The following is a 71486-nucleotide window of genomic DNA, read 5'->3' on the forward strand; positions in this document are numbered from 1 at the left end:
ACCGCCAATTTGAAGTGAGCATGTCCTGTATGCCTGGCACAGTGCTAATGAGTTCGCATGCATCACCTCACTTAATCCGAAGATCAGCCCTGCGATGCAGACCCTATGATCCATCACCCCTATTTCCGAGACGGGGAAACTGAGCCCGAAAGAACTGAAGCAACTTCCTCAGAGTCGCCGAGTTGATAAGCGGCAGAGCCAGGACACGAATCTGGGTGCAAATCGGGTACTCGTTTGGGGTTTCGTTTGGGGTTTCGTTTGGTGAAGATGCAACCTTAGTGCTTGGCTTTCAGGCACTCTGACCCCTTCTTCCCAGGAGGAGATTCCGCTCCCCGGGGCTCCCACCGTGCATGATCCTATGATACAAGGACGCCTTCTCACAGCCACCAGCCACCCGCAAGCCCTGCTCTGTGTGGGGCCCAGGCCCTAGCACCTGCCCCGCCCTCTCTCTCTCTCCCTGCACACCAGAGCCGTTAGCCAGGGATAGGTGGGAAATTGTTCTCTTTGCCCTGGCCGTAGGCTTAGGGGCCGTGCAAGGAGGTATTTTTCCACTCTGAATAGGCCATTTCTCTTGCTCTCCCATTGTGAATTTCCTGCTTTCTGCACCATTGAGATTAGATTTCTGTCTGTGATAAAAGAAGGGCACCTCGTGGCTGCTCTGCCCAGGGACTGGTGAGAAATAGGGGCTCAGCTGGAGACCTATCTACCTATCATCATTACCATCGTCATTTAATATCTGCTAAGTGGCCCAGAGTGCCTGCCCTAGACTTGGGAGTGCTTTGAGAGGACAAAGTCAAGAAGATGGGGTGAGTTTCCTGCCACAAGGATGCCTCCATGCAAACCTCCACCTGCAAGTCAAATATCCCAAAGCCTGTCCCACACAGGTGCATTCAGACACTCACGTCCTCTGGGAATGCTTTTCAAACTGATGTGCAAATCTCAACCGCCAGGGGTTAAATCACAAACTGCTGCCCACCGCCCCCCCCACCAAGGGGATGCTGATACTTTGGTCAGGGGACCACACTTTGAGAACCAGCCCCCCCAGACACCCACCAACAGCTCTCAGATAGTCACACATGTGCTCAAAGGCATGGGCATGTTCAGACACAAGGTCCTGCCTCCTCTTCAGCACCCGTGGGCCCCATGCTCCTGCCTCGCTCTCTGGGCTCCAACCTCTCCGGTCTTCTTTGCATTCTCCAAGATGTGCTCCTCCTGCCTCGGGAGGGAAAAGAGGTGGGAGAAGAGCGAATTGAGGGGGAAAGGCAGGAATGTGGGGAATGGCAGGAGATTCTCCTGGCAAGATGGTTCCCACTGAGGATGGAAAAAGAGATGTAAAACTTTCTCTCCACTGGAACATGCGTCCTGCTAATCTCTGTCTGGTTAATGCCTCCTTAGCCTTCAGACCTTAGCCCTAAGCCCTTTTTCAAGGAAGCCTTCTCTGATTTCCTCTACTACCCTGGCCACCATCACTAGACCAAGGCAGAGCCCAGTTATAAGTGGCCATATCTTCATATAATTTTTTTTCACACGGTTATGGCAGGTTTTTAAAAAAATATATGTCTTAGGGGCACCTGGGTGGCTTAGTCAGTTAAGCGTCCAACTCTTGATTTCAGCTCAGGTCATGATCCCAAGGTCGTGAGATAGAGCCCTGCATCGGGCTCCACGCTGGGCATGGAGCCTGCTTAAGATTCTCTCTCTCTGCCCCTCCCCACCCCATATGTGCATGCATAGGCTCCCTCCCCCCTCCAAAAAAGTATGTTTGATCCCATGAGAGACAGGATCACGCTGAGCTTATCACAGTTGCATCCCTACCTGCCTCATGGTAGATGCTCAGAAACATTTGTTGAATGAATAAACGAACCCTCACACACGTGCACAGCTCACACGGACACACAGGTATTCACACAAGAACACATTCACCTGTAGTCTCTCACGTCTGCCCTCAGCATTCTTTGCAGAAAAAAGTAGCAGACACTGTTTGGACACTGTTTGAGGTATAGAAGTTAATTCAACTCTTCTGAAAAACAGTTCAGCATTTGGAATAGAAATGTAAACAATCCTACTTATTGAAATTTACTCATGGCAACAGTGTTTAGAAAGCAAACTCTGGAAACTACCCCTATTTAGATGTTCACTGGCAGGTTAAGTAAATTGATATATCTATACAATGGAATATGCTACAACTGTTAAAGATAATAATATCCAGTCCTTTGGGGAAGGTACTTATCTCATATTGTTGAGAAAATGAAATCAAGATACAAAATAATCTGTAAAATATGATCCAATTTACATAAAATTGTAGCCCTCTCCCTATGAATGCATAGAGGTGTAAATAGATGTTACCAAAATGCAAAGAATATTTACCTTCGGATGGTGGGATTTATTTTTTTAAGATTTTATTTATTTATTTGAGAGAGAGAGTGTGTGCGCAATAGAGAGAGCATGAGCAAGGGCAGAGGCAGAGGAAGAGGGAGAAGCAGGCTTCCCGCTGAGCAGGGAGCCTGATGTGGGGCTCGACCCCAGGACCCTGGGATCATGACCTGAGCTGAAGGCAGACACTTAACTGACTGAGCCACCAAGGTGCCCTGGATGGTGGGATTTAAAGTGATTTTTAATTTCTTCTTTGCAATAGTATCTACTTCATATTGTTGTTGAAGATTAAATGAGATCAAGTGTGTGATGATGTGGAGAGTTTATAGCATGATGCTTCGCACAAATATTTCTTTTTATATTATTTGTATAGTTTCCAGGATTGTTTTGATTTTTAAAAATTCTCCTGTAGTGAGAGCAAAGTTACAAAATCACAAAAACAATGACACTTTAAAAATAGATCCGGCTGGAAAGGGCCAAGGGGAGGACACCATGATAAAGGGCAGGTATGCGTCTCCACCTCTACCTCAGACCCCACTCCCAACATTTAACACAGTGCTCGGCACTAGTAAGTGCTTGCGACAATTTGTTGAATTCAACTGGTTTGGAGCATTCATTAGTCCAGTGAGAAGGTTTATCAGAGAAGAACCTGATGGAGTACTAATCTCTAGTCCCACCACGAGACAGACCCCACCCAGATTTCACTGTTGATATTGAGGGCATCAGCCATGCTTCCCCAATGAGGTGGAGTGATTGGAGTGTTCCTCTCTCTCTCTCTTTTTCAGAGATTTTATTTATTTATTTGAAAGAGAGAGAGCAGATATTGAGAGTACGAGTGGCGGGGTCGCGCGGGGGTGAGGGGCAGAGGGAGAAGCAGACTCCCCACTGAACAGGGAGTCCAACATGGGACTGGATTCCAGGACCCTGGGATTATGTCCTGAGCAAAAGGCAGATGCTTCACCAACTGAGCCACCCAGGCGCCCTGACTGGAGTGTTTCTAACTAAAATTAGAGCCCTCGCCTGGGATGCATCAAGTCCAGAAAGTTAAGGAAATACAAATCCCCACTCTTCTTTCTCCCACCCACTGAGCTCTTCATTAAACTGCAGTTAAATCAACATCTCTCTTTTTCAAAAAGACCCAACATCACGGCAGAAAGCTAACTAGCCTTCCGCTTCTTTAGATGAGAGATTGTTCACTTTTTCCTGAAAGTGGGCAGTAGGAGGGGCAGATAAAGACATGGTTCAAAAACAATTTCCAGGAAGCAACTATCCAAAGTCAACACCAGCAGATTTCCAGTTTTTGTCTTGTTGTGTGGTCTAATGTGGCAGTCCTCCAAGTGCGGGAGTGCCTGGGAACTTTTCAGGGGATCAGCGTGTCAAAACTATTTTCATAATAATACTATGATGTCATTTGCCTTTTTCATTGTGTTGACTTTTGCACCAACGGCACAAGAACAATGGTGGACAAAACCATTGGCTCCTTCTCACGAATCAAGGTGAGGGCACCAAACTGTGCTTCTAGTCACTTCACCACCACACACTTGCCAGTTTCACTTAGGAACATCCTTGGTGAAGGAGTAGAAATGATTAATTATTAGAAGTTATTAATTTATTTAAATCTCAATTCCCAAATACATGTCTTTTTAATATTCAGTGTGAAAAAAATGAAAGCACTTCTGCTGCATACCAAAATTCTGAGGTTGTTTTGAGAAAAAGCACTTGTATGTTTCAGCTGTGGGCTGAACTCGCCACTTTTTTCATGAAACACCATTTTTACTTGAAAGAAGATTGACAAACTATGATTACTCCGACTTGATAGTTGGCAACCATTTTCTCAAAAATGAACAAAATGAGATTGTCACCTCAAAGAAAACATCTGACAGTGTTTGTTACAGATGATATAATTTAAACTTTCAATTGAAAATTAGAATTTTGGAAAATTTGGATCCTTCACCAGGAGCTTCCCGATCCTTAAAGACTTTTCTGATGAGATCAGTGGTGATATGAATAGATATTGTTTTTTATATTGTATAATGAAACGTGTCAACATCTGGAAGACGTTCATAACTCAGAACCAATATTTTCTAAATGATCAATGCATGATGTTACAAAAGTAGACATGGGTAAACAATCCATTGAGAGTGCAACAAAGACCAAGAGATTGTAAGACAACCATGTACAAAAAGTTCATTGACAGATTTCAAATTCCACATTGCAACTAACTTTTACCAAACTGCTACTTGTCAAGTTTGCATACGGTATTAAAGTATCCACAATTATTTGAAAAGGCTATTAAAATACTCTTTCATGGGGCACCTGGGTGGCTCAGTCGGTTAAGCATCTGCCTTCAGCTCAGGTCATGATCTCAGGATCCTGGGATCAAGCCCCACATCAGGCTCTCTGCCCAGCAAGGAGTCTGCCTCTCCCTCTCACTCTCCCTCTGTGTGCTCTCTCTCTCTCTCTCTCAAATAAATAAATAAATAAAATCTTTTTTTAAAAAAATACTTTTTCACTTTCCAACTCTGTATCTGTGTGAGATCTTTCTTCATATATTTCAACCCAAACAACATATCACAACAGATTGAATACTGAAGAAGTATAAGAATCCAGCTATCTTTTGTTAAGCCAGATAGTAAAGAGATTTGCAAAAGTAAAACAATGCCACTGTTCTTATTTTTTGTTTTGAAAAATATAGTTATTTTAATAAAATTATTATTTATGTTAACATGTGATTAAATACCTAGCTGTAAAGGTAATAAAATAGGTACAGGATCTGTATGCTGAAAACTATAAAACTTAAATGAAAAAATCATGGAAAATCTAAATAAATGGATAACACAGTGTGCCTGGGTGGCTTAGTAGGTTAAGTGTCTGCCTTCAGCTCAGGTCATGATCCCAGGGTCCTGGGATCGAGCCCTGTGTCATGCTCCCTGCTCAGCAGAGAGTCTGCTTCTCCCTCTCCCTCTGCCCCTCCACCTTGCTCATGCTTTCTCTCTCACTCTCTTTCTCTTAAATAAATAAATAAATAAATAAATAAATAAATAAATAAATAGATAGATAGATAGATAACAGACCATGCTCATGGTTTGGAAGGCTCAATAGTTAAGATGTTAATTCTCTCCAAATGGATTATAGATTTACCACAACCCCAATAAAAACTTCAACAGGATTCTTTGTAGAGACAAACTTGTTCTAAAACTTGTATGGAAAAATAAGGAATCAGAATACCTAAAATAATTTTGAAAAAAATTTGGAAGACTCCCCCTACCCAACTTTGAGACATACTATAAAGCTAAGGTAATTAGACAGGGTGGCGTTGGTGAAAAGGATAGACACATAGATCAATGGAATATTACAGAGGTGAGAAACATACCCACCCACAGATATGCTCCATTGACTTTTGATGAAATGAAATGACAATTGGATGGGAAAAGTGCAGTCTTCAATAAATGGTGCTGGGACAACTGGACATCCATTAACAAACAAATGAACGTCAATCTGGATCACAATGGTATCCAAACGTTAACTCTAAATGGATCTTATTCCAAATAAAAAACATAAAACAACAAAATTCTTAAGAGAAAACATCAGAAAAAGTCTTCATGAACTTAGATTTAGCCAAAAGTTCTTAGCACAATCCAAAAAGAAAAAAAATGATAAATTGGAATTCAGCAAACTCAAAACTTTCACGCTGTAAGGGCACAATTAAGAGAATGAAAAGAAAAGCCACATAGGGAGAAAATATTTATAAATCACATATCCAAAAAAGACTAGTATCTAGAATATATAAAGAACTCTCAGAATTCAACAATAAGAAACAACCCAACAAAGAAACAAGAAGATCTGAACAATTAGTCAAAAAGGCAAAATAACACATAATGGCAAAATAACACATAAAAAGATGCTCAACATCGTTAGTCATTAGAGAAATGCAAATTAAAACCACAATGAAATACCACTACACACCGATTAAAATGGCTGCCATAAAAAATCCGAGCAATACCAATCACTGAGAGGATGAGGAGCAGGTGGAACTCCTATATTGCAGGTGGGAATGCAGAATGGTACAGACCCTCTGAGAATAGCCTGTCAGTTTCTTATAAAGTCAAACATACATCACCATGTGACCCAACAATCCCACCTGTAGTAATTTATCCTAGAGGAAGGAAAACTTCGGTCACGTGAAAATCTGTACACCAGCAGTGAAATCTATGCTCATCTTAATTTCCGCCATGATCTTACCAAGAAGGAATGGCTTTGACTCAAAAGAGAATTTCTAGGCCTTTGTGCAATGTTTTCGACAGAGACAGGACTGGACTGTCTCCAAGGAGAAGGGCTTTGGGGGGCTGAAGAGAGGGGAGCAGCTAGAGCCCGACCCAGGGAGAGGGGGGTTCTTGAGACTCGGGCTACAGAGAGCTGCAGATTCATGAGCTATTTATTGCCTGTACCTGTAAAATCCTCTGAGGGCCCTTCTTTTCACCACATCTGTATCTTTGGGGTAAATACCCAGTAGTGCAATTGCTGGGTCATAGGGTAGCTCTATTTTTAATTTTTTAAGGAACCTCCACACTGTTTTCCAAAGTGGCTGTACCAACTTGCATGCCCACCAACAGTGTAAGAGGGCTCCCCTTTCTCCACAACCCCTCCAACATTTGTTGTTTCTTGCCTTGTCAATTTTTGCCATACCCCAGTGTTCATAGCAGCAATGTCCACAATAGCCGAACTGTGGAAAGGGCCGAGATGCCTTTAACAGACGAATTGATAAAGAAGATGTGGTCCATATATACAATGGAATACTACTCAGCCATCAGAAAGGATGAATACCCAACTTTTGCATCAACATGGATGGACTGGAGGAGATGATGCTAAGTGAAATAAGTCAAGCAGAGAAAGTCAATAATCATATGGTGTCACTTATTTGTGGAACATAAGGAATAGTATGGAGGACATTAGGAGAAGGAAGGGAAAAATGAAGGGGGTGGAAATTGGAGGGGGAGACGAACCATGAGAAACTATGGACTCTGAGAAACAAACTGAGGGTTCTAGAGGGGAGGGGGTAGGGGGATGGGTTATCCTGGTGATGGGTATTAAAGAGGGCACGTACTGCATGGAGCACTGGGTATTATACGCAAACAGTGAATCATGGAACACTACATCAAAAACTAATGATGTAATGTATGGTGACTAATATAATAAAAAAATAAAATAAAATAAAATCCTCTGAAGGGCACCTGTGAAGGCTGCAGATGGAGTGCCCAGCCTGGAGAGCAGGGTGCAGCCTCCCTCAGAGCATCCTGGGGAAGAAAAAGAGGAGGAATGCTTCCCAGCCAGGCTGGAAAGTTCAGAGTCAGATTTTAATCTATTGTATAAAGAAAGGTGACATGTCTCGTACCTTCATGGCATGGAGCAAATTCCTACTGACTCCACTGGGTGTTCACTGGAACCCCAAAGAGCAGAAAGTGGTCTCCTGGGTAACACCACTTCCGGAGATTGTGGGAAACGGAAGGAGCAGCCAGACGGCCAGAAGGGAGAGCTTGATGCCACAGAAGCGATGGCAATTTCACCAACTAGAGACTCTTCAGCAGCTCAATGCTGCGGGGATTCCAGTAGGATGAGGACTGAAAAGTTGCCATTGGATTTGGCAACACAGTGCTTCACTGACGTGATGGGGCACGAGCCAGATGGCTGTGGCTTGAGGAGTCCATGGGGCACGAGGACATGTGTCCCCTCACAGCCCTGAACCATCAGCTCCATTGGCCGAGTGGTCAGGTGCTTCCAGGGCAGTGTCAGGGCCAGGTACCCATCCTGGTCCCATCAGTGGCAAGAGAGAGCAGAGTGAGCTCAACCCAGTGGATCTCCATGACTCAGAGAAACCCCCAGCAGGAGACGCCCACCTGCCCTGGGTGGTGGTGTCGCTTTCATGGAAGATCAACCCCATTGCTATAAAACTAAGAGGCAGGTTTATACAGAGACATGGCAAATCTCTGAAGAAACTTGAACCTTTTGAAGATGTATTCAAATTCCCCACTCCCGTCTCATTTGTTTGCTGAAGGGGTGGAGAGGGGTGAAGGAGCTGGTCCTTCTGCTGCAAATTCAACTTTTATTTAGAGGGCTCAATATGCCCATCACCTTGTCCTGCATGTGTACCCATAGCCTCCCATTGAATCCTGCCACAGCCCGTGGGAGAGAGACACCTACACTGCGTGAGGGGACAGAGAGGTTGGCTTGCCCAAGATCACATAGCTAAGTAAGTGGAGCTCAAATTTGTGCCTCTGGGTACCTCGAGTCCAACTTCACTGCTTTCTCCACTAAAACATAGTGTAATGACGGGAATTCAAAAATTCCCAGCTCCCTCCTTGTATGAAAAGTGAGGAACTTATTCTGGGACTCGGGCCTTGGGCCGAGGAGGTATCCTGCTATGTCCACGTCCCACGTCTGGCGGGCAGGAGCGGAGCTGTGTGGGACCAAAGCCCAGGCCAGGCCCTCCTCTTCTCCGAGGACTCATCTGAAAAGATCTCCACCTGGACAATCTGGGCTGCTTATCTCCAGAGCATGGACTCATCGTGAGACCAGTGTGAGCTTGCTGCCTGGGCTGGACAGCAGAATTCCAAGGCACAGGAAGCCTGGGCCAGCGCAGAGGAGGTAGAGAATGAGCGGCATGAGTCTCTCAGAGCCACCCCCACACTGAGGAGACATGGAGGTATCCCGGGGCGACAGCTTGTTATGGCAGAGGAGGGCCTCACAAAAAGCATCCACTTGGGACGTGAGTACGAGAGGAGTCAGGGGGCCTCCTCCCATTCATAATGCATTTGTCTCAGGTTCTGGAAACTGCATGAGCTAAGCCTCTGGTCGTGTGACACTCTGAGGGGTGTGCCCAGCCTTCTCTGTGGAGTTGGCCTGCCCTGCCCCTCCCACGGCAGAGGCCTGCTGGAGAATGGAAAGATACACAGAGCCAAGCGGCAGGTCCTGTGAGGTCACAGCTAGGAGAAACCTACCTGACTTGGGAAAGCAGCTTTTAAAGTCAGATAGCCTGGATTCAAAGTCCAGCTCTACCACTTTAGCAGTCATGTCTTCAGGGAAGCTTAGTTCTCTTCCTTTGGCCTTTGCGTCCTCATCCGTAAAACAGGGATAATAGTGCCTACTCCCTGCTTTCGGGAGGTAAGACACATCAGGTGGTTAGCCCAACATCTGGTACATAGCACACATTCAGCAAATGCTAGCTCTTATCATCATTATCCTCATCATTATCGTTACAGGGAGCTCTCCACGTGCATCTCCCAATGTCCCCCCAAGTGCATCAGGACATTGGCTAAGCAATTATGGGAAACAATAGCCCTTGGGAATCTATCCAAACTCCAGAGGCAGCTGGATGGGCAGCCAGGCTGTAACTGGCTCTGCCCCACACCCAACACACTCACGTGGCCCTCCCCTCCTTCCCCGGGGGGACATTCAGCAGTCAGTGGAGTTGACAAAGCCAGAGAGTCTGAGGGGTACCTGGAGATGCCTGGGATCCAGGGACCAGAGGACGGTGTCACCAGCAACCCCCCACCATCCCCCACCAGTACAGACGCGCACACCTTTCTGGAAATTCTGGACCAATTTGGGAAGTCCCATCACCCCGTTCCATGATTCTTATGGCCTCTATAAATGTCCGGTGTCTAAGGAAAGTGTTTTTCTTTTCCTATTGAGATACTGCTTTTTCTCTATCTTCTCTCTCCCACGCACACCCCTGCACCCCTGCAAGTCACTTCTGCCCTAGGAAGCCAGAGAGAGAGAAGAAGGGTCTGAAAAATAATGTGGCGGGAAGCCTCCTCACTGGTTGCTTAGATGGAGGAGAAATAAGCTTTGGATGGAGCTGCTGAGGTTGTAGGAAACTGTGGGCTATTATTAGGTCGCTGTGTTACTTGCTAGTACGGTAAGCCTGGCACCTGCCCCGCCCCTATACCTTTTTGTTGGGATGGAGCCAGAAAAGAACTGAAGGAGGGACTTCTCCCCCTCACACTGACATGAGAGAGTAAAGAAAACAAATCTGAGGTGTCCGAAGGCCAGGCCCATGGACGCAGGCCTGGAGAATTCTGTGTTCAGGACCAGAGGCAGGAGTGTGCACAGTGGGGAGCTGGCCATGCATCCACGGGATCATAATGACTGAGGTCAATATATTCAATGCAAGAAAAGCAAGTGCAGAGCAAGAAGGGATAGATCTTTCAGAAGCCAATGGGACCTTCCAATTCTGTTGGAAATATTTGAATAAGCTTTGGGGCTTTCTTATAACCATGCCTTTTGCTGAGCTCAACAAAGGCAGAGGTAGAGAAAGAGGAAGAAGGGAAAAGGAGAAAGGATAAGCACTGGATTGTCCTTCACCCACCCCCATCTGGGTTTTTTTGGTGAAGGTTTACTTACTTTTTAAGACTCCTTTCAAGCCTCACCTCCTCTGTGAAGCCCTCCCTGACCTCTCCAGGCGTGATTGGTAGCTTCCAAGTATGGTGTCCATACTCATCATAGCTTCCATCACACTGGGTCACAATCGTGAGTTCCTGAGAACACTGTCGTAGCCTTTGTACCCCCGGGCCTGTCATGAGTACCGGGTACACAGTCGGCCTGATACGGTGGGTGGGTGGCTGGCTGGCTAAATAAACACACAGAACCCACAGCTGAGGAACCAAAACTAAGAACGCAAACAGGCTGTCTGGGCACCTGGGTGGGCAGGGTATCAGTAGAACATCCAATCACAAATTTTTCAGGTCACACAACTTTTATTGCTGAAGACCATTGCCGGGGCTGCCATAGACATGAACGTGGCCCTCCCCCTGCCCAGCCCTGGTAACATGCAAGCAGCCCCCTCGCACCGTGCCCAGCCATGCTGTCTGCCTGAGCTGGGCTGGGCTGACCCGCATGGACCCTGCCTCTGAGAGCCATAGCACCATGAGGCAGGCCCAGGGGAAGTGAGCGGAATGGGACTGGGCAAGGAAGAGGTGGCCCAGAGGAGAGGCTGCGGAAGGCCCAGGCCTCTAGCTGGCATGGAGGCCAGGCACACTGATGGCTCACAGGAGCAGGGCAACTCAGATCCTTCAACATGGCTGTTCGGAGGGCCTGGGGACGGCGTCAGCTCTCTCTCCAAGGCAGTGTCCGTGTCAGTGCCAGGTTTCTGAAACAACTGAGAACTTGAAAGGCGGAGAAGCTGAGAGGAAACTGCAAGGCCCAGGACAGCGCTGGGTACGAGGGGGGCCTGTCCACCTGGACTCTCTCAGGCTCCGAGGCCCACGGAAGACAACAGCCATTTCTTCACGCCCTGGTCGTGGCCTTCAGATGCAGCAACACTTGTGGCTCTCTGTGATGGATTTGCTCGCCAGCCCGCATGAGGACTCCCTACCCTGAGGACCCTAAAGGGGCTCCTTCATCCGGTCCCTTGAGGTCAGGAACATTCAGCAAGACTCTGGAATGGCACAACTCCCATAAGTCCCTTGGAGTTTTGGGGGTGATGGATGCTAGCGCTTCAGGCTCCTGGAATTTTTGGAGAATCTTTAAAAAGGCATCTACTTCCATTTCTTGAATATAAAAATAAAATAAAAATCTGCCCCAACTGCCTATGACCAAACAAGAACAGCTGTGAACCTGGACAGCCGCAGTGCAGCCAGCCCTCCACATCCGGGCACTAGCCCAAGGTCTGAGAAGGGGCAGGATGCTCGTAATGCCAAGGGGAGCATCTTCCTGCTAGGGCCAGCCCAGGCCCTCCACCACCTGGGTGTTACCTGGGCTGCTGGTGGCCACACAATCTGGGCTAGTCTCCGAGTCAGAGTCAGAGGAGGAAGGATTCCTGATGTGAACTTCCAGGCCCTTCTCTGGGCCCTGTTTGGGCTTCACTTCCTCCATCCGTCATGGACACCCCTGCAGGGACCTCCACGGTGCCCACACTGTTAACTCCAGGTGCTTTCCAGCCTGGGGTTTGGGAAGAGCTGACCACTCTCCTGGTTTCTGAAGACCTTGGGACAGCAACAACACACACACACACACGTGCATACCAAGCGTGCACACGTGCACACACACACACACGCACGTGCACACGCGTGCATACCACGGGTGCACGCACGCGCGCACACACACATGCATGCACACATGCATGCGCATTCAGAGGCAACAGACAGCGGAGGTGGGAGTAACGGAGGTGACTGGTGGCCTTTAGCCCAGGTGACACTGCAGATGGCCCGGACACTTTGGCCAGTGCCGTGAGGTGGGACAGGCCAGCTGCTTAGGATTTCCGGAAGCGCACCTCCCTCTGAGGACGAGAACAGGGAGAACAGGGTGAGGCTGGGTCAGGAATACAGATGTCAAAGGTGGGGGTTCAGAGCCTGAAATTCAGTCCAGCTGTCCCTGGGCGCTCAGTAAGGAGGAGCCTAGGAAGCAGAGAGACCACTAGGCTGGATTTCTGGAGCAAGCACCCGAGCTCTCTGCACTGCTCCGCCCTCGCTCGGGCAGAGGGGGGAAGGGGAGCATAGCGTTCCTGCTTTACAGCTAAGATGGCAGGTGCAGGGAAGGTAGGGCTGCGCTGGGTCGGCAGAGGTGGGAGTGAAGCCCCGCACCCCAGATCCCCATGAGACTAACTTCCTGCCAAGGAGAGAGGCCTCCTGCCCACGCCGCTCCAGTGGGCTGTGTGAACTCACACCTTAGCCATCCCTGGGGAGAGGACATGCTACTGGGGCCCAGCCTGGGGCCACCCCTTTCCAACCCTTCAGAGGAAGGAAACGGAAGGCGAGAAACACAGGCTGGGGTTGGCCCAACATTCGATTCCTGTCCTGTCCTGGTCTTCCGCACTTTCTGAACACCCCCAAACATGAGGGGTGAGGGGACCTCTGCTAAGACCCCAGGGAAAGTCTGGGACCTCTACCAGGCACCCCACCTTGGGAGTACCCAGTCTGCCCCGTGCAGTGGCCCGTGCGGGCTCTCACCTCCATCTTGCTATAAATCCAGGGGAGGACTTCGGTCACTTTGGTGTACACACCGGGCTTGTTTCTCTGGCCACAGCCAGTGCCCCAGCTGGTGACTCCTGCCAGGTACCAGCGGCTGTTCTGCTCACAGACCAGGGGCCCCCCGCTGTCTCCCTGTGGGGGGAGCACACATCTCAGCACGGTGGGAGAGGTGGTCCTTGAGCAGGAAATGGCTGGCACCTGCTTCTCACTCAAAACCCACCACCCCAGGCTTCCCCCACAGCCCCTGGCTCCCAGGACCTGAGCCCCACCCAGAAGCAGCCTCACCTGGCAGGAATCTCTGCCTCCCCGAAGGTCCCCGGCACACATCATCCTTGGGGTAAGGTAACTGTCGTAGACCAAGAAGTCATTGCATTTCTTAAAGTCGATGAGGCTGACCTGTACCTCCCGGAGGAAGGGGGATGTCTTTTCTTGAGAGAAGTCGAGTGGAGGAAAGAGAAGATGGGAAAGGAGTGAGACCAGATCTGGATACCTTCACAACCTTCTAGCTGCTCACCCCAGGACTCAGACTCACAGCTTCCTGGGAGTGGAGGGTACCCTTCCCGTGGCTGGCCACCCAGAACATAGGGGCACACACACCCTCGCACCACACACAACCCCCTACACGTAACATAGAGACAGGCATGTACACAGACAAACTCACAAGCCTATTGGGCTGCCTTCATCTTGCACAATCTTTTCTGTATTCAGAGCACCATCAAATACATCATTTCATTTGTTTTCAGTAACTATGTGTCCTAACGAGGTGTAATTAATCCATTTACAGTTGGAGGAACTTATGGCCAAAGGCGTGACTTGCCCACAGTCACACGGCCAGTCAGTTATGGAGTCGAGACCAGAACAAGGCTGCTCCCAGGCCAGTCACCATCCATTGCGCTGAGCAAGGGAAAGGAGGCCCCGAAACCCCGTAACTGGCCAGAGGCTAACCGTGAGGCCAGCCAAGTGCTCTGGGGCCAAACATAAACCACCCCACAGAACCAACATCAGCAAAGACCACTCAGCTACAGATGAAGCAAGGCAAAAGAAGACCACTTCGTAATCTTGTTTAAGCATAAATGAAAACAAGGTAGGTTACAAACCACAAAAATATCAACCGTCCCCTCTCCCAGCCAATAGGAGTGGCTACTGCCTCTTCACCAATTATAGCTTTAGACTCAGCTTAATCTTAACTCCTAGATGAGATTATTAGGATGTCCAATCATAGAATTATCCCTGCTTCCTGAAAGCATCCAGTCTAAAGAAATGCTCCACTTCTTTGAACCCCCCACCTCCCCAAATTCTCCAGATCCTATAAGTCCTTTCTAGCACTCTGTTATTAAGACTTCCATGGTTCTCCATGGTATATGTTCCCCTCTGTGCAGTGAGCAATGAGCCCAACGTGTCCAGCTACAGGGGGTCTCCGGGTGGTCTTGGCTGGAGACCAACTGCTTTGACATATACTCAAGTGTATATACGCACGTTCATCTCGGGTTGGTTTACAGGATTTTACTTTGGAGCACTCTGTGCGAAGCTGTTTGGGGGACACAGGCACCTGGTGTGGTCTTCATTTAGGGGGACACAGGCACCTGGTGTGGTCTGCATTTAGGGGGACACAGGCACCTGGTGTGGTCTGCATTGATGGAAGGATCTTAACCAACTAAGTGGAGCCTACATGGTCTGAATACAGGATGCATAGTGTTGTCAATAGTCAAATAGTCTATTTGTCGTCAAATAGTCTTTCTTTTTTGTAAAGATGTGTGAATGAAGGGTTGGTATCTTCACCAGGAGGTGGTACCTAAGGGTTCTGAGGACATAAACGTACAGGCTCTAAGGTCAGACCTGCATATAAACACATTTTGTATATTCTTACAGGATAGATTTTCTGAACTTATCCAGCTATATGTGAAAGTAGCTGATTATTAGTTAAGCCTGTGTGAACAGGTGGTATTTTTTTCACTTGCACATTTGGGACGTTTTCTTTTAATTGACTAAAGCTGCATATACTGAAAACAAAAACAAAAATAAAATTTTTTTTCCATTTTGTTTTCACTTTTTAAAAAAATTCAGAATGACTTCAATTTATTTATTTATTTATTTTACTTCAATTTAATGGGGACTTTCTCCATGGAAGAGTTAGTCCAAAGTTTAAGAAACAACCGAGGCTCTCTGTGAGCAAGTGGTGTAGTATGATGCGGAGAGCATCATGGCAGGATGGCCTGGCAGGTTCTAGATTATTCTAGACTACTCTAGACTTAGTTCTGTCTATCAGAAACTACCAGGGTGACCCTGGGCAAGTGACAGAGCCCCAAAGGTCTTCAGTTTCCTCATTTGTAAAATGGGGAGAATGGGTCAAGGGTGGAATTCGGGAGATCAAACGTTTCTAACAGGTGCTCCGAGATGTATTATAAACTGGTCTGCTGTGTGTGGGGGTGAGGTGAACACACACATCCACATTCAGGCCCATGAATCTCTATGCCCAAACCCTCATCTAGACAGGCCCTCCTCTATACACCCTGACATATCACCCCCACACACTCTGTGCAGACACACAGACACAGCCCAGCATCTCCGCCTCTCACCGTCAGTCTCCTTGGTCTTGCCAAAACCTGTGATCCAGCAGGTCTCATTGAGGCTGAAGGTCTGTCCGTGCATAGGGAGGCAGGCAGGGTGGATGTGAGCTACAACAAGACATCGAGACATCAGAGCAGGGACAAGGCTGGAGGTCTCAGCTGGGGTGGTACTGTGGAGGGACAGGGGTGCCCATGTCCTAGGACCCTCCCTCCTTGCCCCCAGCGTGGTTCTGAATCTTCCAGGGCCTTGAACTGACCAGGCAAGAAACTCAGTCACTTTATCTTGACCCTCTGGCCTTCAGGTTGCTGCTGGAGTTCCCTCAAGCATCCTGATCTCAGTGGGTGCTATGTGGGCAGAAGCATATGCCTTGGAAACCCCCTGTGCCACGCCGATCCCACGTGGCCATAAGTCTCTCCCTTCTAAGAGCGGCCTTCCCGGCTGAGCCTCCTCCATGCCCGTCCATCAGAGGAAGGAGGAACAGCAGACTAAGTCCCAGGCATTAGCACCATGGCATCTCAGCGATGTGTCCAGCCTGGTTTGGGGAGAGCACCCACACGTGGGTCAGGAACTAAGGGACTCCCTCCAGGTCAGACAACCTCCCCAAGTGGGAAGAGCACATCCCTAGAGGCACGGACCACAAAACCACTGCTCCCTTGCCCCCATGCTCAGAAACATTTAGAAGGTGCTGTTGTACATCATGTCACAGCTCCCTCTGAGGACTGAGATCTTTACTAGGGCAGGGACCACCAAACTCCACTTTGCAAAATGAAAATATCAGCTGATAGAATGTTTGCAGTGTTCTCAATTGTTTGTTATGCTCACCGCAGCTTCCTGCACCTAGAACAGTGCCTGACACGTACAAAGTGCTCAACAAACATAGAAAGGAAGAAAGGAAGGAGTGACACAGAGGAAGGGGGTGTGGGAGAGGGAATGAATGCTAGATTCTTCTCCTGTAAGTTGGGCTCTAAGTATCGGGGTCTAACACATTTGTCTGCTAGAGAGTAAACAAACAAAAAAGAAATGAAGGAATGGCATCAATTATTAACCAAAAAATGCAAAACATAATTTCTTAAAATATGCTCATTTTTAAGAGGTAGGGTCTTAAAAAAAATATAACACGGTTCTATCCTCCACTCGTTTTTGTGGGGGAATTAAATTTATCAGTGAGTTTTCACAAGTTTTCTCAGATAGTACTATGACTTGAAAGTGCTCAGTCCACCAAGGAGTTTAAGAAAATCTACCCTGATTTCTAAACCAAAAATCAGGGCACATGGTCTGACCATAGGACTATATAAATCTAAGCTGTGATTCTCAGACTAGAGGTGTGCTTCCTGCCCAGGGGCCTATCAAGAGTCTGGAGAGGGACTGCCATAGTCTGAAAAGCATATGCAATGTTATAATAGCTTTCATTCGGTTTTACAGATTACTTAATTTGATTGGGAATTCCAAATAACATTAAGTGGGGTTGGGGTGGCGGGACATCTGGATGGTTAGCCAAATGGAGTTTGGGTTTGGCAAGGTTGGAAAGGCCTATCCTGGTCCTGCAGACTGCCCCCTCTTAGCTGGGCATGAGGGGCAGCGCATGGGCAGAGGACCGCCCCTCGCCTTGCAAGTCCCGTGGCTCCTCAAAATAGGCTGGTAGGCTAGAGCGGAGGAGGAGTAGCGGGGAGGCTGGCCCTGGGTGGGCGTGGCCTTTGATGGGCGTGGCCCTGGGCCAGCCCCGCCCAACCGAGCTCAGCAGCCGGTTCCTCCTCCTCACCCCACAATGACGACCTAGTGTCTGACTCAGGACCGACACCGCCTCTGTAATTAATGTGCCAGGAAAGACCAGCTCGCAGGCTCAGAGCACGAGAAAGTCTGGACTAACCAGAGAGCCCTCCAAGGCTTCCAGAAAGCCCAGTCCACCTTAGCGATCCTTCTTCAGAGAAGCCCCATTTGTGCCACCTCAGCTCCCCCAGCTGTCCCCACCCTCAAGTCACTGACCTCTACTGACTGCGCGTCACCCAGTTTGTTCTATTTGCAACTGCAACTGCAGAGCGCGCTGCATAGCAGCAGACACACAGTATTTGGTAAGTGCACACATGAGTGAGTGAATTAATGGATGAAACCCTCTTTGATCTCCGAACAGCTCCCCTAACATTTCTGCCCTGTGGCCAAAACTCGTGGCAATTCACTGTCTGAACTCTGAAAGTGCGCTCGTTTTGTGTTTCCAACTGCAGTGATCCCGATTTGCCAGCAGAGAGCCCAGCAAGAACAGCATTGCTCCGGAGGCAGACCCACCTGGATCCCATCCTGGAGCTGCCGCTTAGTACTCCGTGGCCTTGGGTAATTTTCTCTCCCTGAGGCTCCATCTCCTCAAATGTAAAATGAAGCTAATAATAGTACCTGCTCTACAGGATTGGTCGGGAAGAGTCAATGAGTCAATGATACCGCAGTGGTAAAATGCCTACCACAGTGCCCAGCCCCTGTTAGGTGCTCAATAAATATGAGTGACACAATTCGATCTATTTATATTGGTTAAGACCAGTATCCAAGCCTTATCTCTGTCACCAACTTGCAGTGTAAGATGTGTCACTTGGGACAACCTTATTTCCAGCCTCTGGGCCTCAGTTTCCCCAATGGTAAAGTAGAAGAGTTCCATTAAATGATCCCCAAGAGCCTTTGGCTTCCACCATGCTGAGGCTCTGGGACCCCAAGAGGGGTCTATGGACACGGCAAGGCTGGGCCCTGAGGGCTACCTGGAAGAGCCGGCGTGGCTGTGACTCACCAGACAGGGTCAAGGGCTTGGAGAGCCGCATGAGAGCAATGTCATAGTCGTCCTCCTCATCCGTGTAGTTGCCATTGATGATGATCTGGGAGACGGAGGCTGCCTCAGGCAGCTGGAGCAGGTTGCTGGTGCCTGCGTAGACCTTCCAGCCCTCCAGAATCTTCTCCTGGGTCCTGCAAGAGCCACAAGGGAGCATGGTCTGTCTCCACATCTGGCGAGCCCCCTGGCAGCCGCAGCACCAGCTTACAGGCAACGGGATGGACCAAATGAGCTCGGAAGGGAGCCCTCCTCCTTAGCCCAGGGCTCCAAAACAACCCCTTTTCTCCAAAAGCCCATCCTAAACTGGCCACCCAGCCCCTCACAACAATAAAGAAGAGTGATGGGCACAATCTCTGAGCATTTACCCCCCACTGTCTCCTCCGCGCACCACCAAGCTTCCTATAGGGTGGACAGGACACAGCTCAGAAGTATTATCCTCAGCAGAAATGGAGCTGTAGACAGGACAAAGTCATCTGCCAAAGACTCCCTCACTCCTGGGGAAGCCAGTGCCCCTGAGGCCTTGTCCTCAGAGCCCTTTCCTGCCCCCCAGCTAAAGGGACAGGCTGATGGCACCGCCCTCCCTGCGATCCCCATCCCTCAATTCCCTATTCCCGGGACAGCATTCCTGATTCCTCAGGCTCCTCTCCTGGAAGTTCGTGTTTCAGGAAGTGGCAACAAGCCCAAAGCCTCTACTTCAGGGACAGGCTCCCAAGCCCTTTTTTTCCTGCCTGCCTCACTCTCCCCCCGGGTCATCCAGGTTGTTTTCTCATTCTGGGCCGCGCTCAGAACAAGTAGCCCCAGTGCACAGTCCCAGGACCAAACAGCAACTGCAGATCATGGCCCTGACCCTGGGGGCCTGGGCTCACAACCAGAGCCCTCCTCCGCAGAGACAAGTCAGTCTGCCATCAGCCCTCCCCGGTGCTCCCCCGGGGCCTGGGCGGCATGGCGTCACCCGCCCCTCGGGCACTTACACGAAGAAGCAGTGGGCGGCGGTGAGCACCCACTGGGCGTCGATCAGCGTGCCCCCGCAAATGTGAGTGGTGCCGTAGTGCAGGCTGACTTGCCAAGGCCACTTGCTCTCCGGGGCCAGCGCCCCTCCCACGATCCGCCCTGTCATGGCCCTCAGTCCACAGTCTGGGGACAAGCAGACAGATGAACCGTGACCTCGGCTGCCCTCCGAGCCACTCCCATGCTCCCTGGGCGCAGCGGGGCAGCCTCGGGCAGCCCCGTCCTAGGGGCACCCACCCGCCCGTGGACACAGCTTTGCTCACTTAATCTGACATGGCCCGGCTGTTTCCTGCCCAAGCAGAGCTCCCATGTGGTGAGTTGGATTTCTGGGATCACCCAGTGGGAAGTTTCATCCCTGGCAAGTTCCTCTTTCCTCCCACTCATTCATTCTTTCCTGAACTTTGACAAATGCTCACTAAAGTGCCTGAAGTTGGGGGCACTGTGCCAAGCATCGAGGTCATGATGGTGAATCCCAGGGCTGCCATGCTGTGCAGGTGGGTCCGTGCCCATATGGTTCCCCAGTGGGTCATTTAGTGCTACTGGGGACCCTGTATGTACCCCCAAGGGAACATTTCCAAGCATGTCTGGAGTCATCCCCCCAAAATTGTGGACAAGGAGGGCAGTCCTTGGAGTTTGTTTGGACATGTGTCCTTTTTGTCTTTGAAGGGGGAAAAAGGGAAGAACCAGGGGTGGTCTGAGGGGTGGGCACTCTGTCCATAGCCCCGTGCCCACCCACTCAGGGGAGCACCCCCACCTGGTCATTCCTGAGAACACAGCACTTGTAGGCTGGTTAACAGCTTGGGCTTTGGGGTCAGACCCAAGGTCAGATACCAGCTCCTCACCTACCAGCAATCTATCCCTAAGCAAGGCAAACATTTCAGTCTCTTATCAGTTAGTGGACAGTAAAGGCACCTGCCACATGAGAACCAAATGCAATTGTTTATCAAGAGTCAGTAAGAGTCAAATGTACTCAGTAAATGTTGGCCCTGGATCTAGTTCCGCATCTGTTGGTATGGGAGCTTTCCGCTGATCCAGACTAGCCCTCCCAGTCCTCCCCACACCCAGAATCCATGAGATTTGAATGGCTTCCGCCATATGAACAAGGTTGCTGGGCTGAGCAGAGTCCGGAGAAGGGAAAGTGCTACCCTGAGACTGTCCCCGTGCCTTACAGGGACCCCAGCCCCGAAGCAGGCCTGCTGGTTAAGACCATCTTCCTGTGGGACCCCCAGGGCTGGCCATCTCCCCCAGAGGGGTCCCACGCCTCTGTTTCCTCACTCCCACCCCACAGAGGCCACAGTCCAGGAGGAAGAGCATCTTCTTACGGGAACACTGGAGAGAAATATACCGCCGGGAAGGGCATTCAGACCTGCACGAAGGGACACAGAAGATGGGAAAGGGCACATTAGATACCTCCTCCAGAAAGCCTTCCATGATTGACTCATTCCAACTTCCTGTCCCATTTCCTTTGCATATGATAGAGATTCTGATCTCCCTCCCAGAGAGAGAGACCCTTCTAGTGCTTTCTCCAGGAATGGAGATGGCTCAGTGCAAACCATCGCCACTCTTGTCCCCACGCCCCAGTTTTCTTATGGTAGATTGCACACATTGGGTAGATCCATGTCCTTTGAACTCATGACTTCATTGTCCCAGCATCTTTCCAAAGCTGAACAGGTGGCCTGACCCTCCTGGGCCAGTTCCTCAATGCTCCACGGGCAATGCATCTTGCACAACACCTAGCACAAAGCAGGCATCCAGGCTAGAGCTCGTTCGCTTCTCTTCCCTCCCCTCCCCATCCCTTTTTCTCTGGGAGCCCGGCTTCTCCTTTCCCTCCCCAAGGTAAACACCGCTAGCTGGTGGAGCACCCCTCAACCTCCCCGAGTGGGACTGGGACAAGGGCGAGGCTGCAGTGCAGAGATGACAGATGGTGTGGCCCAGGGCCTCCCAGCCAGGCCTCCCTATCCCTGACCACATGCACCTGGCCCTCCTCCTGCAGCTGCTTCCCCTCCCCCGACTGACCCCAGTGATGTTTCTCCCTCCCCACCCCAAACCCACTCCCTGCAGCAGCTCCCAGTCCAAACACCTGGCGGACGGGTGGCCCCAAGGTCTATTCATGGTCCCTGACCACCAGATGAATGCTTGGGCCACCCCTGACCTTGAGGTTCTCTCTGCACCACGCTTCAATAAGAACTTGCAAGTCAGGAGACGGGTGGCAAATGAGGACTGTTTCTGGGATGCTCGGGACATTCACGATGGACTCCTCCTGGAGGCTGGGTCCCAAAATGGCCAAAGGAGAGGGACTCCCTGACTCAAAGCACCCCACCATCTCCCTGCTCGCAGGCAGACAGCCTGGTCCACACCACCACACCTGTAGAGGCTTTCCTGGAGGGTGGAGTCGTATTTGGAGATTGAGAAGCTGCTGGCAAGATCCCTACGGGCCACCTCGGTCGTCCGGTAAGAGCTAAGGGAGGGAAAGAAGGATGAGCCCCCTTGAGACAGGCTGCCCCCCTTCCCGGTGCCCCAGCTGCCATTAGAATCTTGCTGGCAGAGGACAGAGGCGGTTAAGGCCCAGTACCCCCAGCCCCCACCCGCGTATTCCACCACTGTCCCCACTAGCCCTGTGCACTGGCCCAGGACACAGCAGCATTAGCACCCCCTGGGGATTTGTTAGAAATGCAAATTCTTGGGTCCTCTTAACCCTAGATCTCCTGAATCGGGAACTCCGTCCGGTTCGATGTTTTAGCAGGCTCTCCGGGTGATTCTGATACACAAGCAAGTTCAGGAAACACTAGCCGGGCCCTTTTCCAGCCAAGCTGCGATCCATGGGCCAGCAGTAGCAGCCCCCCAAACCTGCTGAGCCAGACTCTGCATTTTAAAGATTCCCCACGTTATGGCTTTGCACATGAAAGTCTGAGAACCTTGTACTCGCTTACTGGACCTCAGACCACAGTGTACATAAGAATCACCTTGGGGCATTTGTTAAGCAGGTTTTCAATCCTAATCCAGAGATTCCTATTTGGGGGTGCATTTTAACAAGCACCCCCAGGGGATTCTGATGTGGCTGATCCGTGGACCACTATCTGCGTGGCACTTCTGTGCGTTTCTAGAACATGGTGCACCCTTGCATGAGAGTGTGCATTTTGCACATGCTGTTCCCCTCCCTGGGGGCTTCTCTGTTCCCTGCTCTCCGCCAGGTGCAGTCAGGCACCCTCTCTGTTGCGTACCCATAGTGCTTTGCACAGGTCCTTATCCTTACACATAGCATTATGCTGTGGTTGTTGGTTTAAGCCTCTCTCCCCCACACCATACCAGAGGTTCTTGAAGGGCAGGGGGATCTTGTCAGGGTGCCCATGGTCGCCGGCACGTATCAAACCTCAATTACGTGCTTGGAATAAATGACACTATCTACTGAAGCCCAAGGGAAGTTCAGATTTGCATAAGGTCATACAACTCAACAATTGAAGACGTCTGTCTTCTTCCAGCCAGATCCCCCGACTCCCCTCTTACAGATTGGAATTCTGAGGCTGGGGTGAGGGCAGAGGACAGGTTCTAAGTCCTAGCCTCCGAGCCCTGGTTTTCAAGGCGCTGCCTCGACAGAGAGTCCACAGTGACCGCCTAAACCCTTCTCCCCACAACCTCACACACATTGGTGAACCCCAAAACTCGGACCAAGAGGGAAGATGGAGTTGGCTATGTGGCCTGGAGATAAAGGGAAGAAGGGGGGACTCCTTCAAGCGGGAAGGCTGTCCTAACCCTACTCCCAGCTCCACCCCCCAGCATCTGCTTTGGTGTGAAATCTTTAGAGCCAAAGATTCTTAAGACTTTACCTGGCCACACCTGCCCATCTCCTTCCCCCTTGGATGAGTTCCAGCTCAAGCCACAGCTGCTGGAGCTCAGAGCCTGAGCCTCTAGTTCCTGGCCGGGAGGAGAATATAAGATCTGCTCAAAGCCTACCCCCTTCACAGGACCACCGTGATCGTTAACTGTGACCATGGCCACAAGGCCACTTTGATGCTCCTACTGCAGATCTCCAGATCACTACTCTGGCCCCGTGGGAACAACTTGCCCCCAGACTTGGGCTCCCAGGGCCACTGTCCCTTTGAATAGCTCAAGAGCGTCCCGAGCTAGTGCCCTCAGCCCTGGTCCTCAAGAGTCTTTTTAATGAGTTGCCCCCAGTGAGCCTGAGGGGCCCTTGCCGAGAGCCCAGGACGTCCCTGAAGCTGGGACCCATGGGGGGAGGTTTACCTCAGGAAACCCAGCTGCTGACAGGTCTTCTCTGAGTAGGAGTCATTCCAGCTGTCACTGCAGATGGGAAGCCACTGATGGGAGGATCCGGAGTAGACTTTAAGCAGAGACTTGTCCCAGTCAAACCTCACTGCCAGGCAGGAAAAGGGCAGAGCGGGCTCTCAGCACCCAGGTGTTGAGGAATGTACTGAGTTAGGCTCTGAGATGCTCCTGTCCTGAGGCTCCTCGTTGAGGCCTGGGGAATGTCTGGGAGCAGCCAGGAGGTACTGATCACCAGCCAGGGCTCAGAAGCCCAGGATGCTCAGGAAAGGCCGAGCCAAGGCAGGGGCCGGGGCAGGGCAGAGAGCTCTCTATGCCACGGGGGACCATTGCTGGGAAAAGGGAGGAGCACTGCCAGGAGCCTTCACCCCAAGAGGGCAGCGACATGCCCGAACAAGAGAGTGGCATGGGGAATAAGGTCTGTGATCTGACTGCGTGTGCACTCAGAGAGTGATGTGGTCGTGCGCAATGACACACACAAACACACAGGGGAAATGCTCCCACAGACACCTACATCAGGGCTATACATCGGCAACGCACCGAGAAACCCCTGAGGGTCAGAGCACAGAGAGATCTTTGTGCTCATCTAGGCTAGCTCTTTACAAACTGACCTTTATGAAGCCGTAGGGGTGCCAAGTCAGAGGTCACCTGCTGGGGCCTAGAAGCATGGGGCATGGGGACAGGGCTCTGGACCCCACACCTGCCTCCAGCCAGAGTAGCTCTATTTTGTCTGATACTCGGGAGTGGTCAGATTCTGAGAACCACTGATCTTGTCCAGTTCACTCATTTCACAAATTAGGAACCTGAAGCCCAGAGAAGGTAAGTGACTTGTCCGAGTCACACAGCACTCAAAGCCAGGTTTCAGACCCAGGTCTACTATGACCAGAACCCAGGTCCTCCGACTCTCTGTGCATTGCCTCCCATTCGAGCTGATATGCAGTTTGCAGTCACCAGAGTGCATGCGCACACACGCGTGCACACACGTGTGCACACACACGCACACATTCAGGCAGACATGCACCCATGCCCAGCTCAGCATCCTTACCGCAGCCCAGCTCATCACTCCTCAGCTTACAGTCCACGGTCCCATCACAGCGCACAGCATCGGGGGGGCAGCTCTCCACCGGCTCCTTGTACTTGATCCCCGTGTGGCCCCGCCAGAAATAGACTGGAAAACAACAAAGCAGACAGCTGGGTCACTGCCAACCCCAGGAAGACAAGACACTGAGCAGCCCGAGGCCCTGGGGGTTCTGAGACACCGACCTGCAATCCCTCTTGGACTCTGGGGCTCTCTTCCCCCATCTGTATGGAGAGAAAGGCTGCTCAGGAATGCTCTGGAATGCTCCGGAAAGCTCCTGCAAGCAGGGCAGCACCAGGCAGACTCAAGCAGCCACCCAGAGAGAGAGAAAGAGAGGGAGGGACAATGAGGGAGGGAGGTGTGGAGGTGGGTACAGCTTTGGGAGCTCCCGTGCCCTACATGGGCCAGAGTGGCGACCAGAGAAAGCCCTCCTCCAGAATCCCAGAGACCCCTCTCTCGGAGCCCCTCTGGCCTCCCTTCTTCTCTGTGCTCTGAGGGTCATGGCAGAGAAATTTCTGTCTCCAGCATCCACACGCTCAAGCACTGCCCATGCTGTCCTCTCAAAGGCTGTTCTTTCGGTCTCAGAAGCTCCTGGATTTTCCTCCTCCTCCCTCTCCCCTACACAAGGGATGTCCCCTTTGCTCAGCTCCTGCCCCATTACTTGTCTTCATGCCTTTAGATGTCTTTCCTCTCAAAGAGCAAATCTAGGTGGCTGATTCCCAAATGTCCAAGCTTTACAAACCACCTGGGTAAGTCAGCCCCGTGACTCCCTGCATCTGGAACACTAACCTCTTCTCAAACTAGGGATCCCATCCCTCCTGCCAGAGACACCTTCCCTTGGGTGCCCAAGAAACCTGAGTTCTACCTCCTCACCCTGCCCCTCATCCTCAGCCTGACCCCCTGCTTCTCCCACCAGCCCTACCACGCGCTCAGTCACCCTGCTCCTTCCAGACCCAGACACCAGTGCCCACGGGGCCACAGCTGGAGGGCCCCCCTGATGGTCAGCAGGCTTCAGGACATGTGGTGAAACCACACTGTGAGTCTAGCTCTATCCGGGGGGCCACCCTTGGATGCCAACTCATCCCTCCATGGGTCATTCCCGACTGCTCTCCTATGACTGCCAGGGGGTCCCTGGAGCAGTGCCCTGTGCGGGAGGGGCAGGAGAAGCAGGGCAGCGCATCCTGGCTGGAGGTCCACATGGACACCAAGTGGCAGGCATCGTGACAGCGATGCCCCCACCTTGTCAGGCAGGTGGGGACACCGAGGCTGGGGAAGTTAATTTGTGTGGTCACACATCTGGCAAGCGGCAGAGCCAGGATGCTACGGGGGGCCGTGCCCTTAACCAGCACGCTACCTCCTCCCGCTCTATCCTCTTCCTGGAGCAACCCGGGCCAGCCCGGCTTTCCGCACGGTCACCCACCCGGCTCCTCCCCACACCGTGCCACCTCTTCAACAGAACCCTTACCCCCCGGCCTGGCGTTTAAAGCTGTCTACCATGTAGCTCAGCCATGCCCAGCCAAACAGAGAGCCCAGGCCCCCCAGTACTCTTTCCCTCGCTGGCTATGCGGGTCCCTTCGTTGTCCCCATGCCGACCCTGCCCCCCTGCCCCCAACATTTCCTGCAGCTGCTCATCCCACTCAGATGCCCTGTCCACATGCTGTCCCATCCTCCAGGCCATCACCTGACCCTTCGTGACCTGTTCTCTGCCAGCCCGGCCCACACAGCTGTCACCTCTTCCTGACGGTCACATTTGGCCTTAATTATTGCCATCTAGGTCCCTCAGGAGACTGGACTCTCTTCCGAGGACAGGGTGGCAAGGGTTGTCCTTCTGCCCCCCCAAGGTTCCCTGCTGTGCCGGGCCCATGCCAAACCCCAGAACACTTTATCCCATTGTCCAAAAATGCCCAAGAGACTTTCCCTAATCCGTGTTTATATGTGGGGTTTTTTTTTTAAATAATTAGCGTATATAGATTTTGTGCCAGGCACTGTGCCATTATGTCACTTACGGCTCATAACCCCGTGAAGTCTTTATGAGTGCTGACGGGGCACGTGGTAAGTCAAGTGCACTGAAGGAACTGAATCCCATCTGAAGATGCAGAAACGGAGCCCAGAGAGGTTAACCAACTCTCTCAAGCAAGATGCACAGGAAGTAGCAAGGATGAGGCCCGAGCCCGGGTCCTCCTAACCCAGGGGCCTGGAGGGGGCCTGGAGGCCCCTGTGGACGGTGGTCCACGGCCTTTTGCGGGAGTGTCTGTGGGGGGCGCTGTAGCCAGAAGAGTGTGTGTCCCCCACTCTCGTCTCCCTGCGGCGCGCCCCCGTCCGCAGACCCCACTCCGCCCGGCCATGGGCCATGACCAGAGCCCGCCCCTGCTCCCTCCGTTAAACTCACAGAGAATGATGAGCGACACCACGAGGGCGATGAGGAGGAGGACACATCCGATGAGCGGCAGCCGCTTCTGGCCCTCCTGCCAGGTGAACTTGGGCAAGCTGATACCTAGGAGCGGGGCAGCAGCAGGGGAGGGTAAGGCTGTTGGAGAGGGGTCCAGTGCAGTGGAGGAGGGGAAGGAACCAGTCTGGCCTGGGAGGGCCCCATGGGGACCTCTCCACTCCAGAATGCGGCAGCACCCCACCTGATACCCACAGCTTCCTTTAGCGGAGCATCCCCTCCGGGCCAGCCAGGCACATTGGCAAGTGCTCTCTTGTGGAATTCTCACAGCAACTGTGTGAGCTGGACGCTATCGTGCTCATTTGATAGATGGGGAAACTGAGGTTCACAAAAGTGAAAGAACTTGCTCGAGGTTACTTGGCCAGCGAACGGCAGAGCAGGGAGTCAAATGAAGTGTGTCTTGTCCCAAAAGCCACACCAGAGTGGCCCACCAGCCCCTGAGAGGGCAAGACTGTGAGAGGGGCCCCAAATATGGGACGGTGGGGACATTCTGAAGCCCAGCACGAGAGGAGGGCAACATTGGGATGGGCAGACCCACTGTTTCATTAGGGGCAGGGCCAGCCCCAAGGCCCATCTGCTCGCTCTGACTGCCAGCAACTGATCCAGGTAAGTCGGGTTGGAAGGATGGAGGTCAAGAGTGCCTGCCTGGTCGGAATCTCTCCATTTCCTCCTCAGCCCACAGATGCGCCCACAGTCAGGACCCTGCTCCAAGGCCAACCCTCGCCTCCCGGCAGACCCATGGAAAGGGCTCTAACCAGAGTCCTTGCTCTCGAAATCTGCACTACGACCCGCACTGCACAGCCTCCAAAGTTACAGCTGCTTTGTTGGTCCTGGTTTCTTCTCCCTGCCCCCCAAGGCCCCCATTTTCCACTGTCTTGGGCTTGCACGTAATGGATTCTTTCTGCCCCACCTCCCCAGGCCCCCCACTGCCCGCCCCTGACCATCCCCCCTGCTCCTCACACATCACTATCCAAGGAGGAGAGGAAGAGAAGAGAATCCCAACTCTGAGATTTCGTCCCCGCGCATCGCCTCCTTCCCTGTTCCTCTTGCCTTCCCTGCAGTGTCCCCCTTACCTGGGCTCTCCCCAGTGGCCCTGGTGGCTGGCGCTGACCTGGCAGGAGATGCCCGGATGGGCACGGCCCCCAGTGGTGTTGCTCTAACAAGGTACACTCTCGTCGGAGAAGATGTCATGGAGGCTGACTGGGCAGACGATGACCTGGAAGGGGATGCCCGGGCCGGGGACGCCCGGGCTGGGGACGCCCGGGCTGGGGACGCCCGGGCTGGAGACGTCCTTGCCGGGGAAGCATTCTGGAAGCAGAGTGAAGGGCATCCTTCAGGCTGCTCCCCTGAGAACCCACCCAGCTATCAGGTCTGCTGAGCCAGGAGATCCATGCTCTGGGGCAAGCAGCTAGGTGGGGAGCAAACACTGCCCCCCATCACCATCATCACCACCTCCCCACTCCTAGCAGAGAAGCATCTGAGAAGAGAGTTTCCCGGGATGGAGCACAAGTTCAAAGAGCCTGCACCCCCCACCTCCCTATAGTCTCTCCCCATCACAGGGACCTGCAGAGGTGGGCAGAGGGCAGTGGGCCATCTGCCTGGAGCTTGGGGGGCCCTTGCTTGGGCTACATGTGTCTAGGGACCCTCCCTCTGAGGGTGGCTCAAGGAGATGTGGTCCCTGGGGAGGAAAGTGATTGCTCCTTCCGCCCTCTTCACTTCTACACCCCCCACACCCCTGCCCTTTCCTCTTGTGGGCATCAAACTTATAAAACCCCATTCTTACTATAAGCTGTCATCAAAAAGTGTGAATAGCACTCCTTAAGAAAAGCCCTGACCTGCCTTGTAGCCCACCATTCTCAGTAACACCAGACTTGTCTCGTTCACCCATGCACCTGCACGCACGCACGCACATGCGTTCACTCACCCATGCATCAGGGCAACTGGAGAGGCAACATCAGAAGAAGGTATACGCAGGGGTAGGAGTCCACCACTCTTGGACAAGATCCTTAACCCGACTCAGCTGCAGGTGGAGTGGTTTGCTCGCCCAGATTTAGCACTCTAACGGATGGTTATAGAGGACCTCACGTGCTCTAAGAGCTTTATATGTATTTACTCACTTAATCTTCAGGACAGAATTGCTCCCATTTTGCACCGGGGAAACAGAAGCAGAGAGACTAAGCAATGTGATCAAACTGTCAGAGCTGGAGAGGGGCTGGGCCAGAGCATGAGTCCAGAAAGCCGGGCTCGGAGGCCAGCTCAACCATGAGGTTTTGCTGCCTCTCTGAGGAGGGACGCAGTTGATAATGCATCATCCAGTCTTACTAGGCAGTCAGTGAGCGCTGGTCCTGTTCCTTCCTGGAAAGTGAGCCTTTGGGGTGCTCTAAATCTAAGAGAGAGCCGGAGGGCAGTCAGGGCGGAAAGGAAGCCTGGTGGGGCCCCCAGTCCCTGTCACCTCCCTCTGGCCCCTTATACCATCCCCACCTCTTCAGCCCCCTCCAGAAACCCCAGAGGCCGCAGGGGGAGCTGGGAATGGATCTGGCCCAGGGGCCACATCTGACCATCATCATCATTCCTGCTGGGAGCTGACTGGCCCCCCAGGAGGGATGGTGAGGGCGTCGCACCTGTGCTGGGGACCCCGCGCTGGGGGCACCATTGACAGGGTTGTGCAGGGGAGACAGGCTCTGGCCCCTGGCACCTGTTTCCATCCCTCACCTGCCAGTGTGCTTGACATTGGACATTATTAGTAAGCCAACCGGTTAAGAAAAAGTCCTCCTCGTTAGAACATCGGCCCAAGTCAACACCATCATCCCCACCAGGCAAGGGTTTCTTGTTTGGTTTTGTCGTAATTGTTTTAAACTCCCTTTTCTAAGAGTCAGAGGTAATGGATTTGGTCACTTCCTCATTGTTCTGGAAGCTGCAAAATGAATTCAAGGAGGAATCTCGAGTGCCTGACCACGCTCAGCTTACCACCGGGCGGGACCAGGAGCCATTATCCCAGGGAGTTGCTGGGTTACTTAACGGATGTGGGTAAATACACGTGGATCCAGGTGCCCCAGCGAGCCGAGCAGGGACACACTTGTGTGTGTTTAGGGACCAGAAGGGCAGCTCCCGCTGCTGCTGACCCAGCTGGACCAGAGCTCGGATTCCCCCTCTCACCCCCATTATCTAGAGACTAGATTTCCATAAAGTGAAGACAGGTGAGCCCCTAGACACTTCAAGGGAAACAGGACTGGGGCTGGGGGCAAGGAGAGGTGGGGAGGCTATGTTGAAATATAGCACCTATCAGCTGCTAGCTTTGTCTTTGGAGTCAGGCAGACCTGGGTCTCCATCCTACACCCAGCAGTGCGACCTCGGGCAAGACCCTTAACCTTCCTTTTTCTTTTTCTTAATCTGTAGAATGGGACTAATGACCCTGAGGATTCAATGAGATAAAATAGGAAATGTCTTGCCTGTGTCTGGCTCATAGCAGCCGGGCAGGAAGTGACCATCTCCCTTCGCCTTTGCATTAGCCCACACAGCGCCCACCTCGCTGAGATTTAACAGCCGTGGGGCATGACCAAAGGGCTGAAAGGTGGTGGGAGCTCATCTTAAGGAGAAAAGAGGGTGCTGGACAAGGGCCAGACTGAGGTCCTTCAATGACAGAGACAAACCCAGGCTGTGTAGAGTCTGTGCTTCCCACCAATGGTGGCCCAAGGCTTGGCACCTGCCCGGGACCCTGGCACTGGGCACCTCAGCTGGCCTGCCCGCCTTCCCTCCCTGCTCTGCTCACACTATAAGCCTTCCCCGCCTTTGGGGGCACATTCCTACTATAGGATACAATAAAATGATAGTAGTTCACCATGTACGGTACTTGAGAATTTACAATAAGCTTCCACATCTGTGGTCTCGTGGGGTTCTCACTCCAACCCTGAGAGTTTGGTGTTTTTAGAAGTCTATTTTCCAGATGAGGAAACCAAGGCTCAGGGCTCAGTGCCCAGAGTCACACAGTCGGGATGCTGCCCCAAGCCTGCGAGGGTCTGAGGCCCCTGCCCTCTCAGGTCAGCAGCAAAGCCCCCAGCACAGCCTTCTCTAGCTGTGTACACGGGGCACTCGGTCCGCATTCGTGACACGGCCTGAGAACGGGGACCTGGGGCCCCGTGGCTGGGAGCACCGTGGGGAGCCTGGCAGTGGGGACAGTGGTTCTACAGCGATCTCGGTCTTATGGAGCTTTCTAGTGGGAATGGCAGGTGGGTCCTGGGGCCTCCCAGGACAGGAGGGCAGCATGCCAGGCATCACGCACTCTCTACACCAGCAGGTGACTCTAGGCCAATGACCCCACCTCTTCATGCCTCCACTTCCTCATCTGTAAGGTGAGCCAATCACCCTGCTTCAAAGCAGTGTAGTAATAGATGCTGTATGTACGGTAAGGACTTGGTGACCATGAGCTGTGGCAGTGGGTGTTTATCTGTTAGAGACGCTGGACTTGAAGTAGAAGAATCTGTGTTCAAATATGACTGCATCCATTCCTGAACGGGCTGCCCGGGGGCAAGTAAGGGAACACTTCAGTCTGTCTCCACGCGTGTCAGATGGGACTGACCTTGCCTCCTTCCCCTGATAACCGCGGAAGAAACACGGAAGAGCCTGGTCCGTAAATGCGTGTCACACCGTAACAAAGGCGGCAGCCCATCAGGCACTTAGCTTGATCCTGTTTCAACCTCATCACACCTCTTGACGGCCGGTCTTGTTAGCCCCATTTTATAGATTTTGAAACTAAGGTCCTGGGAGATTCAGAACATGCCCAAACTCACCTCTCGGGGCTGAGTGACAGGGCTCGTATCCTGACCAGGCCTCCCAGGAGTAAGTAGAGTCTGGACCCACGGTACCACGAGAGCCCCCAGTAACTTCCTGCACTTCCGTGAGGCTGACAGCTCAAGAAGAGCTTCCATACCCATTATTTCTTGTGGTTCTCCCAGGGCCTCGCCAGCAAGCTGGGCAGGAACTATGACCCCCCAGCCTATCCTTGAGGAAAATGGGGTGCAGCAGACTAAAGAGCATGCCCAGAGCCCCTGAACTGATTGGCAGGCTTGTAGGGATTTATCATAACCTTCGGATTCACATTCAAGAGCTCAGGCTGTCCCCACCGGAGCAGGACCCCATGGCCTGGTCCTGGTACTGCGTCACCATGGCAGGAACAAAGGGGCCACAGCGGGCGGAGGCCCCGAGGGAGACGATGGGAAGGCTGCGGGGGGGCAGGAACAGTGGGAGGGAGTTAGACCAGAGGGGTAGCTGGTGGGGGGCAGGCATGGTGGGAAGCTCAGGGCAGCCAGAAAGAGAGAGCAGGGGCCTCCTGAGCCTTGCTCAGCCCTCTCCCCAGTGCTGGTTCCATCTGCACATAGATCCCAACGTGCCCACCCACGGCCTCGGCCCATAGGAAGCAGGGAGGAGAGTCCCTGGGGAGGTGAGCTGAGGTCCAGGCAGGAGACCCCCCTGGGTCCCTCTTCTCTGAGTCTAGAGGGAGCTGGGGCAATGTAAAATGGGACTCATCTTGGGCTCAGTACCCAAGGCGCCGGAAGGGGGTGAGTAGTCCCCAGATTCTAAAGCTGCTGTCTCTGAACCTCAGCAGCCCGTGTCAAGTCTTCCCAGAGCTGGGGTGTGGGGGTGTAGTCATGGAGAGGAAGCTGGGCATTGGGGGTGGACAGGGCAATATCCAAGAAAGAGCTGGAGGCCGTGGAGGGCCTGGTCTCAGTAGAGCAAGCACTCTGGTGTCTGAGCCGGTGGGAGGCACGTGCAGAGATTTGGGCCCCGAAGACCAAGGGCAAGAGAAGAGGCCTGACCCCAAGGCCCACATGACAGCTGTTCACGGAGAACCATGAACCCCAGCAGGATGGACGGGCAGCCCCAAGACCAGAGGAAGGCAGCCTCCACAGTGAGGCCATCTGCCCCATCCCCCTGACTCTGAGCCTCAACCCGAACCATCACAGAACACTGGGAAGAATCCACTTTTTCAGGGACCACTAGAATAGATTCCACAGCCATCATTTACCCCTTTCATGGCCTGCCACCCCCACCCACTGGAAGTTCTTCCTGATGTCTGACCTACTAGAGCAGTAACTCATTTCCTTTCCTCCATTCTTGGGGAGCAACTGCTGAGACTCCAGCCTCCCTCATGGTGGCATGGCCTCACCCTCAGAGCAGATGCCTTGAGTAGGTGGGGGAGAGGGCAGGAGACTTCTTGCCCAGAGCCCCAAGATGCAAGGGGCTGAGCCCAGACCAGAACCATCCCAACTCCTGGCCTTTGCCAGTGAGCAGAAGACCCTGCAATGGAACTCAGATGACCAACTCCAGGCTCTCCACGACCTGTCTGCAGGCGAGAGGCCCCTCAGCCCATCTGGGGGCAGGTGGACAGGGCAGAGCCAGGGGGTGGGTGACTCTGAACCATTTCCCTGGCCAAGCACTGCCAATCATTGTTTTGTTTTTTTTTTAAGATTTTATTTATTTATTTGACAGAGAGAGACACAGCAAGAGAGGGAATAAAAGCAGTGGGAGTGGGAGAGGGAGAAGCAGGCTTCCCACCGAGCCGGGAGCCAGATGCAGGGCTCGATCCCAGCACCCTGGGACCATGACCTGAGCTGAAGGCAGACATTTAACGACTGAGCCACCCAGGCACCCCACACTGCCAATCATTCTTTCCTGGCCCTGCCTCTCCTCCCTGTCAGCCCCTAGGGTGGTCTCCTGGGTTCGCCCGTGGGGTAATACATTCGTGAGCCCTCACTGCTTCGCAGAGCTTTCATGACTCCCACCTGTCTTTGCATTCCCAGGGGCCCCTACTCACAACAGGCCCCCCGAGGTGCTCTGAGGCAGGAGGTGGCCCGGCTGGAAGGCAGGCCGAGCAGGGGTCCACAGGGAGGCAGTGAGCAATGAGCCAGAGAGAGGGCTGAACGGAGCAGTCCCTGGCTCTGGGACGCTTTCCAAGCACTTTCCTGAATAGGAGTTGATAAGAATTATTATTCCCATTTTACAGTCAAGGAAGTAGAGGCCTACAACATTCATGCGCTTTCCTCGGAGTCACTTTGGTACATCTTACATTGCAGAATAGAGACTAAAACCCACGGGCCCTTGCACCTAGGCCATGGCCCTCTGTGCCACAGCTGCCAGGGGGAGATTGCCCACCCCAGGCTGAACTTTTATGGTTTCCTGTGGCAGACTCTGTCCCGTAGGCCCTTACCTGGTGGGGGACGGCAGTGAGTGAGCAAGGACCCCAGTGGTCATGCCCTTGGCCTCTCTGCATCTCCTACAGGTCCAGCCAGCCGTGCCAGGAGGGAGAGGGGTCCTCTGCCGTGCTGAGCCATGCGGCAGCCACCCCACGGATTGCTTGGTTTTGTGGCTACTGCCAAGGATTGAGCGCCAGGCTTTGCTTAGAGACTGTTCTCCAACCTTGGGGGTGGCCTGAACTCCGGGACAGAAGCACCATGGGCCTCTCAGAGCCCCTGGCAGGCAGGGAGAAGAACCTAGCAAAAGGCTCCTGTGGGAATGTCCACCTGGGCAGCAGCAGCGGTAACACGACTTCAGGACCCAAGGGCAGGTCCACCAGGGCCCGTTCAAGGCCAGCCAAAGCTGGCAGGGCCTCCCTCCTCTGCCCTGGGCCATCCCTTCATGCAGCCTGCACCCCAGGGCAGGCCGGGCAGATCACAGGCTGTCAGAGCTAGAAGGAGCTTGAAAACCCTCTAGTTCTGGTTCCTTTATCCTACTGATAAGGTGATTAAGGCCCAGAAAAGCAATGCGACTTGCCTAAGGGCACATAGCTAGTCGGGGGCAGTGCTAGGACCCCACATGTCATCTTCTGGTTCCTGTCCTCGGGCTCCTGCCCATCACTGTGCTCTCCCAGTGCCCCTTACCAGGCTCCCATGGGGAAAGACTCCTCACCAGCCTGAGGCCCCTGTGGCAGCTTCTCTCTCCCAGAGACCCTGAGTATCAAGGATGTTCGGAGTGGGGGGCATAGGCAGGACCCTAGCCTGGTCCTCCAGCATTCTGGGCTAGGCAGGAAGAGATGCCTCCAGTCCCCACCGGAAGCACTAGAAGTTACCAAGAAAAATCAGGAGCTCCCTTTGGCAGGACCTAAATGGTCGCCATGCCTGTCAGGACGCTGAGGAGCCCCTGGGCTGTGGCAGGGGAGGCCTGAACCCATTCCACTGTGGACCAGACTGGACTGAACTGGTCTCCAAGGAACTGGTTTGAACTGGGATGGAGTTCGGGATCATGCTTCTTTCCCATCTTTACTGTCCAACCCAGGCTTCGTTGTACCTCCAGGTACACCGGGCTCCCTCCTACTCCCCCCTCCCTGAACCCAGAGAAATTCCACAAATGCAGGCTCCCCCTCAGAGCACAGGCAGTCTCCCCAGCATGTCCTTCCACCCTCCTTCCAAACTGGGGAACCCCTGGAATCAAACTGGGCCCCAGACTCGGAAGCCGAGCAGAGGCCTCCCTCGCTGCAGGCTTGGGAGGCACAGGGGGGTCTTGCTTCTGCTCCTCACCGTGCATGACCGTAAGGACAGCTGCATCCCTCTCTGGGCCTCAGCTCCCTGATCTATAAAAGGAAGGGAGCGGACAGTCGGCTGTTTTCAAGCAGGGCTCCCAGAGCATGAGAGGTTCGGTGGAAATGCCTCCGGGACCAGGACCACTGTAGCAGGGAAAGGGCCTGGAGTCCTTCACCCCCCGCTTCGAACAGAGAAGACCCACTTGGCAGCTGTGTACAATAGGTCCACACATGGTTTCATTGGAACAAAAGCGGCTGCTGCTATAAAGAACTTGGAAATTACTGGCCTGGGCAAGCCCCGATGTTCCTTCTGGTTTACGATGCCTCATGAAAACGCCTCAGGGAATCCCCGTTAGACCAGTGTCAAAACACCTCCTTGTCCATTCATTCGTGTATTCATTCATTCGTTTGTTCATTCATCAAAGAGCTTAGAGAACATCGAGGACCTACTGCTGCCAAGGAAATGATCTCTGATGGCCCAGGGTCTTGTTGCCTCAGTTTCCCCCCATGTGCTTTCTATGCCAATGCTGTGGCATGGGGACACAGTTCAGGGCTGGTACCTCATGGAGGTGCCCTGGACAGTCCTGTGAGGGGAGCCACACTCCACGTGGTCCTGCCAGGGTCCTGACAAAGCCCCGGGTTCCCCGTGCGGGCTTCCCTCGTGCCTCCTCCCAGCACCCTGGCCGCCTCGCTGGGCCCAGTCCACCCCGCTGTTGCTATACCAAGAGGAAGCTGTTTTGCCAAAACAAGACACTTAAGCAAAGTGCCTATTGTTACATCAGCCGGCCTTCCCGCCCAGCACCCCAGCCTGGAGCCCCATACACACACTCCCACACATTCTCGTTCACATTTGACAAGTCACAGGGACAATTCAGGGGGAGGCAGGGCGGGATGGGCCAAGTGGAACGTTGCGTAGCATCAACGACAACATGGAACAGAGAGGTCTCATGTGAGGGCAGCGTGCTTGTAGGGCCAAAGGCAGGTGCCAAGGGTCTTGAGGGAGCCTGCGCTGTGGGGCCGACGGTACAGTGACCTGAGCCTATTGGTCTGCCATCTTAGGAACATGCCCTCCCCCTGAACCCACCCTGGGACCACCAGCCACTCTCAAGTCCACGACATCTGTGGTCTTGGACCGATTGAGAACCTGCTCTATTCTAAGAAGACCCAGTCTACAGGGGATTGCTGCTTTAGCAGTGGGTCTACTCAGTCTTTCTTTAATAAACATGGCATTTCTGTAAGCATTAAATGTGATACCTCTTGAAAAATGTGATACCTCTTTAAAAAAAACACAAAACACACACTGTTGTTAAAGAGCAAATGCACATATCCAGTGTGGCGCACCTGTAATTCCATTCCATATAATTCCGAAGACTGTCATGGAACGAGAGAGGGGCCTGGGGCGGGGGGGAGCAATTTGTTCAACCCTCGTCTTTGGTAGGTGGAAAAACTGAGACGTGGAGAGATTTGTCCACATTGTTAGAGGAATCAGGACTAGATCCTAGATGATGATGATAGGAGGAGGAGGAGGAGGATAATCTGAACACTCTATGCCAGATGCTATTTAAAAAGGGCCTTACAGAGATACCTGGGTGGCTCAGTCATAAGTGTCTGCCTTCAGCTCAGGTCATGATCCCAGGGTCCTGAGATCAAGTCCCACATCGGGCTCCTTGCTCGGTGGGGAGCCTGCTTCTCCCTCTGCCTGCCGCTCCCCCTGCTTGTGCTCGCTCTCTCTCTCAAATAAATAAATAAAATCTTTTAAAAATAAAAATAAGGCCTTATATGTCAAAGTCACTATTCTAAGACTCCTTGAAGTAAACACTATCTTTATTCCATTTTACAGATGAAGAAACTGAGGTACAAAAAGGTTGATTTGCCCGAAGTCACCGCTGACCCGGAATTTGGTCAGTGTTCTGTCCACAACATGCAGCTTCTCCTTGGAAGACCAAGAAGCTGAGAGCTTTCTCCACCTCCTGTCCAAGGTCCCACCTGAAGACCGAACCAATGTGCACAGGAGCCTTATCAGGCTTATGTCCCTTGGCCACCATCTTGCTCACTACTTTATGGAGCCGAAGGACCAAAACCGCAGTGTGCATCTCTGCCATGAAGCCCTTGGAGAAAAGGCACGGCCATAGACAACCGGTTTCTCCCAGTCTGCTCCTCTTCAGTCCAACTGACCGGAAGAAATCTGCTGCAGGTAAGATTAAGAGCCCCAGGCAGCTCTCCCTGCCCCCACCCTAGGCTCACTATCTTGGAGGTTCTACCTTAAACAAGGGGGTGAATTTAAGAACCTTAAAGAAGGAAGTAATGTTTCAGTTCTTTCACTCCAAAGTAAGTTAGGACGGCCTCCCAGAACGAACATGGCACCTAGCACACCATTTAACACATCTTCCATCAGGAATGAAGTCTGCTCTCTACTCTCTGCCCCTCCAGTGACCTTCCATGTTGGTCCCAAACTCTGGAAAGATGAGCATCCTAGGCAGATGTCACCTCCATCACCCTGCCCAGGGACTGGCCCTACCATCCTTCAGACAAATCAGCCCTTCTCGCCCTTTGTATTTAGAGATCATCAAGTTAAGACTCCCAGAAAGTCACCAACAAACACGCCCGATGGCTGTGACTATGGGTTCACCTTCCTCACACCTCAGACAAAACTCCATTCTGCCCATGCATTGCCCTTACTGCTCACCAGAGGCTCCAATGAGCCCAGAGGCCTGGGACCAAATGACCTCGGGGAGGTAGAGACAGGAATCAAGGAGAACAGTGCAGGAGGGAAGACCGGGAAAGAAAAGTCAGGAGGGAGCTGGAAGGATGGTGGGAAAAATGATGGTAAAAGTGGCAGAAACGTATCTGGGGTTCAGATACACAAGCCTCCTATAAGCTAGAATATAGGCTGAGCTGATCCTTCTCAAACCCAGAGCTGCCCCATCCTTCCCAGAGTCTCTGATTCTACTTCAGTAAAGAATAAAAGAAGGCAGAGAGAAGTTTAAAGAAGACCTAAGGAGAAGTTAGAGCACAAGAAGAATGTCCCTCAAGAAAAGAAAGCTGAGAACAAAATCTTTGGAAGCTTTCACATGTATAATTGGCTTTTCCACAGAGGACATTCTAGCTGCTCTCTGCCACCACCAAGAACAGAAGAAGAGGAAAGGAACCTGAGTTGTGGCAGAAGGAATTATGGTTAGACATGAAGCACTTTCAGAGCCTGAATATTATAAAGCCTGAAAATAAGTGACCAAAGGAGATTGAAAAATCCCCTTGCCGATCTTAAACACACATAGAAAGTCACATTTTCTAAGATGGTTTATGAGAATTGTGAGGGGGTTAGCCAAGATAACCTTGAAGGCCAGCTAGAACGTGAAGTTTCAGTGATTTCTCAAGCCAGCAAAAGTGATGATCTAACAGCCAGGGTGGTCACAGCCCACAGAGCAGGAGCCCAGAATTCGGGCCAGATCCCAAATCCCATCAGCTCCTCCCAGGGGCCCCTCCTAGAAACCCGCATAAAAGGAGGCCAAGCAATCTCAATCCCAAGAAGCTTCAAATGAGAAAAGCTACTTTCAATTTCCCCCAAAACCTGAGGCACACAGGTGGCCATGCCCTACCTCTCTCCCAGCCCTATCCCTGCTTCCCCAGTGCTGGGGAGTTCTGGCCCAAGGCCCATGGCCACTCACCCGGCTGCCATCCCTTTCCATGGTCTCCCGAGGGGTGAAGCTTCCAGGCTCAGCTGATGTCCACAGGAAGATCCATGTTGGCCCCTGTCTTCCCCGGCATGTGGGGAAAAAGGGGCTGGAAGGCTGAGGGCCAGCCCCCGCCAGATGGGGCGGGGAAGCGGGTTGGGACGTGTGAGGTAATCTCAAGTATAAACACCACCACAGAACTAGCCAGACCTGTCCCTCTCCCCTCCTCCGAGGCCATCCCAGTTACTCAGCGAATACCAAATACCAAATACCGGGAGTATGAAGCTACCTTTACTCCTGAAACTGCCCCCAGAGTCAGCTATGAGGAAACGAGGGGTTCCAGAATGCTTCTTTCAGAGGGGCATTCTGAGGGAAAAAGTCCAGGCCCTGTGAAGACAGTCTTAGGCCTGTCAACCTGAGCGCCTAAAACAGATGTTCCCGGGCCCTCTGAGGTAGGACCCTGTTCCTAAAGGGAACGTCCAAGGCCAGGGACCATAGCCCCACCCAGGGCAGGACGGTGTCAACCTTCACCTCCAAGGACCACATGTCCAAATCCCAAATCAAGGCTCACGGCAAAATTTTCATTTCCTGAACTCTGTTTCTATGAAAACTCTTACCAAAGAAATTAAAATCAAACAACCTCTAATTATACCCATAGTGAATTTCCCCTATGGAAAACAATAAAACGTTATGAAACAACACGTCAAAAGCCAATTAGAATAAAACATAGAAGTATCTGAATGGAAACCGTTCTAAGAAATTGTGAGCTGACTCAGGGTCCCCTAGCTAGGCCCCATTCTGATCCTCAGAGTCGGAAGAAACACAGGAAGAGCCACCTCCCAAGGGGTGCTCAGCACCCCCAAACCCAGCAGAGCTGCTACTGAGGCGTATCAGGTGAGCTTTGGGAAGAACTTGAGTGACTGAGCATTTGGGGGCACAGAGGCCATAGAACGGCAGACTTTTTCCAGGTTGAAGGAAGCCCAGAGACCATCTAGTGCTTTGGTCCTCTCGTTTTAGAGATGGAGAACCAGCCCGAGAGCCTGAGCATCCGCACACAAGTCACGGGAAACAAAGAGCAGCAACAACCGTGATAGGGTGCTGGGTCTCCTGCCAAATGCTTTACATACAGCAATGCGTGTAATCTTCACAGCAATGCTATTCATCCGTCCTTCACTCAGTCACCCAACAAACATTCGCGTGCTTCTGACATGCCTGGAGCTGCTCTAGGTGTTGGGGACACGGGGACAAAGCAAATACCCCTGCCCCATGGCACTAGCCTTGGGGTAGAGGCAGGGCCGACAAAAATAAACAGATAAATGATGATAGATAGATAGATAGACAGGCAGACAGATAGATATGATAGAACAGTATATGAGAAAGCGAGAAGTTCTATTGAGAAAAAGCAGGCAAGAGGAGCAAGAGGGCTGGGAGCAGACTTACAGTCTGAAACAGGGAGGTCAGGGAGCACTTCACTGGGGTGACCCTTGAGCAAAGACTTCAAGGAAGTGACCACTATTCTCCCTACTTACATGGTAGAAAACAGAAAGTTTAAACTCAGAATGGAAGCCGTCAGCTCCAGCTTCAGGTGTCTTGAGGGAAACTTAATCCCAAAGCAGAAGGATGGAGGAGAGAACTTTCGGAGGGCCCAGACAGGGACCCGGAGGTCCTCCAATCTTGAGTTATTTTCAGTGTCACATTCCTGGCTCTCCAAGAGAGCAGGACTTAGCCGCAGACCACATGCCCTTCCTGCGGTCTTGACCAGCCTGCCACGGCAGAGGGACCACTCTCACATGGTCATCCAGTCCTGAGGAGATGCCTCCTTTTCCCTCTCTCCGGGGGAGCACCCCAGAGGCTGTTGCTGAGCCTTGGCATTCATCACTCCATCCCCCAGGCAGACCACTGGGCCCCCAGGATCACCCTCCACCTTTTCCCCCCAAAGGTCCCACCAACCTCTGGGAAGAGCTCAGACTTGGGGTTCTGGGCCAATGGGAGCAGATGAAAACCCCGACTCGGGGGGTGAAGGCCAGTTCCATGAACTTGGAGGTCTTCAGATTGAACATCTGAAAAGGGGCAATGACATGTCCGACCAGAGAATGTGTCCAGCACCAGGTAGGCCCTGAAGAAATGTCAGTTTTCTTTCTTGCTGTTTCATCAGAGACACAAGCTGGCCCGTCCCGGCATCCTTGCTGACCGAGCCACCGACCCGTACGGAATCCCCGCCATCCTCGGTTCAGTTCAGCAAGCACTGGCTGCCCAGCACCAGGCCCCACCGCAGCTACTGGGCGAGGGGCGGGGAGCAACAGAAAGGCGGGGAGCCTGCGTCGGAAGAACTCACAGCATATGTGTTCAGGCTGGGGCAGAGGTGAAACACTAAGGAATCAAATTCTTTGCTGATAGTTTTATTTCCGGAGGGAAGGGGCTAGGGTGGCACAAGCTCTGGACTCTTCCCCCAACAGAGCTGGCCTTGGAGGCCTGCCCCTGCCCTTGACTTTGGCACCTGAACTCGGCCAGGCTCTGCCCTCTCCTGCCTCCTCGGAAGGAAGGAGACACCTGTCTACATCATCCCTGCCCCCTCCCTCTAGCTCCCTGGCCCACGACTACCCCACCCGGAGGCTAGCAGCAGCACCCCAGGCCCAGGTGTCCATTTACCCTACCTTTCCCCAACCACCAGTGGGGACCTCAGGCCGGCCACCAGGCCCATTCATAGCCAGTCACTTCCCACCTCCTGCTTATTTCCATCCGAGGTGGAGTTTTACATAAAAAATGCATCTGCCATGCAAACGAGCACAGGCTTCAAGGCAGCCAGAGGGAGAGAGCGAGGAGCGACAGAAAGCTCGCTCCTATTTTGAGACTGAAGTCCCAGCTCTCTGCTGTCATGCCTGCTCCAGCTGCCACCACCAGCTCCTTCCTGGGGCTCTAGATGGAAACAGGGTTCTTGCCCATTCCATTCCCACCACCTTGTCATCGAAGCTTCTCTTTCCTGAGTCCTCCTTCATCGGCTTCACTCCCAGATCACCTCCTGAGCTCCCTCCGTGAAACCCCTGAGGACCCTTCCCCCCACTTTGCACCCCGCTTCCGAGCTTCTCCATCACTCAGAGCACACCAGAGGGGCTTCCCTCCGGGCCCGAGGGGGCCAGACACAGACCACGCACTCAGAAGCCAGGCAGGGCAGAGAGGAGACACTGAGCCCACCTCAAGGGGAGAGTCAGCAGGAGAAAGCCCCTGAGCCAGAGCCTGTCCCCCCCGCCCCTTCGGCGTCGTGCCCTCTCTGAATGCAGAGCGGCCCGGCCACTGCCCGGGACCCACACCACGCGTCTGCCAGTGTACTCCTGCAGATTGTAACCGGAGGCCAGGTAGGGTCGGGGTAGTTTTTCTTTTTTCAAGCCAAGAAAAACAGTCCATAAGACTAAACCAAGTCCCTGGTCTCCAGCTGGCCTCTCAGCCAACCCTAAGGAAGGCTTACAGGGGCCTCTGCTGGTGAGGCAACTCTGTGGCTCCCTATTTCCAGCAGTTATTGGGCCTCTCATCTGGGTGATGGGGACAGGAGAGGGAGGAAGGACAGGCGCAGCCGGGAGGGGAAGCCAGAAAATCAACATGGGCAGGAAGCCTGAGGTTGGCCAAAGGACCCCTTAATGATCCCCCCCAGCGGGTCTGCACCTCAGAGAGCCTAGAACCGGAAACCCAGGAGCCAGGGTTTCTCTTAGTCGTGGGCTTTACTGCCCCCTGTGTCTTGTTGGGGACCAGCAGGGGACAGAGGGGAACAAAGCCCTGCCCTTCTCCCTGTAATCGTCATTGTGCTCATGGCATCATCCCAAATCCATGACTAGATGGGATAAACTAGGTTAGAAGCCTCCAGCAGAACCACCGGCACCCTCAGGACACGCCGGGCCCCCCCTTCCGCACAGGTGAACAGCGGGCAGTGGGCCCTGGGCCAGTGCTGCCACTGCGTCCTCCCGGGTGGCCCCTCTGGGACACCCCGACCTGGTAGCTGCCCAGCTGTCCCCAGATGGCTCCCAGGAGTGGGAAATACCACCATCTGGGGCTGGTTCTGACTATTTAGATGCCACCTGTTTCCAAGAAAGGATTTGACACAGCTCGTCTTCCTCGTGATTCGCCCACACCCGTTTCTCTGTAGGTCCCAGCTCCCCTCCTTGGGGACATCTGCAAACGTCAAATCCCACTTCCTCGTGACCGCCTTCTCTCACTCGAGGGCGACAGTTCGGTGAGCCTGCGAGTCTGCTCTCTTCCACCTGAACACATCCCCTTCTTCCCTTGCTCCCAGTGTGAGGTGATTTCAAGTCCCCTCACCCCCGTGGATTGCTCCAAGACCAGCCCCACAGACCCTGGGGCCCTCCTGAAGTGTGGGCTCAGAGCCGGGGCCCCCACAGCCATATTTACACGGGCTCCTCCTTCAGATAAAACCAACCAGTCGTTCTCTGGAACGACCCATTGGGCTGCTCCTATTTCCACAGAACTGGAGCCGTTGCAGACAGACCAGCAATGCTGACAGCCATGCGGGGCTCAAGCTCAGTAGAGGTAAACACGAGCCCACCTGCACACAGCTGGACTCAGACATTCACAGAGTAAGTGAGGGTGAGCCAGAAGCACACTACAGTGAGCCACGAGACTCCCACATTCAGACAGGAATGTCTTTACTCCTCTCTGATCCATCTGAGAAAGGCTTTCTGGAGGAGAGGATGAGATTCCAGAAGGTTCTAGAAAGACAGGCAGTAAGACAGTCTGGCATTGTGGGGCTGTCACGGGGAGCTTGATAGGCCTGGAAGGAAAGGAACATTCAGAGCAGTGGGTGTTGAGTGGTCTGTGGAGGGGACTTTGAGGTCAGATAGTCATGAATCACAGATCCTCCAGGTACATACCTTAGGATATGTCTTCGGGCAAGTTACTATCTTAGCACCCCAGCTTCCTCATCCGTAAAATGGGGATAATTGTTCCTCTCAAATAAAGTACTTATGTCCATTCAGTGACATCGTTTGTATAAAACATTCAGCACAGGACCTGGTACATAGTGCCCACCGATAAATAATAGCCATTATGATATGATTATAATTTCTAAGTTTGGTTGAACAACAAATAGTGCTCTGAGCAGCTGTGGAGAGGATTAAGATGTGTGCTTTGAATCTGAAGCCCAAACAGAAGGGTCCTTCGCTGGGAGTTGGGCGGAGAAAGCCCGGGGCTAAGACTCACAGCTGAGCTTCCGTTGCAGCTCTCTGACTTCTGAGCAAATTCTTCCCCCGGCCCCCAGAGCTCAGCTTTCTCATCTTTAAAAGTGAGGTCCCTTTCAAGTCTGGAGAGCCTAGCAATCTCTAAGTAGAGAGATCTGGCACAAGAAAAGAAAGCCGAGACAGATAATCAGGTGGTTTGGAGCTCCTGGCCAAAGAGCAGAGAAACCGAGGATCTGACAGAAACAGAGTCACAGTTTGAGGAGAAAGAAAATACCCCCAAATGTTGTCCAGAGAGACATGAGCAGAAAAACGATCAGAAACCAGGCAGAAAGCAAAAACAGCTGCAATAGGCAATAAATGAAACTTTTGAGTAGAAGTTATATATTCATGGTGAAAAATAACAAAAGCACCAGGAAATAAAAACTCACATTTGCAAAGCACTTGAAACAGACACGTATTATTTTAGTTTATCCTCAGAACACAGTTGCATGCAGTTAGTATTACTCTCCCTTTTTGTAACAAAGAAGCCAAGACTCAAAGAAATAAGCTCCCCGGTGTCAACAGCTTGTAAGAGACAGAACGAATGCTCAAATCCCCGCTTTCAGCCACCACCTCTCTCTGCTCTTACCATGACGTGCCAGCAGTAATAGAAACGTATAACGGGGCATTATACTTCTAAATGTTCTTGAGTATCAATATACTGTCTTAATAATGAGGTGGAACGTGTTAAGTTTGTGCATTCTTGTTAGAACCTTTGCATTCTTTATAACCCAGAGTATTTTTAAAAAAATGTTTTGATGCAATTCTTTTCCTAGCTTAATTTTTTTCAGCTGTTCCAGATGTGTTTTTATCAGAGCAGATGAAAAGTGGGAAGGCACTGAAGGTGATCCCCCGCAGGTCCCCAGATTAATCACGCTGTGTTTTGCCAACTGTCATCGAGAGATAGACGTTTATATTGTCTGCTCAGTGAAAGGGAAATGTTATGCATTTTGAGTTTTTTGCTTTTCAAACGTGAATCATTAAAAAAGATACAAAGTTATCCAGACTTTAAACCTAGTTAACATGAGACATTTCAGGTATCCGCAGGTGGCTGCATTACTCCATTTCTCGAGGTGATTCAAAGTTTGGAAAGAAAACATGAGCTTTTCTGCTTTTTTGGCTCTCAAAAGACTTTTCAGTTTAGAACAAATTAATCTAAAGGAATATGGGGTTTTTCCTATGCACACGGATGTTAAGACTTTGAATAATCACATTTGCAAAGCGCTTTCTCTTTGTTTATCTCATCCAGTCCTTAGGATATCCAAGGTAGGAGGAATAGGTTAAGAGTCTCAGGAAAGCCCAGAGAGGCTCCAAGTCCCAGTGGTGGCCTGGCTGAGCCTGTCTTCAGCCAAAGGTCCTCCAAGACTCCACTTCGCAACATTAATGGTCTGTCCCGCACAGCCTGAGAGGCCCTTAGTAACTATGAGCAATATGCAATTCATGCAGATATGAATACTTCCCTCGAACCTGTCCCTGCTGCCAACATATAGCCCTTCTTAAGGACGATGCATGTTGACCTAGGTCCAGCCCTGGCTTGGCCACTTCCCAGAAGGGGGACCCTGGTCAATCACTTCACCTGAACTCTCTCAACTGCGATCCAGCACAGATAAGGTGCACTCTGCCTGCCCCTTAGAGACCAAATGGTACCATGAGATGGCCCCTAGGAAACCCAGAAGTATTCTAAGACCATCAAACATTATTACTAGAAGCTTAAAACTATACGAACAGGTCTCCCTACAGTTGTCTTCACTCCACACTTTGGAGCTCTGCTACGTGCCCTTTTGTAAGACATCAGAATTCACGCTCAGCCTTCCAGGTGTTACGAGTTTATGTTGTTTTCTTCTCAGCCTTAGTTTGCCCACATGAAGGGGTCCTGATGTTCCTGGTAGTTCCTGCTAATACCCCCTTAGTCATAGAAACACTGAGGTAGGGCAGGAGTTCCCCAGAATCATTCCGGAAGTTCCCCAGAATCATTCCTGAAAACATCCAGATTCCACTAGCCTTTGGGCTGGGACTGCCCTTTGGACCATCCACGAGAAGGCTGCATCCAAAACTGGAGTAACTCCTAGATCCCTTTCTTGAGTAAAAACAGAAGACTCAGGCCCACTACCTAAGGTTAGGGTGTGGATCATTTTGCTGGGATGTGTTCCCTTCCATTTTGCAAATCAAAGCCCATGCCCTCAGCCCCTAAAATCTTGCTTCATTTTTATACATTTGTAAGCAGTTATTTACTGTGCCCCTATTGTATTCCAAGTACTGCTAAGGACACTAAAATAGAGCAGGAGAAGCTCAACATTGTACTGTTCTCATGGACCTTCCCCTCTACCCTTGCCCTCCTCAGCTTAGGACTTTGCTAACGGAAAAGAACAGCTAATGTATATTGAACCTTCTTTATGTGCAGCATCTTAGTTAATTGCCACACCAACCTTATGAATAGATATTTTTATTCCCATTTTACAGAGGAGGAAGCAATCGAGTCTCAAAAAGGATAATTTGCCTAAGACCACATAGCTAAAAAGTGCTGGAAATGGGGTTTGAATCCAATCTGTTTGACCTTCTGAAACCACTTTTAATGCTATTCTGTGCTCCCCTACACAGTCTCCCCATTCAGTGCCAGCTTCATAAAAATCTTAGTGGTCATTCAGTCTTCCAGAAAATTCATGAAGCTTTAAATAAGGTCTGTTCTCTCAGAGATTCTTGGAGAATGTTACTTGACATTTTTTTGTATAGACAAGTTTGCAATTTTCTCTGTGGTTGGTTTTCTGTTCTAAGCTAGTTTTCTGTTCTTATCTATAAGGCAATACAACATCATGTTAAGAATGCAGAGTAGAATGGGGCACCTGGGTGGTACACTCAGTTAAGTGTCCAATTCTTGGTTTAGGATCAGGCTGTGATCTCAGGGTGGTGATATCAAGCCCCACCTTGGGCTCTGCACTCAGCGTAGAGTCTGCTTGGGATTCTCTCTCCCTCTCCCTTTCCCCTTACCCCCACCCCTGCCCCGTTCTCACTTTCTCTCTCTCAAATAAATTTTTAAAAATCTTAAAAAAAAAAAAAAAAAAAAAAGAATGTAGACTATGGTTAAGAAAAAAAAAGCTAACCGCCTAGGTTGGAATTCTGATGATATTACTTACAAATTTACTATCTGAATCTGTTTCTTCATCTGTAAAAGAGAGGGAATAATAATATCCATCCCATGGGTTATAATATCCCATTATTGTCCCATGGAGTTATAAGGATTAAAGGAGAGAACACTTAACAAAACGGTAGTGTGTGCATCACACAACTTTCCTCTTCAACACAATTTTTTCAATAGTCTTGGATCTTGGAACTTTTCAATATATTTACAAAGTCTAAATCACCAAGCATTGCAAACTGACTGCTCTCTAGCTGGATTAAGGTAATTGTGTTGGGAAAAACTGTTCTTTCTGTATTTCTCCCTTACCACCACACTCATAGCACTTCTGACACCAGATGTGTGGGGTTCTCCCCCCACCCCCCCGCACTAAGCAATTGTGACACCAGCTGGGTGTCCTACAGCTTAACTCGATTCTGTTGCTGGCTACCTGGAGACAGCAGCGGATCCCACAGGTTGAAGGCTCCGCCCCACGAGAAGCGCACATCCCCCACCTTGACTTCAGCTGCCAATCAGAAGTAGTAGGTCTCTAGGTTACTCACAGCTTCTGTCCAACATGGCTGCATATTGGAGGTTCCTGTGACCTTCCCCTCAGATTCAATTATTTGCTAGAATGGCTCATGGAACTCAGGGAAACACTTAGGTTTACTAGTTTATTAAAGGATATGAAAAAGGATACAGATGAACAGCCAGATGAAGAGATACATAGGGTGAGGTCTAGGAAGGGGGTCCTAAGCACAGAAGCTTCCGTCCCTGTGGAGTTGGGGTGCCTCATCCTCCCAGTACGTGGATGTGTTCACCAAGCTGGAAGTTCCCTGAACCCCATACTATTGGGATTTTAGGCACAATCTATTATTACCTCCATTTCCAGCCCCTCTCCCCTCCCTAGAGAATAGCAGACATGTTCTAATCATAGCTTGGCCTTTCTGGCAACCAGTCCCATCCAGGAGCCCATCCAGAATTGCCTCATTAGAACAAAAGACACTCTTATCACCCAGGAAATTCCAAGGGTCTTAGGAGCTCTGTGTCAGGAACCAGGGTCAAAGACTAAATAGCAGAACAAAAGATTCTCCTAGCACTCCTATTTACAGGGGTTTCAGGAGCCCTATGTCAGAAACTAAAGGCAGAGACCAAGATATATATTTCTTATTATTTCCAAATATATTTCATTCAATTTGGACAGTATGACTTGTATCTGAACTAACTGCCAACATCTAGAAAGAAGTCTGGTCTCCCTTCCAAGATTGGCCAATACTTTGTCCATAATGTGCACTCAATAAGTACTCACTAATTGACTGATATAACTCTTTTGCATCCCCCTCACAATGTCTAACACAAATCCAAGCAATCAGTCAACAAGTCTTTATTGAATCTCTACTATGTGGCAATCAGGAATTACTTAATAACTAAATTTCTTCCACTGATATCCCCATCACTAAAAAATATTACTGTGAAGAGGATCCACCTCACAGGGCCATAGAAGAATGAACTGGGATGACCTGCATAGAGCCATTCATTGCATGGTCTCAGTGCTCAGGAGATGTTCACCATCAGACTTACAGAACATCAGAACTAGAAAGAACCTCAGAAATCCTCTTTTCTGAATCATTCATTTAAACTTTTGAGTCCAGGGTAACCCTCTGACACCTTGTGGCAGAGTCTTTGAGAAGCCAGGATTCAAAAGACCTGCTTCCCGCACCCGGCCTTCCCTCCCAGGCCTCAGCCCACAACTTGGAGTCTGAAGACTGCCCAAGGCTGCTTTGGTTCAATACCAAACCACAGGCCCTGGTATACCAAGATTAAAGCTTCAAGGCAAACCACGAGGTTAACCAGCCAGCTAGCCTCAGCCCTGGCTGGAACCACCATGGCCCCATCTGCCCTGGGTCCCAGTTTTGGAGTGAGGAGTGAAGAGTGAGGAAGGCCAGAGAGCCCTCCTGTGCAGCCACCACTCCCCTCCTCCCAGTGCTGGGTGCCCTGGCTTTCCACTCGCCCCAGGTGTCTGGAAGTTCTTGTTCTCCCAGTCTGCACTGGGGCCAAGGTTGATGTGACGCAATACAGCCCCAGTCATCAGCCCCAAGTTCAGTTTAATTATCCACACAGGCAGATGACACATACAGAGGGGCTAAGGAGGGGTAATTACCCGGGTGGGGTGACAGAGGCCGGGTGACTAAGAGAGTGCTTTGCTCTAGCTGCAGAGAGCTGCAGAGAAAATTGCCAGGAGCCCCTTCTGGGCCTGGACCCTGTCTGGCCCTCCAGGACACCATTCCTATGAGGTCTCCCACGGCACCCCTGGGGCCTCCATGGGAATAGGATCCCCAAGGGGGACAGGGCCTGCACACAGATGGTATGAGTGGCCTGCGTCAGTTGTGCATTTCCAAAATAAAGTAGAGTTCAGTCTAGACACATGGGCCCAGAGACCAGCTCATGCGGCATGTCTTCCCTGATTTGTCTTCCCCAAGAGCCAGGACATGGTAAGAAGGAGCAAATTCATTCATTCATCTCACACACACACACACACACACACACACACACACACACACACAACTTAACTACTTTATTGAGACAGAATTCCCTTCCATACAATTCACCCACTGAAAGTGTACAGTTAAATGCCATTTGGTATATTCACAGTTATGCAACCATTACCACAATCAATTTTAGAACATTTTTCTCATCCCAAAAAGAAACACCCTACTCATTAGCAGTACTCTCCATTTCTCCCCCAACTTCCCTCTCAGCCATAGGCAACCACTAATCTTTCTGTCTCAGTCGATTTGTCTATTCTGGACATTTCCAATAAATGGAAACATACAATATGTGGCCTTTTGTGACTGGCTTCTTTCATTCGTCATAGTGTTTTCAAGATTCATTCATGTTGTAGCTTGTATCAGTGCTTCATCATTCCCGGCTCAGTCGGTATTGCGTGGGACTCTTGATCTCGGGGCTGCGAGTTTGAGCCCCATCTTGGGTGTAAAGATCACTTAAAAATAAAATCTTTTAAAAATACTTCATTCCTTTTTATTGTGGAATAATATTCCCTTGTATGATTATACCACCCTTAGTTGATCTACTTGTCAGTTGATGGGCATTTGGGTTATGGTATGAGTTATTGTCGGTTGATGGACACTTCTTGGCTATTACAAATCATGCTGCTGTGCACATTTATCTACAAGCATTTATGTGGACATATGCTTTCAGTTCTGTTGGGTATATACCCAGGAACGGAATTGCTGGGGTATATGATAATTCCACATTTAACCTTTTATGAAACTTTTCCACAAAAGATTTTGAAGGACAGTGTACCACTGTATTTGCGATGAAGGTCACACCCAGGTGGAAATAAGTTGTATTTGAATAGCATGTTGTATGGTGGATACTTTTGCTTTGTCTAACCTGAAGTAGGTAGGTAGCGTCTACTCAATTCCTTTGTTTAAAAACTTTCTAGAAATCTTTCACTTAAGACATTGTGGAAATGCCATTAAAAAGATGAGCTAAGGATTACTGAATCTACCATATGGAGTGAAAATGGTAACATATAACCAACTCCAAGAAACCAGAAAACAGGAATTAATATAAACAAGCAGCTCCTCTTTCTCCAGGATTCCAGCTTGGATGCTCCATATCCTACGGTGGTCCCCTCCCTGAGGGCCTCTTTCAAGTGTCTCAAACTACACTTCTCTTAGTTAGACTTGTCTATGCAATCACTTACTTGTGTCTGGACTTTATTTGGCTAATCAACGTACATGTTTGATAAAAACCCAGATTTTATAAGAAAATCCATGTCATTTGTTTTGCTAAGGACTTGCTTCTAATCAATCACTTCCACAAAAATATTTAGAGCAGTCAGTATTATCCCTGGGATATCTCTGTTAGGGTAAATTTGTGTGCAAGTAACAGAAAACTCACTAGCTTGGGGAAAAAAAAAACTCAGTAGCATGAAAAAATATTAAATGATTGAAGCTAGGTGCATGGAGATTGAGAGGTGTCCATACTTCTATTTCTTGAACAGCATGGTAGTTGCAAGGATGTTCACCCTGGAATAGCTTATTAAGCTAAGTGTTGGGTTTGTGAGGTTTCTTTGTGTCTGTGTTTTATTCTTTTTTTTTTTCTTTCAAAAAAAAGGAATAAAAATAAAATGTATTACCCTACATCAGAGGAAGTCCTCAGTGAGCACAGGCTCCGGAGATGGTTGATTCAGTTCAACAATGCCACCCTCAGAGTCCACACCTTTCTTCAGCCAATACTCCCGGCCAAGATCTTAGCCAGACCCAACAGCATTCTGGGAAACAGAAAGCATGGACTCCTAATGCTTGCTTTTAAGCCATCCAATTTGATTCTTCAGAACAGCAGCATGCTGAGTATCACCTCAGAACTTGTTAACAAAAATGTAGATTGTCTGGACTTATCCCTGACCTGCTGGACCAGAAACTCTGGCAGTGGGACCTAAGATCCTCTGTTTTTCCGAGCTCCTCAACTGATTCTGATGTGCTCAGGTTTGAGAACCATGGCAGAGAGCTGTGAGACACTTCCAGGTCCCAAGGCTGCCCAACCACTCAGCTTTCACATCACCTGCAGCTTTTCTCTGTCCAATTAGCCATAATTTGGTCATATGTCTACTCCTGGACCCAATCCCAGTCAAAGGTGGTGGAATCACATTGACTGGCTTTAGACTAATAATCTGGTATGGAGTAAGAGAATAACTGACTATGTTTCTTCTCTCTCTTTTCTCTCTCTCTCTCTCTCTCTCGCTGTATCTCCTACCATTTTGATGGGTTATATTGCACATCTTCCAGTCAAAGAAGTAACTTCCTAATGGATTGAACTGATGCCAGAGTTAATTTTTGGAACCCAAAATGAAGCTTTTGAAGTAACAATTAAACACACTTGTATTTAAAAAAAAAAAAAAAAAAAAAAGATTTTGAAGGCCTCCTATGTGCCAGGCCCAGGCTAGGTGCTGGGTATTCTGACCAAATCTGGTGAAAATATCTGATCAAACTCTAGTGAACAAAACAGATGTGATTCCTGTCCTCCTGGAGCTCAAATTCTAATAAGGAAGACAGGCAGTAAGTAAGTAAAAGTAAGTAAGCAGAATCATTACACATCAATGGAAAGAAAACCAATGAATCAGGGCAGAATGAGGGAGTTGCTTTGGATGGAGCAGTCTGGAAGGTCCCAGAGAAAGAGGCTGTCAGGCAAATTGGAGTCAGTGTTCTAGGTAGAGGGAAGAGCTCAGTGAGTTTGAGGAACAAACAAGAGCATCATGGTGGGAGTGGAATGAGCAAGGACAAGAGCAGTCGTAAGGCCCTACAAATCACAGGCAACAGTCTGAATTTTATTCTGCGTGCAATGAAAAGCCATTGTGTCCTTTTAAGTAAATGGTGGGCGGGGGGGAAGATAGTAGCATGATCTGATTCTTTTTTTATTTATTTTTATCTTTATTTATTTTTTTAAGTAAACTCTACACCCAGGATGGGGCTCAGACTCACAGCCCTGAGATCAAGAGTCACGTGCTCTATTGACTGAGCCAGCCAGGTGCCCCCTTTTTTAAAAAATCAGACTTAGTGAACTATAATTTATGTACAATAAGCTTCACTTTTCTAGAGTGTGAGGTTTGATGAGCTCTGACAAGTATCACTGTGGCGTAGCTATGACTGCAATCAAAATACACAGTATTTCCATCTCCCCACAAGTCTCTCTAATGCTTTTTTCAATCAGTCCCCTGTCCACACCCCAGCCCCTGACAACCCCAGTTTCATTTTTTTGTGCTTTCCTCAAATGTCGTGTAAATGTAATCATAAATATACACCACCTAGTGTGTGGCTTCTTTCACTGGGCATGATGTTTTTGAGATCAATCCATGTTGGTATATGGAAATAGTTTGCTCCTTCTTTACTGCTAGTGGTATTCCATTGTATGGATATGCCACAAGTTGTCCCTTGACTAGCTGATTGACATTTGGGTTGCTTTTAGTGGTTAACATGAATAAAGTGCCATGACTATTCATGAACATCTTTCTATGAACATGTTTTCTTTTCTCTTGAGTAAATAGGAGTAGAATCGCTAGGTCAGATGGTAAGTTTATGTTTAAATTTATTTAAAAAATACTAAACTGGGGCACCTGGGTGTCTCAGTTGGTTAAGTGTCTGACTCTTGATCTGGGCTCAGGTCATGATCTCAGGGTCATGGGATCAAGCCCCACATTGGGCTACGCACCCAGCGCAGAGTCTGCTTGAGATTCTCTCTCCTTCTGCCCCTCCCGCCACTCGTGCCCTCTCTAAATAAATAAATATAAAATCTTTTTAAAAAAATTAAACTGTTCTCTAAAATGATTTTACCAGTTTGCAGCCCCACCAGCAATAGATGAGAATTCCGGTTGTTCTGCATCCTTACCAACACTTGGTATTGTCAGTCTTTTTTAATTCAGCTATTCCAGTGGGCATGCAGTTGTATTTCAATGTGGTTTCAATTTCTAATATCTAATGATGTTGAGCATCTTTTCATGTGCTGATTGGCATTTCCATGTTTTCTTTGGTGAAGTGTGTGTTCACATCTTTTTGTTCCACCTTCCTATTTTTATCAAGTTGTTTCTTCATTATTGAGCTGTAAGAGCTTTCCATATAGTCTGAATACAGTTTGCACACTCTGGATATATGTTTTCAAGTGTTTTGTCCAATCTGTGGCTTATTTTTTCATTTTCTTGACAGTGTCTTTTAAAGAGTAGTTTTTTTTTATTAAATCCAATATATCAATTTTTTCCTTTATGATTTCTGTTTTGCATGACTCATCTAAAAATCTTTGCCTGACCCAAAAGATTTTTCTCTGATTTTCCTCTAGAATTTTTATAGTTTTAGTTTTCACATTTACATCTATGATCCATTTCAAGTTAATGTTTGTGTATGGTGTGAGGTAAGGGTCAAGGTCCATTTTTTTTTCATTGAGGATATCCAATTGTCCTAGTACCCTTTGTTGAAAAGATTCTCTTTTACCCATTGAATTACCTTAGCATCTTTGTCAAAAACTGAATTGACCATCTGGACTAGAGATCTGGACCTAGAGATCTCTTTCAGCTTCTATGGTGAGGAGTGAGAGAGGCTGGGGAAGGGAAAGGCCAAGACAGAGATGGGACAGAGAAAGGGATACCATTGATTGAATCCAGGCCTAGTGGGTATGCCTGGATAGAATCAATTGGGGGCCCAGGCAGTCAGAGGTAGAAAGACCAAGAGAGCAGCGAAGGAGAGAAAAGGGGAGAGAAAAGAGAAATGTACCCTCTGTCATCGATAAGAACAATGATAGCAAACAGGCCAGTGCTTGGAGCTAGGGGATAATTAATTAATGTGTTCAGGTATAAGTAACTCACCATAGATAAGAATCAGAGCACAGAAAAGACTTTGGATTATCTACAGCAATGGTTCTCAATCTTGGTCCCACACCAGCATCACTGATACATAGGTCTCCCCCCCAAAACAAATCTCTGGAAGTGAATTCTGGGCATTGGTATTTTCAAAGCACTTCCTCGGTTTTAATTAGCATCCGGGCCTGAGATCCCCTATTCTAAGTCCAACTTCATCTTACAGAGGAGGAAGTTGAGAAGCAAGAATAGGGTAGAGGCTAGAACAGGGATTCCTGGGACATGGGGGGTTCCCAGGATGCAGGATGTTCAGTTCTAAAGCCAGGAGAGTCCCAGCACATGGGACTTTTGGTTCCAAAACTGGGAAAGTCCTGGGTAAACCAGGAGAGTTGGTCATTCTACCTAAAATGTTCATCTCCCTATTTTCAGTAGCTCTTTCCACTGAAAATGATAGAACAGGTAATCAGCGAATCCTGGACAACCAACTGGGTATCTTGCTATTTGGTCAAACCCATGATGCGGTAGAGTTTTGTTTCTAGCTGCCCCTCAGGACATGACATCTCCCCAATTCAAATACACGCAGTCCGTCAACTAGCCTCTGAGGGGCCAGAAGTCAGTGTGGATGTAGGTGGTCTCAGGAGAGGCCACACCTCAATTTGCTCAGACATGTTTCCACGCTGGCTTCCTGCCTCTGGGGGTGGGGGGGGTGGGGGGAGGGAAGGAGGGGCTTCTCTCCCAGCTAAATTCCCCTAAGACAAGCTTTCACATCATCATGTACCTCTCCTCTGTAGCACTTAACACAATAGTACGCTCATATTTGTGTGATGACCTGCTTGATGTCTGTTAAGATTTTATACATAGTGAGGCCGGGGCCACGTCTGTTTCAGTTCATCACTGCGTCTCACTACTTACCAGAGTCTCTGGCACATAGTAGGTGCTCAACAAATGGGTGAATGCAGCCATGCATGCACGAATGAATAATGAACATCATGACCTATTATTATGCCCAAGGAACAACACTGACGTGTATCTTTATATCACCAGGAAATTTCAAGCCAGTAGGGGCTAAGTGTTAAGTCCTTGCCCAGTGGGGCCCACATGGTTATGATAAATGTAATCCACATTCATCTGAAATAGAGAGGTACAGGAATGATAATGAGGGTGGTGATGGCCTCTCTTTGCTACCTGCCTCCTGAGACATGGCTGCTTCTGCTCAATCCATATTCAGCCCCTGCACCTTCCTCAGTGACCTTTGACATCTTTATTAGTATCTGTGACATTCAGGGCTTGCAAGGCAGGGTCACATTCCTAGTACCTCATTGCGGATGGCACACGGATTTATCATCATCATCATCATCAGATCTTTAGTGAACATCCCTGTGTTCTAGTCACCGTGCTGAAAGCTGGAGAAGCAGGGGCTGGAGGGGGGGCAGGCCTTAAGATAATAATGACGAATAAGGCATAAATCCTGACTGAGCATGTTTTACCATCCCGCTGGTTGGAGAGATAAGATATGTACTTAGAAAAAGCTTATCAGACAGTGGGGTATTTTATAATAAATGCCAGAGATGTGGTACAGTTGATAAGTGGTGCCCAGTTTCAGAGGAGGGAGGGTAGAAGATAAAACTGGGGGGGGGGGCGGGGGGGTATTCTCCACTGTGTCCCCCAGAGCCCCCATTCTCCATGCTCAGACGCCAGTCCTCAGCCCTCACTCCCATCCTCCGCTACACTGCCCAACTCAAAGGGGACAGGACAGGGATGTCTTTGAGGAAATGCTGGCAATGTCCTGCTGGACCAGATGTAACGCCTTGTGCCATATAGGCATTCATTAGAATGAGTGAATGAGTCAAGACCACCCCAACTGCACCCATCACCTCAGATATAATGAGGTGATACAGTCCCCCTGGGTCTCACCCCCCTGAACCTAGTGAGGAACACCCAGAGGATGAAGTCATCGCAGTGAGTCATTTCCTGGGAAGTGGCCTGGAGAGCAGCCTCCCACTTTGCTCACTCAGACTTCCAGTACTTGGCTTAGGGCGCCCCCTGGTGACACCTGCAGGTAAAGCTCTCCTGCTCACACCACCTCCTTCCCCAGCACGGGCCAGTTGCCCAATCCTCCAGGCTGAGAACCACCAGAGACCAGGACCCCAAGGTCCCAGTTCCACAAAAGAGCAGAATCAACCATCTTCCAACCTCCCCTCCTGTATTCCTGCTGTGTGGTCTTGGCCCTGCGTATCTTCTTAAAGGAAAATGACACCTGTATGTCAGTTTCTTAAATGTGCCTGAAGCACCCAGCTGTCTGGGGTTACCCTCTGCTTCCCAGGCCATGAAGTGGGGGGAGGGGGGGAATCCAGGGTCACTTGCCACACCTTCAAGGATTCTGGAGGAGGACTTACATTTCCCAGTATGACCTCCGGATCTGCGCTTTCTTCTGCTGGTATCGGGACTCGTGCTCACTGCTCTGGGTATTATGTGCTGCTCCTTTTCTGTACAATGTACCCCAGTCTCTTTGCTCCCCAAAGGGCCACCTACCTAAGGCTGTGCATGTAGCACACTTTACAGAAGGCTTAGAGTCAGAAAGGAGGAATCAAGCAGAAAGTTACATTGGCAGATAGCTCCACACTGAGGAAGGGAAGGGAAGGGCTAAGATCAACATGATGCCATACACAGAGCTAACCTTGTGGGAAGAGAGACTCCAAGGACAAGAGCACTGCATGGACAGGACGCCCTGCCCCCACGATGCTTCCATTCTAGCGGAAGGAGATGGGCGATAAACAACTAGCTGGTAAATAATTCCTTCTGTGGTAATAAACATTATAAAGAAAATAAAGTAATAGGGAGTGGCTGGTGGGCAAGGGGAGATGCCTTTTTAAAATGACATCAGGGATGACTTCTCCAAGAAGGAGACATGTAAGCCAAGATACCAACAGCGAGAAGAAGACCGGGAGGAGGAGAGTGAACAGTGAGGAAGAGCGGGGAAAGGATTCAGAGAAATGGCCCTTTCCCCTTGAGGTGAAGCATCCAAAAGAGACCCCAAAAGCAAGGTAACCAAGGTGACTCTAAAGGACGGGCATATCGATGCCCCAGTTCAGCTGGGTGTGTGATGAGGGATACAGTGTGGTCCCTCGTTTTCAGTCAACTGATTGTAAAAATGAGTTTTGCGAGGGGGTTTTTACTTTTTACTTTTGTTTCCATTCTGGTTTTGGTGGAAACCAAGGAAAGAACTGAGATTGCCACACATGGAGCAGAACAGAAAACACACATCTGAAAAGAGAAGCTCAGAGCTGAAGGCAGGCGTGAGTGAGTTCCCAGGGCTCCAGACCACACCAGGCCTGGGGCTTGGGGCGCAAGCTCATCTTAGCTAGGCCCCAGGGAGCAAGCAGGCATGGCTGATGTTGAGGATATAATTCCCATGTTTAATGTATTTACAAGCACTTTACTCCCAATATCACATTCCATCTTTGCTCCGAGACACACCGCTATTTCCACATTAGAGATGAGGAAGCCAAGGCTAGGAGAGGCTAAGTAACTTGCTGATAAGTGGGAGAGGTAGGATTTATTCGGGTCTGACTCTAACCCCCTGACTCTATGTGACATACAAGAATGAGTCTAAAAGTGAATGCTCCTCCTGTCCGCTCACCCCAGCATCCAGACACAGAGACACAAGAAATTCCGCACTCCTTTGAATCCACCAAAGCAGTTGGCCTGGTGAAATTTCAAAGAAACCCCGACTTCATAGAGCAGTGGTTCTTACCCAGGGCACATTTGGCAATGTCTGGAGACATTTTTGGTTGTCACAAGCTTTGGGGGGGTGTGGGGACACTGGCGTCTAGTGGGAAGATGCCAGGGTGCTGCTCAGCATTCTACAGTTCATGGGATAGGCCCCACAACCAAGAATTATCCGGATCAAAAGGTCACTAGTGTGGAGGTTGAGAACTCTTACATAGAGCATGTCATCAAGGAAAGGCGCTAGCTGCCCAGCATGACATTATCTTGATGGTTTAACCTCAGTCTGTTCCTCAGCTTGTAGAACCTAGAAATGAGATTGTGTGAATTCTCCGAGATGATGAGGTCCTGAAGAAATGATTCACATCAGCACCACCTGCCCAGGGCTGCTGGGGTGGCACCCAGGGGCAGATACCAGAAGCAGCCCTTCTAGAAAGATCCAGACCTGGAGATAGTCCAGGAGCCACAGCGACAAAGCCAAAGGGAAAGAACCCAGGAGGGAGGCCAAACACCACCAGGTGAGACCACTTTATTCTCCAGAGCTGTGCTCATTAATTTACCACAGAGAAACCCAGGGCTCACACAGTCTGGAATTTTCTCATCGGCATAGAAATGAATTCTCTCCCCAGAAGCAAACCCTCAGAAAACCAACTGCTCATTCAATGTAAAGGGAATCCCCACAGGGCAATGGACATAACAGGCTCTTCAGCCTTTAAAAGTGTGTCCCTCGTCCCAGAACTGATCAAGCCAGACCCTTCTCAAAAGATTCTAGTACTGAATATACACTACCTTCACGCTCTGCTTCTCAGTCCCAGGGAGACCTGGATCCCACGCTGCCGACCTCCTTCCTCACCGACAAGTTCTTCCTCCTGTTGGCACATTGACCCTCCCGCAGCCTGAAGCCAGCAGTCTCTTGATTTGACCTGAGATGTGCTGATTTTCTTGTTTAGCCCTCAGAAGATCCTCTCGTTTGCTTCGCTTACCAGCGCTCGTCCACGGGGGCGCCTCTCTCCTAGGTTCTGGCACTGGGCCAGGTCACCTGTCACTTTCTGCACCCTGAGCGTGTATAGTGACTTTGCCACCAAGTCTAGGGTTAGTGGCAAGGCAGGTCTCAGGGCATGAGCTCTCAGTTTGGGCAAAGTCGAGGTGGCGTCCCAGCCGTACCACGCATGTAACCCTGGGCAGATTTAACCTCGCCAAGCCTCAGTCCCCTCGTGGGTAATCAGGGCTACTCACCACAGTCTTGTGCGCGGGTGTGAGGGTTAAATGAGGTGATGCCTAGCAGCTGCCTAGCACGGCGCCTGGCTAGTGGTGAGCACTCAGCCCGTGTGACCACCATCATTGCTGTCACTTCGAGCGGGGCCCAGCAAGGGTAGTTGTTACCTTACATCACGCTTCCCACATCCTACGTGCCCAGCAGTGCCTGCGACCCAGGGAATCGGCACGGAGCGCCTTGTGCACGACTTGTTTCATGCACACGTGCTGGTCTGACCGGAGCGGACTCGAGATCGGAGGGCGGGAAGGAGAGCGGTGTGACGTGGGGCCTGAGGCCCAGGTGTCCGTCCTGCCCCTGCCGCCTCCCTGCAGCACCAGCCCGGCAGGCTACCTAACACCCACCTTCCGGTTTCTTCCGCTGAAAAGTGAGGAGGTGAGACAGAAGAAATTGACCTTAGTATCTTTTATTTAACCCAAGGTATCCCAAAGCTTTGTGCTGCAATGGGTAATCAAGTCAAAAAAAAAAAAAAAAGTGAAGGGGATATTTTATATTCTTCTCTTGTAATACTAAGTCTGGGAAATCCCGCGTGTATTTCGTACGTACAGCACGTCTCCGTTCAGACTAGCCAGACTTCAGGTGCTCAGTAGGCTCAGGTGGGGGGTAGCTACCACCCTGGACGGTGTAGTCGTAAAAATTAAGTGAGTAATGGAGATAAATTGGTCGGCTCCCAAGTGAGTGCGTGGTAACTGTCGGTGTTAGCGCTTTACTGGAAATGGACAGCACCTGGGTGCTATTTGAATAATTGTGTCAAAGTATGTTTTAATCCTCATTTTTGGACATTAGGGGAATAATATGCAGTCAAACTGCCCGGGCTGGTCCTACCTCTGCCACTTACTAGCTGTGTAGCCATGGGCAAATTACTGAGCAAGGCTGTGCCTCAGTTTACTCTGTAAAGGGGGTCAGAAGAGGACTTCCATCACAGGGCAGTTGAGGGGATGAGATGAGGTCGATGAAGCGTTTAGAAGACTGTCTACCACACGACAACATAATGGGAAGTGTGATCGTTCCATGTTTGTTGAAAAAAATCGGAGGATAGAGGAAAGTTGGAGGAAAAAATGGATGCATTGACACCATGGAGTCTTTTCCGCCCAAACAACCACAGTTGACATTTTTCTCCAGTGGTTTCTTGATAAAACATGGGGCCCCACCTAGTTCCTCTCTGGGTGAGATGTAAAGTGCATCTCCCATCCCCACCCCGACTCCCCACTTCACCCTCCTCTTCTGCCCTTGAAATCTCTGCCCCCAGAAGCCACATGCAGATCAAAGAACATTCCCATGAACGTGAAGAAAAAAGAAAGGAAACAGACTTAATGCTTCAAGGCAACACTTCTCCGGTGTGCTGTCCAGTGACAGTCTTATGGGTGAGCAGCACGACAGCTTGCTTCCACCAAACGTCAGTGGAGACGGAACTGTTGATTTGGTCGTAGCCCCGCACGGTGGCTCTGTGTGTCCGAGATGGGGCACCATCACCCGTGACAGGCCCGGGGACCTCTCTCACCACGCTGGACGGCCCGAGTGCACCTGGGTGACCTGAATATGAACAGAGAACGTGTGTCCCTGATCACAACCCCTCCTGCTGGGCCTGAGGCTCCCACCAAGGGCTCCAGCCACTCTCACACGTGAGAGTGTGCTTATGAGAATCAGCCTGTAAAATTGCTAAAATGCGGGTTCGACTGGGTTGACCCTTAAAGTCCAATTGAATAGCTCTGGGGATACCCAGGAATCTGCATTTTTATACATGCAGCAGAGGATCCCGATGCTGGTGGTCTGCGGCCCACTCTGAGAAATCCTGTAATGTGAGGGTGGTAATTCTCTTTGCAGCTCACTGGCATCTACAGACACAAAGACAGAGCTAGATTCAGTGATAGTGACAACCACAATGAGGGAGTGGGAAAGGGGGAGGCGGCCCCATCTGCCTTCCTGAGTGTGTCACCCACAGTCCCCTCCTTCGAGGCTCAATGTCTGCCTTCAACCCCAGCACAGACAGCACCATTCACTGTTTTTAAAATGGTATGCCTCGGGGCGCCTGGGTGGCTCAGTCAGTTCAACGTCCAACTCTTGGTTTTGGCTCAGGTCATGATCTCAGGATCCTGAGATTGGGTCCCCGCGTGGAGCTCTGCGCTGGGCATGGAGCCTGCTTAAGATTCTCTTTCTCTCTCTCCCTCTGCCCCTCCCATCTCCTGTCTCTCTCTCTCCCCTCTCTAAAAACATAAAATGAAAATTAAAAAATAAAATGGCATGACTAACACATTACACTCCAATGATAATGGAAAGAAATATTGTATCTGGAGTCAGATCTTGACTTTGCAACTTAATTAGCCGCATGACTTCAGGCAAGTGTCTTCCCTCTTTGAGTCTCAATTTACTCACGTATGAGCCAGACACAATGAAGCCATTATCTCTGGGGATTGCTACGACTATGAAATCTGATCATGTACGTGAACAAACTTAGAGCAACACCTCCTGCATCGTAGATGCTCCTTTTATTTATTCAACAACTATTTATTGGGTACCAATATGTACCAGGTTCTGGTCCAGCTTTGGGGGCACAAAGATGAACTGGGGGAGACACCTTTCTGCAAGGGGTCCTCCAAGCGCTGGGTGAGGCGGGGAATGGCTCCACTATGAGATAGAAGAGAAACTAAAGGTAATTTGCTATGCATCCTCAAGTTGGGGAGTGGCCCACCGAGACCCAGTTGTCCCCTCTCTGGGGTTGGCCACGGAAGGGACATGGTCATAACCCTCAGCCGCTGTCCCAACTAAAGCTAGTCTTCAGCAAAACTCAAACCTGCTGAGTGAGCCGGGGGGTGAGAGAGCCTGGTCAGGATGCCAAACTCTTGCCTTAAGGCACAGCAAAGACCCTTAGTATGTTTCCGCGCTAATCATTCCAGTTCTCGAAATTTCCTCTAAGGAAATGATCTTAAAAGGAGGAAAACTTTACACATGAAAATGATACACCAATTCCCAGAAAAGTTTTTTAACCATTCTATGCCTCCACTTCCTGCCCATAAAGCGAGGATAATGATAGTTTTCACATCATAGTTTTGCTGAGAAATTAAGCAGGATAATTAGTGAAAAAAACATTAACACAATGCTCAACACTTAGTGTTAGCTATTAATGTTAGCTATCATTTGATAATATGGAAAATACATATATATCATATCATGTAGGATATACATATGTATCATACATCCGTACAATCATGTACAATGTATCATATGCATCTCACATACGCGTGGATGTATACATATACACAAATACATATAATCATATACAAACCGGTATCATATATATATATATATATACACACGGGATATAATATGAACTAAAAAGCCAAATACAAATTATATATATGGTACAAATAAAACCATGTGTATTTTTTTTTTAAAGATTTTATTTATTTATTTGAGAGAGAGAGAGCATGGGGGGGAGGGTCAGAGGGAGAAGCAGACTCCTCGCAGAGCAAGGAGCCCGATGCGGGACTCGATCCCGGGACTCCAGGATCATGACCTGAGCCGAAGGCAGTCGCCCAACCAACTGAGCCACCCAGGCGCCCAAAACCATGTGTATTTTTTTTAAATAGCTCCTGCTAGCAGTGCCCACCGGCAGCCCCACTCATTTGCAGAGCCAAGAAAGACAGTGGCACAGTGTGACCGGGAGACTTGGCCGGGTACGGGGCTGCCTGATTTGGAACCTCGAAGAGCCTTGTGGGCCCTGGAACCGGGTCTGCCGCTGCACCTGTCAGGAAAGCTGACTCACAGTTCTGCCCACTGCCGAAGACAGCCTGCAAGAAACCCAGTCAGAGCTCCTGGGCATCTCAGCAGTCTGCCCTACAGCCCAATCACAGTGGCACTGGGGTGGAGAACTGGCCAGGGGCTCTCTCCATCCGCAGAGCAAAACCAGTGGCCCCATCTGGCCAGGGAACTCAGTGCACAGTCTTCCTATTTGGCTTGCTAAGCAACAAGCCGTCCAGGTCTTGGGTCCATTCTGCCCCGTGGCCGGGACAGGGCAGCTCATTCGCAGCCCCCGCTGCTGCTGAGTATGGGGCCCAATACCACCTGGCTAGGAAGCCTGACCAGAGAACCCACACAACCACACAGCCCATCATACAGCCTCGCATGGGCCGGGATCCAAACCAGCAGTCCTACGCATCTGTTCTCAGCCAGGAGCACCGCCCCCCCATTGGAATTTATTTGATGTTTTCCTCACGTCTATGCTGGGATTATAGGTTTTGGAGGGGGGGGGGAGGGAGGAAGACCACAGAGGTTAAGTGCTATTGTCATCACTCAAATCAAGAGTAGGTATTACCAGGATGACTCACTGCTGTTGATAGTGACTTTTTTCACCTGGCCGAGGCACTGTTTGCCGGGTTTCTCCTCTGCGAAGTTATTCCTTCTCGCCCTTTCCAGACTGTCCCTTTTGGAAGGAGGTCATTAGGTGCAGCCCACACTTACGGGGTGGGGAGGGATGCTCACCCTTCAGCGAGGGTGAAGTGTTACATAAATGATTTGGAAATCTTCTCCATGGGAGATTCATCTCTTCTCCTGGTTGGGATTTCTCACATTTTCTTCAGTGTCTAATCATTGTTATCAGCCAGAGGGTTACTCCCACACAAGCTATTCCACCACGACCTAAGCTGGATCTTCCCATATCTAACATTTTTTGGACACTTATTATGTACCATGCACTTTGCTGGACATCTTTTGCATATCCTATTTCACTTCATCCCTGCAATACCCGTATGCAATGAATACTATTCTACCCACTTCACAGATAAAGAAACAGAGACACAGAGAGTTTCTCTACTTGGGAACCCTGTTGTATTCCTGTGTATGCTTTGCACACCATACCCTAAAAACTGGAGTGAATTTCCATACATTCTTTGCCCACCCAGGTTCTGGGCTGCTAGGTGAGTCCTGGTCTGAATCCTCTCCTTCACACATCACTCAGCCTCTCTCTGAGGTGACCTATCCTCTCTCGCTCTCTCTCTTTATTTTTTTTGGATTTTTTTTATTTTATTATGTTATGTTAATCACCATACATTACATCATTAGTTTTTGATGTAGCATTCCATGATTCATTGTTTGTGCATAACGCCCAGTGCTCCATGCAGAACGTGCCCTCTTTAATACCCAGACCTATCCTTTCTTCCCTGCTGGACCTGGTTATTTAAGTAACTGGGCGTTCATGTCAGCTTGCCCCAGAGCCCACCCACCCTAAAATCCAGTCCCAAGATCTCTCACGGTTGCCTGAGCTCTGGAGAACAGATGGCAAGATCCTGACCATGAGAGCTAAGCCCCAGGTCATGAGGGGTCATAGTCCAACACCGCTGCTCACACGGAAAGTTCCCTCCCTGCCAAAGGACAAAAACAACACCTCACACCCTATGAAGACCTGAGAGATCTAGAAGCCTGTTTCACACTCTGAACAAAATCCCCCACCCAGATGTTAAAAGGCGAGAGAGCAGGGAGGGAGTTGAACACATAAAGGCCACTATGGTTGGAAAAGAAACCAAACAAGACTTCTGGGCGGTTAACCCACCCGCCGCCACGACAGCTCCTGGAGGAGGACATCACTCAATGGCAGACTCGGCCGGTTTGGGAGAGTTCAACCACTCAATGCTCAAGATTTTACTTCTCCTCACCCCCACCCCTAGGTCTCAAATTGGGCACCACAATGGGGTAAAAACAGGACTTAGGGGCAGAATCTTTTTTTTAAAGATTTTATTTATTTATTTGAGGGGGGGTGAGAGAGAGAGAGAGAGAGCACGAGCGGGGGAGGGGCAGAGGGAGAAGGAGAAGCAGGCTCCCCACTGAGTAGGGAGCCCCACGTGGGGCTCGATCCCAGGACCCTAAGATCATGACCTGAGCCAAAGGTGGTTAACCACCTGAGCCATCCAGGTGCCCCAGGACATGGGGGCAGAATCTCATCCAATTTTTACAGAAGCCCTTGAAGGATGGAAGACAGGAATTTATATCCTCACTTTACCATAGGAATTGAGACTTAGAGATGGAAAGTGATTTGCCAAACATGGTGCAGTGAGTTGGCAAGTTGTCTGACCCCACCTTAGGCTTTTCCACACGGTTGGTTTGATGGACGAGACCAGGGTCACTGCCATTAGCAAAAATCAAGTAGAGGCAGCAACTAATAGTGGCTGCTAAAGATGTGGGTACAAATTGTTGGTTAAAACAGTACGCAGAGTTGGGGGTCATTCAGGAAGACGAGAATGCCTAGTGTTTATCAGGGAAGGCTCTCCGTAGACAGTGTTGGTTATTCTGCAGGAGGGTAGAGGAGGCAGACAGAAGGCCAAATGTGTCCACACTCCCAGGACACGCATCTCCTCTAACTGCCATCGTCCGGAGCTCTCTGCCTGGTGTGGAGCCCCATGGAAGAACCCCTTGGTGGTATGTGCCTGAAACCCATTCGGATCAAGCTCTACAGACAGCGGAACTGGAGCTGGAGTCCCAGGAGGGGAAACCAGAAACCTCAGTGGCCGGCTTCCAGGCAGACAGGTCTCTGAGGGTTGGGAGCACTTGGCCTACCACCTAGCACAGAGCCACATGAAATGTTTCTTGATTTGAGTTAGGTGCTCCTGAAAGGGACGGAGGCAGAGAGGGTCATTCTCCCAAGATCACATAGCCTATAAGTGGCAGACATGAGATTCAACCCAGGTCCACAGAGTATTCAGCACTTAAGCCCTAGTGGGCTCGTCCTCTCTACCATACAGTCTCTTGCCCCAAGGATCAGAAAATAATGTCATTTTCTCATCCTATTCCCCGTCACTTCTGACACAATGTCAGCCACACAGTAGGCTTGGCCAGAGCTTAGAGGTCTGCCCCAACACTGAGCTCAGGGGGTTTCCTTGCTAAACTACATGCCACACTGGGCAGGAAATGGAAGGATGGGGCCTGCGAGGGAAGCAGTGAGAAGGGCGCCTGGATGCTCAGCAATGGCCACGGGCTGGGATTGGGGTAAAAGGTGGGGAGATGGCACATAATATGGACCCCCCCCACAGCCCCTGATACCCAGAGCCCTCTCCTCATGGGCTCCACCCCAAGCCCGGCACATCCCACCAGTGCTGGTCACACCCGGTTCTGCCATCTATCCCCTCTGCTACAATACTCTAGAACCCTCCCCTCTTTACCAGTTCCCCCAACTTGCCCCTCAGATTCCAACGCAAGCAGCACCTCCTCATGGAAGTTTTCTTGGGCCTTCCTCACCAGGTCAAGTCCCAATTACAGACCCTCCTAGCACTTACCATGGTGGCAGTTTTGCATTTTATTTAGGTGATGACTGGATTAACATCAGTCTCCCCTTCTAATCCATAAACTCTAGGAGGGCTCTGTTTTGCTCACGGTACATTCCCCACATCCCGCAGTGGTACTGAGTAAAAAGCTCAATAATCATATGTTGAGTAAAGGAATGATTGAATGAAATTGCTCACCCTCTGTGGTAGGATGACCAATGGCTCCCCAGAAGATATCCAGGTCCAAACCGCAGGAACCTGTGAATGTTACCTTCTGTGCAAACAGGGTCTTTGCAGATGTGATTGAATAAAGGTGAGAAAAGTATCCTGGATTATCAGGGAGAGTCCTAAATGCCACCACATTTAGGTTCTTAAGAAATTTTTGTTGTAAAATATAGGCAAAGGGAGATGAGGCCACAAGCCAAGGAATCTGGCCGCCACCAAGAGCTGGAAGAGAAAAGAAAGGATTCTCTCCTAGAGCCTCGAGAGGGAGCAAGGCCCTGCCAGCACCTTGATTTCAACCTAGGGAAAGTGATTTCAGACTTCTGGCCCACAGACCTGCGAGAGCACAGATTGCTATTGTTATAAGCCACCAAATGTGTGGTCATTTGTTACAGCAGCCCCCAGAAATAGTGGCCTCCCAAGCTCGACCTGCCTCCTAATGATGGACCCCATCCCTCCTGCACCAACCTTCTCCATGACCAGACCCTTCAGATTTGGGGGAGGGAGAAGAAAAAAGAAAGGGGGGAATCAAGAAGAAGGAGAAGAGACGGGAGGGGAGGACAAAAGGCTGGAGCGTGAGTGGGTCGGGGGAGTGTATTTTACTCAGATGCTAGAGTCAGGGCCACAGACTACAGGAAAAGGAGCCTCATGGTCATGCCCCCCTCCCCCTCCCCAGTGAATATTCTCGAGGGGAAGTGGAAGAGGCTGAAAGTTCTCAAGTCCTTTGTCTGCCTGTTGGCCACTGGCCATGATCCCCCTAGAAGAGCCAGTCTATAGCCAGGTGAGCCTCACTCACCAGCCTCTAGCCCCACACTGGCCTTGCCAATCCCAAACATGGCAGGTACACTCCTACCCCAGGGCCTTTGCACTTGCTGTCCCTCTGCCCAGAATGCTCTTCATCTGCATATCCACATGGCTCATTCCCCACCTCCTTCGGGTCCTTGTTCAAATTGCCAAACCTACCAGATGAGGCCTTCCCTGACCCCCCTATTTAACTGCAACTCCTGGGTGGCTCAATTGGTTAAGTGTCTGCCTCGGCTCAGGTCATGATCCCAGGGTCCTCGGATCGAGCCCCACGTTGGGCTCCCTGCTCAGTGGGGAGGCTGCTTCTTCCTCTCCCACTCCCCCTGCTTGTGCTCTCTCTCTCTCTCTCTCTGTGTCAAATAAATAAATAAATCTTTAAATAAAAAATAAATTGCAACACATTACCCCATTCCGTCTACCCCTTCCTTACTTAATTTTTCCCCGTAGCATTTATCACCATCTAACAGACTATATGATGTATCTAACTTATTACTTATCCACATGTCTCCTCCCAGCAGCATGAACCCTCTGTGCGGCAGGAGTTTCGGCTACTTTGCCTAAAATGAAGCCTGGTGCATAGTAGGCAGTCACTAACTGTTTGCGCAATGAATAAACATTCTCAGAGGGCCTTTCTCCGGGGGAAATGGAGCTGGGAGCTGGATGAGAAAGGGCTTTGCTTTGGAAGCCGTCAGCCCTGCCCCCTCTTCCATAGGTCTCAGGGCCAAACACAGACCCCATCGGGGCCTTTCTCACCATTCCTATTCATTTGCCTACCCAGGGAGCCAAGAGGCACCGCAGAATCATCACGGACCCCGCCCTGGCTGCTTCGGGTTCCAGGTCTCCCACAGGGGCCTCAGCTGCACCCAGACTCCTGCCAGCATCCTCCACCCTAGCTCTTTGCCTGGAAGCCCTCCAACGGGCCTGTATAGCTGGACTTGTCCCACCTGCTTCCTTCTGTCTGTGGCTGGTGGGGGGTGGGGGGAGGAACATGGCGCAGCAGAGTCAGACCCGGGCCACACCGTTTGCTGAGTAACCTTGGGAAAAATCAGATAACCTGAGACTCAGTTTCCTCCTCTGTCAAATGGGAAAGACTAGCAGCGTACTACCCAGCACAGTCATGAATGCCAGATTTCCTTTCCTCCTTCCATTCCAGCTAAACATCTTCCAAGGCAAACACAGTATCTTTTCCGTCTTTGTATCTCGGTGCTTAGCACAGTGGCTGATACATAGCAAGTACTCAGTGGATGTTAGCAGATTTGAGCTACTGACCCAAGAGGGAGAAGGGACGTGAGGAAGATGCGGCAATTATGGACTCTGTCTCATCCAAGTGGGACATCAGCGGAGCTGAGTTACTGACTTAGGCTTTAAAGTTGGTTTTTTTTTTTTAATTTTATTTATTTACTTGACAGAGAGAGAGAGAGAACACAAGTAGGCAGAGCAGCAGGCAGAGGGAGAGGGAGAAGCAGGCTCCCCGCTGAGGAAGGAGTCCTATGCAGGGCTCGATCCCAGGACGCTGGGATCATGACCTGAACTGAAGGCAGCCACTTAACCAACTGAGCCACCCAGGCGCCCCAGAAGATTTTATTTATTTATTTGACAGAGAGAGAAATCACAAGCAGGGGGAGGAACAGGCAGAGGGAGGGGGAGAAGCAGGCCCCCCGCCGAGCAGGGAGCCCAATGTAGGGCTTGATCCCAGGTACCTGGGATCACGACCCGGGCCGAAGGCAGACTTAACCGACTGAGCCACCCAGGCGCCCTTGACTTAGGCTTTAATATGCGGTGACCAGAGTTGGCCCGGGGAGAAGAAGGGGAAAGAATGAAGTCCTGAGCTCAAGAACACGGTGTAACAGAAAGAGACTACTGGATTGAGAGCCAGAAGAAGTATCTCATTAGGCGTTTGGACAGGGAGCATCTCCTGGGACCAGTGGGTAGGCAAGCATCCAGTACTTGCATGGAAACCCTTCTGTCAACTTATAAATGTGGACACAAGTAGTGAGCACTGTTAAGACTGTCATGAACCTCAGAGCATTTGTTTACCTCAGCTTTCTAAAATTAGGCTTAGAATTTCTATGAATTTGCAACGTTAAAGGTGAGTCACCCATTTGGAACTTCATACTGTGCATCAAAGTGTCGATAAAAATGGCATCTATTTCTGAACATCTGTTACTTAATCAAAGGATTCTTATGTGTTAAAAATTGATTCACCAAAGTTCTACGAAGTGTAAAAGAAATAACTGCGCCATACACAAGAACTCTAAAAAAGCTGCAGAAGAAATGCCACTTTTCCCCTCATGGGTCCTGAGAATTTTCCAAGTGGGTTCCTTCAGCGTCCTGGGAGCTGGGGCCAGGGCAGGAGGAAAGGGTCAGGTAGGGAAGGCAGGGAGGATGCTGGCTGCTGGACACCTGAGAGACCAGCAGGACCTCACGACATCAGTCGCCCACTGTCGGCTTATGAACAATAGTTTGGAAGAAGTTGTAAAGAGCATGAGCTCACTTGTTCTTATGTCCTCAAAGGTCATAGCCCCAGAATGAATCTGAGGGTGAGGTATGAATCTGCCATTGTCAAAATGAGCTCTTCCTCTCTGACTTTCATTTTCTCATAAATTAGAAGAACTTCAACGCCACCCTAGGAATGGAGCTTCCCTCTTCCGTGACCCCCTCCCACACAGCCGGCCGCCGGACTCACGTGCACACTCAGCATCCCCAACTGACCTCCAGTAACTGTTTCTTGTACTTGTTGTGAATTCTGTGAAAGGGGAAAGGCCTTGTTTCCTGGGACAGAAGCAGGAGGACGGATGAATTGA

The 71486-nt window shown here is 50.4% G+C and overlaps 1 protein-coding gene across 1 annotated transcript; it reads right to left on the bottom strand.

Moving 5' to 3' along the window:
* Positions 1-12616: 12616 nt before the first annotated feature.
* Positions 12617-30259, bottom strand: TMPRSS13 (transmembrane serine protease 13). The gene is made up of 14 exons (XM_032427742.1): positions 30234-30259; positions 29446-29461; positions 28595-28829; positions 27465-27569; positions 25043-25165; positions 23959-24088; positions 22082-22174; positions 21039-21082; positions 19680-19842; positions 18670-18842; positions 15911-16009; positions 13620-13762; positions 13314-13466; positions 12617-12643 (listed from the first exon to the last, which is right to left on the bottom strand). The coding sequence occupies exons 1-14, from the start codon at positions 30257-30259 to the stop codon at positions 12617-12619; spliced, it is 1530 nt and encodes a 509-aa protein (XP_032283633.1).
* Between the last annotated feature and the right edge of the window lie 41227 nt (positions 30260-71486).

The sequence above is a fragment of the Phoca vitulina genome, unplaced genomic scaffold (assembly GCF_004348235.1).
Source record: "Phoca vitulina isolate PV1807 unplaced genomic scaffold, GSC_HSeal_1.0 scaffold38, whole genome shotgun sequence".
Taxonomy (NCBI): Eukaryota; Metazoa; Chordata; class Mammalia; order Carnivora; family Phocidae; genus Phoca; species Phoca vitulina.

Coding starts and splice junctions, on each gene's coding strand:
- TMPRSS13 (XM_032427742.1), bottom strand. CDS start 30,259: ATGTCCAATGTCAAGCACACTGGCAG. Junction 22,175..23,958: donor CAGCAGCTGGGTTTCCTGAG/GTAAACCTCCCC, acceptor TCCCTCCCTTAG/CTCTTACCGGACGACCGAGG. Junction 18,843..19,679: donor GCCGCCCACTGCTTCTTCGT/GTAAGTGCCCGA, acceptor TGGCTCTTGCAG/GACCCAGGAGAAGATTCTGG.